The sequence below is a fragment of the Falco rusticolus genome, chromosome 7, assembly GCF_015220075.1.
Source record: "Falco rusticolus isolate bFalRus1 chromosome 7, bFalRus1.pri, whole genome shotgun sequence".
Lineage (NCBI taxonomy): Eukaryota > Metazoa > Chordata > Aves > Falconiformes > Falconidae > Falco > Falco rusticolus.
The window spans coordinates 13077142-13149230 of NC_051193.1; positions in this window are offsets into that span (position 1 = coordinate 13077142).

A 72089-nucleotide genomic window follows, 5' to 3' on the forward strand; every position below is an offset into this window, starting at 1 on the left:
TGTTTTTGTAGAGGTATAGCTCCGATTCTGGGCTACCAATGCAAGGGAACAGAAAGTCAACATTTTGCTTTCCCCAGAGGATGGCCCAAGCATTCTTTGACTCTTTCTGGGATAACAAAGCCGAGACTTCGTTATTTTAAGGGATATTAGAGGGCTTCATTGTCTGAATATCAGAGGGTATATCACCACTTTCTCTAACCAAGCCCCTAAATTGCAAAAACTGACCTAAAGCATTTCACTGACACACCACGAGAAAGCTGACAAACTGCCTGACAAGTATCAAGTTCAGTCATTTTGGTTAGGTGGGAAATGTTCAGATATATTTGCAGAACTCGCTGAAAGTACAGTGTGAATACAGAAAAGCTGAGGAGGTCTTTGAAGTTATTCGCTGTCCATATGCAACATCATTATCTATTATCAATCCAGTCTTTCCCAGAGAAATCAATATTAGACTGTGTGCTAAGTTCATATTTTATTAAGTACCCCATAGAGCAGAAAGTGTATGTGTTCAGCTAAGCTCAGCTATTTAGTGTCATTATGAGGTGATGAGATCTTTTAGATCCAAAACATCTCTCAGCATGCTACAATTTTACATCAGCTATGGGAAAGTTATTGATAAAAAGGATAGAGGGAAGTTGCAAGATTGCTCAGGTGATCTGAGAGGATACTGTATCAAACATATTTTCTGCTTTTATACCATGTGGTATCATGAAAAGAAGCAGAAAGCAGGATTTATTTATGCAGTTATGCTGGTAATCTGCATTACAGTATGTAATGTACTTTACGTACTATATGTAAAAGAATAGTCTGTCTCAAGCAACGCAGCGCTCAAACTTTGAGTGGCAAACTGCATTTAGGAGACTGCTGGGAGGTCTGTGTAAACAATAATAATTTATGTCAGGACTTATGTTAAGGGTCATTGTGGTTTCTTAGCATAATTATGTTAAACAGTTTGACTTTTTTATTAGTAGATAATATATTAGCGATATGTAATAACTAGTTACATTGCAGTCCTATGACAAATTCAACACTGGGAAAAAGCCCCCCACTATTGTCTAAGATTTCCAGCCAGCTAATTTATATAAAAGGTACTTTGGGAATAAAACAACTTCTGTGATAATTCAATTTTATAGCATACTACACTGCATGTTAAGGTGTATATCAAAAATTTGCAGAAAGCTACACAGATATTTATGTCTCAGCAAATCAGAGCGAAGTTACCTTCTAAAACTAAGTTTTTCAGAAGCTGAGTGAAGCCCAGCAAAGACCAACTAACCAACCAGGTGGCAATTTTTGGAGCAGGACTTCTCAACAACGAGATCCATTTACTCTTTCTTGATACCTTCCTTATAATGTGTTTTCCTACTGTGATAACTTCATGTTTTTGCCATGGTTTTTTTTTTCCCCCCAAACACTTCTGACCATGAACCACATGATAGGTCATTTGACATCATCTTTTTATCTAAAATCAGTTATTGACACAGTCTTATGGAGCACAAGCAGCAGAAACACCTCAAACTGCAACCTACATGTAGCCAATAGAAGACAGCAACCAAAAGAGCCACCACCAGAGCACCACCAGGAGCATGCCTGATGTCACACAAGTTTGGCAAGATCAGTGCGAGATCCTTGTCAAATTTTGGTTTGCAGCTTTGCATCAGATCCATATCAAACAGTATTATTGCTATCATGGATCTTCATATTTACAGTTGATAGAGAAAATAAAAATGAGACAATCCACTTTTCCATAATAGCAAAAATACAGAGTCCATTAAGGTAGCTATGCTGTATTTGCACTTCTCTCATCCAAACCAATTTAAGGTGATGCGCACTGCAAATAAGAAAAGAAAAAAGGCGGCAGAATCCTAAAATTCACCATCACCTTTTGAAGACACAACACATTATTATCACTGTTTTTAAAGTATTGAACTGTTAGAATTGCTCACAATAAATGGATTGTATTTTGTCAGAAGTTTCGGTCTGCTTCTGAAAACACTATTGATTGCAGAGGGAAGACTTTAGTTTTTGCTTGCAGACTGAGTACAACTGTGCCCAAAAAACTTGAAGTGGAGATACAATTAAATTAATTTTGAACATATTTCTTTTCCATCCCATCTGCTATTGCAGATCTCCTCTCCATCCTGCTCATCCCATTTCTCCCCTAATTTCTTTCCCCATTTCCTTGTTCTTTCTCCTCACAACATGCTCTTCTTGGCTAGATAATCACCATCCCATTTCTCAGTGACTATTTCTCTGAACATTCAATGGAGGTGATAATGTCTTCCCAAATCTTTCCCCCTCAGCTTTGAGCCACTTCAATTTTTCTAATTTTTTTAAAAAATTATTATTATTCTTTGATACTGGGCTTCTCCTAAGCCATATTAGTGGCAGCGCTGATCATTTAGTCTGTCCTTCCCAAACCTTTCCAACAATCAGACTTTGATGCTTTCCTCAAAGAGCAGACTATTTGAAGCTTTTTTGTACTTCTAGGCTTTATATCTTGTCTATTCTCCACTGCTTGAGGTTCTGTGCTTTCAACTACATTTTTTGGTGAACTTCTATGCTTTTTTCATCCTGGCCCATCAATTTTATGCAATTAATTTAAATATATTTACTGTCCTCAGTTCACATTTGGCATACATTATAAGTTGTGTACATGCAGCTCAGGTAGCTCAGGACCATGGGGGAAGTGAAGCTATAGTGTATTGTCTTTTGCTATAGAGCAATTCAAAGGTAGAATATTCTCCCTGATTCTGCCACTACTCTCTTCAAATAAGAACTCAGTTTTACTACTTCACTAAAGATGACAAGACTCAGACTTTACCAGGAAAAAATGCATTTTAACAAAGCAAAACCAGGATAAAATCCCATGATGGGGAACTCTCCTTTTGCAGTGCTGAATGCTGCAGGTTGGGAGAAGTGGGAAAAGTCCCAGATCCTGGATGAAAGACGTGAAACAATCTGGGAGTAAACACCCAGTCCAAGATACCTAGTCATCCGTACCAGACTCCTATACTTTATTCCCGCCTGCTTCCCTGCCAGAAGGCTTACTGCTATTTCCATATTGTCACTATGACTCTTGCTCAGACCAGAATTAATTTTATCTAAAATGACCCTTAAAGCTGCCTGCCTTGATTTTTTGCTTCCTTCACACAGTTTAATCATGCAATCCCTTCAAAGTCCCTCAGTAGGAACTCTGTTAGTCATCAAGCAGATACTATTGTAAGACTTTCACCCTTCCATCCTTACATTATTTCTCCCATAAGTAACAAATTTAGAGGCATGCTGTTCAATCCCAATAATACAAATTCCTGTAGTGCAAAATATTATTTAGCACAGTTTCATCACCATATCTATGGGGAGATTTATTCTTCTACTGTTGACTCTTACTGGAAGTTAACATTAACACAAACCTTTTCTATACACCCTTCAAGTCCCGTCTATCACAATTGTTCTGGATAATGCTTTTAATTTACAGCTGTCTTTGCTCACCAAAGTCCAATCTCTGACTTGCTTGCTATCTATATGCAAGTCACTTTAAACAGTTCTGTAAAGCATTATCTCACTATTCTGCCTCTTACTGTTGAGTATTTTCAGACCCTCCGTGTGAAAGATTAGGTATAAAAATAAATTGAATTGGAATACATGATGCTAAGTTCTGAACTTAAACAGACTACAGTCACAGCACATATGCAGTTTGACAGCTACAGGCCATACTTTCATGACATACATCAAAAGGATTAAAGTTCTAACCATTTTGGGTAGTCTGACCCAGACATTAGACTCATGGCCATATAATCCTAGGTTATTATTAACCAATCTGACAAAGAAAAAATGGGTGATTATTACAATGATTACTAGCTATACTGTATGCCAGAGCCAGCCTTCAAACCTCAATTCTGAAAGTGTTCCTGTCTTCTGCCCACCATATCCAGGTATCACCCAGGCAGCTGTCTCAGCTGCCTTCATCAATACAACACGAGAAAACATTTCTAAACATATCGATTTCTGTTGGACAAAAAACCCAAAAAACCTCAACCCCCACAAAAAAATCACCATGACAGGATGTCTTAGAGCATTTTTAAACAGGAGGCCTACGCAGGAGGGAGCTCTGGATGTCAGCTTTGATAAACCTGGACTGAGTAAGGGCGAAACTGTTAGTTGAAATTTTCATTCTAAGGAGAAACAGGAAAGATCGAAAGACTGAAGACGTAATTTGACATAAGGAAAATGGAAAGCTTCATCTGCATAGGTCTTAAAAAATCCACAGAATTTTTTCTTCTGCTTGTTTTCCATTGGTATTTCAGCTCATAAAATAGGGAAGACAGACATAAGAAACATGATGCATCAAATGCTGTAAATATGATTACTTGAACATCAGAATAAACAGAAAGTAGTGCGTCCCATATCAATGCTTACAAATTTAAGATTTATAGTTGTTTCACTTTGAGGCAAAGCAATAAAAGAATACGTCATAGCATCAAAAGAAGTCATTCCAATTGCTCTAACTTTAATTAACTCTCTGTGCAAAAACCAAGTTCCTTTCTGAGGTCTTTAATCACAAAAAAACCCCCACAACCCAGTACTAAACTGATATAAAGAATAAATGAGTATGTAATTAAAAAAAATATAAATATATAAATAATTATGATTGAATCCATCTAATCAAAATTAAATCTAAAATGGCTATTGTGGCTTATTTTGTTAATTAATAAAAAAATAAAAACCTGATCAATTTTAAATTGTGGACATACAAGACTCTTAGATTCTAAGGCCTTTGTGTTCAGTTTCACAGCACACCTTTTTCCTGCACTGACTGTAATAAGATTTACATTTGCCTGCCCTCTTATTAAGTTGCTAAAAATTCAAGCCCTGAGATCTACATCAATTCTTGAGTATAGCGAAAATTAGTTTTGACTGCAGTGAAGCTCAAAAATGTAAGTATTTATTTTTAAACTCTGTGGAAAAGAAAACAACATTAAGAAAGCCTTTGCATGTTTCTTAATAGTGCTGAGGCTTGTATTGTGTTTCCCAGAACCAAGCAGCTGCATGAGTCCAATGACGTGATGCACATTATCTGGTCCATCACTTCATGTAGACCAAAAAGTATAGTTTGGAGTTATTTTATTTCTGGATTTCAGATGTAACATATTGGTATTTTTATGCAGAAAAACACCTGTTTCCACTTCTTTTTTCTTACTCAACACAGCATCAGAAAATTATGTGTGTGGGTTTTTTTGTTTTGGGTTTTTGTTTTTTTTTTTCCCCCTCTAGACTCCTGTAACATAACATTGGTAAAGCTGTCTAATGACATAGAAGGAATTTAGCGAAGTGCAACAACCATTTTGAAGTGGATTCAATTCTTTCACCAAATCTCCTCTAAAAATAATTTAGCTCAGGTAAAACTTGACGTTTTGCCTCAAGCCTTCATTTAGAAGTTAGTTACCCACAAGCGCACAGATTTGAGCAACCTGAAAGGGAATAAATGTTTTTAAAGAGAAACAAAGGAAGATTATGTACAATCTGGAACATAGAAGCATTCTAGGAATATTTATTGTAATTATCAGCCAATTTTATATTTTAATGATCTAGCTTTAAATTAGAGAGGAGCATAAAACACATGCTATAAAGAAGCAATTCCATTTATTCCACTAATAAGTTGCAACCTGTTTCCGTTTTACGAGCATGCACATAAATGTATTCAGTTAACATGAATTATGTATGCATGCCTGAATGTTCATGAACCATTCCTAATGGCTTTAGGTTATTGCAAATCTGATACCCCAAAAGTAAGTTATCCGTAGAGTACGTACAGAAGCAGCAAACTCAGCCCTATGCCACATTTGTCTGTTTCTGCTTGAGAGTGCCAAGGAAAAGCAATTTGAGACTTCAGTTCTGGTGCTGCAAATGGGTGGCCTTTTAGTTTGCCCAAGGGTTGCTCTAAGCAAGATGGGATCCTGTCTTCCGAGTCATGAGCGCCACTGAAAAACTTGTCCTGGCTGCTGCATTTCCATAACCACCTGCCTGACAGCTTCCCAGAGGGAGGTGAAAGGCTCTGGGGACGTTTAGATAAAAAGGGAAGATGGGCTGGGGAAGGAGCATGATAAAAAAGCACTCTGCTGCTTGGACACATTATGTTAAAATATGCTTGGGATTTGTAAATAATGAAACACAAGGAAAACTAGATCATTTCTAAATACCATCTAGTATTATTATAAGCATGTCCCTTTTAAAAATTCTGCCTCGTTTATTTTGTAATCTGAGCGCCGAAAAGAGTACGTTTAAGAAATTAATCTCTGAAATGAGCATTCCTAATCATATTCATCATCATACATAACCAGTCCTCTGCAGTGACTTGGCAGATAATCTGGCCTTAGGTTGGCTTTATGCTGCGCACACCTTGCTCTCATTAACAACGCTGCACTACCCTCCAAGCAGCAGATTGACAAGACATGTTCAAAGGTAGTACAGACGGGAGGAATACTATTTAATATTACGAACAAAAGGTGAATAGGCCTAGACAGTATGTAGAAGCTATATCTGAAGAGAAGAACGACACTAAAAAATGACCTGGATTTACACCCCATTTGTGGCCAAGCCATCCCTTCCCGGGAGTAATGTCCCACCTCCTGGCAACTCCCGGATGCAGGAGGAGGTGGGTGAGCCTCAGCTCCCCGTCTCTCCTCGCAGCCCAGACACACTCGCTGGTACTGGTCAGCGATCAATTACTGCTCCCATGAGCAAGGCTGAAGGAGGGAAACACTTCTGTCGGAGGCATTTCCCTGGCTATAGATATTTCTGGACCTTCACCTGAAGTCATTACCTCCTGCTTTCAGTTTATGATTTCACACTCTGATGGGATGAATAGTGGAGAATGTTTTCTCGAAGCTAAGAAACACCCACTCCCTCTCAGACAATGATGAATACAGATGTTACACTCAAAACTTACCAAAGTATTCCCATTGCAGTCTTCCTTGCACTCACAAAACCCACAGGCATTAGGAGTGTCTCACACTTCTGGAACTTTTCTGCACAAAAGATCTGTTTTCCTAGGTCTTGTCCACATATTATCAAACAGCTTTATCACTGTGAAAGAAAAGGAATTACTGGAGATGCTATTGTAACCAACATCCTTCCCTTAGAACACTAGTTAAACTTTATAAAATATTAAAAAAAGGGGGAAAAAAAAGAGCCTTGATCCTAATATACAGCTTGTCACAGGCCAAAAGAGGAGAATAAAAGAACAGTCAGGAATTTAAATTATGCAAAATCTTTTTTGTTTGACTGCTGTGTGGGCATGAGAAAAAGGACAACAGAAACGCCACAGACAGGCAGAATTTTGGAAAGAAAATCCAGATGCAGGCTGGGCAAATGTGGGATGCGGCACTGAAAAAATCCTAGACAGAGCTTTTGAGTCTGAGTACCAGCTGAAAACAATCTCCTGTTGTTTGATCCTCCTATGCTCAAGGAAAAGGTACTTGGCACATCTTTTTAAATAAACAGGATTACATGAAAGACATTTGTCTCCAACATTGAATTCTCCTTCTAACTGGAACGAACTTGTGAGACTGAATCCTCGACTAACTCAAAACCAGTTACAATGTCTTTTTGGAAAGCCTTCCAGTATTCTCATTAACAACATATGCACCCTGGCAATTAGGTGGTCACTGTGTTTTAGCAGTTCAAAAAATAAAATTTCAAATTACAGGTTTACCAGGAAGCTGTAAAAACACCCATTCTGAAAGTAACAATAAAGTTTGATAACTCATTATGCTAAATAACATTTCTGGGGGCTAATCCATGCTGAGGACTCAAGACATGCAATCTCTTTCCTAAAAACCTGCTTTCTGGCACTGAAAATAACGGCACAGCTGTAGGATATGCTGACTCCAGTATTAAATATCAACAACTTTGAACACAAGAGCTCCATTCTAATCAAGCAGCTATATATGTTTAATGTAATTCTACCACTCTAACGTACAATCTTTCCTTTCTTTAAGGAACTTGGACAAAGGATCAATCCAGACCTATATTGTAAGGAACAACCTGCGATACTTCTGTATAACATGACCAATGATACAACCAAAATTCTGAACTTATTGATCACATAACATGAAAAATGCAAGCATTTTTGAGGTCATGGACTTTTCCCATGAGGTCAACTAACTAGCAAAATATACCGGCAGGTGTGTTTTACTACATAGAGAATTTCTCCAACCAACCAGCTGTTATTTTTAATCACCTCAATGCATATGGGAAACATGCGTATGAACAAAGTATAAGAATCACTATCGGCAGTGCCTGTGCCTGGGAGAAGACTTGGCTCTATGCATTTTCAGACAAAACACATGACTAAGTCAGCAGCAACAATGCCAAACATTATCAACTTAGGAGGGCAAGACAGGAACGGCCTGGCTGAATAATACCAAAGGTCCACATAATTCGTTCCCAATCTCCAACTAGGCCCATGACCACATGCTCTGCAGGAAAGGATGAGTATCCTGGCTAATTTAATTTCATGTTAAATCTCATCAGTGTGTCAATTAATAGCCAAAAGGAGTGGCAGTGCCCACACCATATGTGCCTTCCCTGGTGGGCAGCTCAGGTCCTCGTTAGACTTACCAGTGGCTGAGCTGGACTGGTCTCCATGCAGCTGCACACATTCCTTCCTTTTCTTAGCTTCATATTTCTGTTTGATTTTGTTGACTTTGTGGAAATGGAGCCAACTTTTCTGCCAGTTTTAATGGATTTCACCCTGAAATCAATAGAAAAATGCCTATCTATAATAGCTGCTAATTTAGTTCCTAAACTGTATTATGCCAGACGGGAAGTTTCTTTGGCTCTCTCACTTTGAGGGAAGCAGTCAGAAACACAGAAATGAAAAAGGACAAGATTTATCTAGGAGGTGGCAGCAGCTAAACTCTTCAGCTAATGCAGCTGCTGACATTTCCAGCCATTCAGTGCATTCCTCCCTAGGGAGAATAAAGCTGAAAGAAACTACTTAGTATAAAACTACTGGATGTCCATTAAAAATCATTCTAGTGGTGAAGATGAAGAGGCTCATTGGCAAAATACTCCTTGTATAAATCTAAAAACAACATTAAAAGCCATCCAAAAAGCAGACAGTTAAATAGATTCTTTCACACTGAGAACCAGCAGTATGAGAGACTAAAATGGATTCTAGGAAAAAAAAAAAATTATTTTGATTCAAACCACTGATAAAGAGATTTCCCAGTCAATGTCTGCATAATGCTGAAGAGAATGATTTTTTTTTTTTTGCACAAACCCCTAAGAGATGCTAGAAAATATGATTCAAAGAAGAGTTTTAGAAGCAGAGTTCAAAGAATTTGTGGGGATGGCAGATCACTTTCTTATATTAACACCTGTTATACAGAATAAAAGCAAGGAAAAAAAAAAAACCCAACCCTGAGCTTTATTCTATTCAAGGATGGGATTTACAGGTACTCTATTCAAACAGTATGGGATCTAGGATCGTAGCAACATCTGATGCAGATGAGCTTATTAAGAAATAATGGAACCATGGTGATTTAAACTAATCCAGAATGACATTTCCTCAAAATATTTTGAAAAAAACCCTAACCTATGAAACGTAAGTGGTTTTAAGAACGGAAGCTTTGTGAGGTAGCTGCCAACGACTGTATCTTACTCTAATGAATGGAAATACACCATCCATCTCTCTTGGCATGACACTCCCTGGGAACATTGAGGAGTAATTCCATAATCCTATTCCTTTATGTGCACAATACTTCTAAACAGTAACCCCTCAGGATTCAAATCAAGGCCAATACTTCAGAGCCCTAGGTTCGGTACAAAACAGTGACAATTCCTGCTTCCAGAACTCCAAACTTGCAAGTGTACCTATATATTGGTCTTGTTTCCAGTTTAGCTCTGCGAATGGGTGAAGGTTGCATGAAATAGGAATGGACAAATGCTCCACAGATGTCCTATTTTACCTTCAAAGCAGATACCTCAGTGAAGTCTACGGTTTTTGTGTCTTCTGCCCTCCAGATACTACAGACACAAGCAAGACAAAGCATTCCCCAATTTAACTGGATTTTCTAAGGGCAAGTTTTATGTGGTGCTCACTGACCTCCCTCTTCATTTGAGTTCACTGCATGTAGTAAGGTTATGTGAACTTTACTGTTAGATTTAACACTTTTGTTTCAGATTCATCTCCTCTGTTCACCACCTCTGTAGCCAGACAGAAAGTCAAGACTTGTACCTCATTACAAAAGCTGGAAAGAAAGATAAGTCTTTTACTTTGTTATATAAGCCTAAAGTGAAAAGCCAGAAGAGACATAAAAGCTAAGTGGGAATCTTTGTCAACTTCTGTGAATGCTATTTAAGAAAACCAAACAGAAAATAGATGTACATGGAGAAGAATGCTAAGGAAAACGTTTCAATTCATTTTCAGCAAATCTGGTTTTATACTTTTCTGTTGAAATGAAAGCACAAGTGGCAACAACTCTATGCCTACGCTTGTTATTGCCTACTCAAGAATCAAGTGCTCTTTCAGTCAAGGCTTGATTGTTGGAAAGAAAATAAACTGTCAACTGGTGAGGCTTGTTATCAAGCTGCAAAGTGAGAAAGAGTTGCTTGCTGCTGCTACTTTTGGGATTTCATCAAAATGGCTTTTAGAAGCAAATTCTTTTGCTGTAATCCTTGAAGTATTCCTCTTAGAGGAATAGCATGCAATGAGGCTGGAGTCAAAGAGCACCCCAGGCTTAGTTTTCTTAGTGTTATCACCCCTGTAATTGAGACAACATGGTCCAACAGAAGAAAAAAAAAAAAAAAAAAAAAAAAAAAGAGATGGAATTCCAGAAGCTTTATTTCTTCTTTTAGCTCTGTCATTGCCCTGGTTTTACACCATAGGAAAGTCACTTAATCTTTCTGTTCTTCAGTTTTTCTGTCTGTAAGATATGACTGATATTACTCTTTTAATGACACACTAGAAGGTCTCAGATGTTGTCTATTTACATAAGCTAAGTTGCAACAAATTAATTTGGCATTGCAAATAGTCACCCCTGAGCCATAAACCACTTCCATTCTCTGGGCAGCAGTTGCTCTTTCCATGTTTTTCCCAGCACCTATGTCTTGAATAGGATAAATTAAAGGGGGGGGGGGGGGGGGGAGTGTAGGGTTTTTTTCATATCTCAGCTTTCCACATATCACCATATTTGTAGCATTATGCAATCATTACGAATGTCCCGGATTTTTCTGACACTTTGCAGCTTGAAAGACTCTGTGAGGTTTCCCTACACGTTCAGAAAAGATTGTACAAGAAGTGTTTGCTTTGGCTTGGAAGCCTTCCAAGATTTGCAAAAGCAAATGCTAAATCTGGCTGTTAATTTATATCTAGGCAAGCCCCTTCCATGTTTCCAGAGATGATGGCGGGAGGACGACACACCCTGAAACAAAAAACTGCAGAAAATCCCGGTCTCCACACTTACAGCAGAATCTTGGTCCTGCAAAGTGGGCTTGTTGGAGTGGCTGTCCCCACCTTACCAGAATGAAAGGAGTAAGAGAGAAAATGCAAGTACAGGCAGTTCCTGCAGTCACTCATGAAACTACATAATGAGTAATTTTAGTCTCTGTAATCATCTGAGTTACCTTTTAAAACTGAATACTTTCTATCACTGCAATTTCTTCTGTAACAACACAGATCAAAACAGCACACAAAAGACATCGTAACCAGTCCCCTCCTGTAGCATCACTTCATAGCATCTACTTTTAGAGGAAATAAGTTAGAATGAAAAGGAAATGGAGGAAAAGGGAGAAAGGAATGAAATGGAAATAATCCCAGAATGAAGAAATATATTCACCCTCTTTGATGTCTGAATTACATCTGGTTAGGGAATTCTAACAGGACATGTTTTTGTTGGGAAGCGCCAATTTGTTGAAATAAGAGTATGTCATAGAAATATCTGTTTCAAGAAATCTCTGCTGAACAACAAGCAGACACAATGGACAAGTGTGATTTCCTGCCAGGCTGCCTTTCCAAGTGCTGCAAAACCTTGGGTTTCTGTGGCCTTAAACTCTGGGATTACCCTGTTCTGCAAATAGTACTATACTTATAGATCCTATAGCTTTTGGGCCAAACACCAGGCTACCATGGGAGTTTCAGCTCAAGTATATAGGATTTACTCCCGGCAAACAATGATGGACTATTACCTTGATTCCTCAAGGATTCTCATGCTTTCCAGACTCAGGGACATAAAGTGTCCAAGAATTCAGGATACCTAATTGTTACACTGAAAGAGAAGAAAATATTTTTATTTTATTTCTTGTGGTTTTGAGTCATTAGAATCCCCATTTCCCTCAACAGGAATGTAAACTTCTGTATATTTTATTTCAGTTGCTTGAAAACAGCCCATTAAATGCTGCTAATGCAGCAAATAAAGTTGTGTGACTCCAGGTTTGTATGAGCAATTCTCCAAAAGGATTCATGTTAGAAATAAAAATTTGACAGTTTACAGACAGGGCTAATTTACTTCGCACCAGTGGGACTGCAAACTCATATATACTAAACATAAATAAGGGCGGGTAGATATTCCCCAAGCAAAAACATTCAGAGGGATTAACACCCAAATTTCAAGCTAAAGACAGTTTGCATGCTTAATGTTAAACAAAATCTTTTTGGCCTGTTAGTGTCACGTCTAAAAATCTTCTGGGGGTAACCCTAGAAAAATGTACGGAATGCATACAGCATCCCACTGTGCTTGCCACTTACTTCTGGTGCCCTCGGCAGTACTTCACCAGGAGACTACAAGTATCGCTAATCTAAAGAAGGCAGAGCAATGGGGACTGGAGCAGAAACTATTCTGAGTGATGCGACTAATAACTCCAACAAGATAGCAGGCCAGGCAGTTCCATTATATTTCACTTATTAGTTGCTTGTGGAACAGCCTTCAACGAGACCTGTACACAGGGTCTACATATTAGTTAATAATTTCCCAAGGTTATACTAATACAAAAATGAAGCCTTTTAGGTAATTAAAGGTAATTGACCTAGGTCAGTATTCTTATTAAACAGCTACAGTGAAATACCGAAAGTTGATTTGCATAGACCAGATGAAAATACACATAATAAGGGCCAGTAGCAATATAACATGATATACAGAACACAGGGCAGGACAACACACTGGGAACAGTCATAATTGTAACCACCAGATTTAGCCCAATAGATTGGGTTTTATGCACGTGATTAAATAATACCACGTAAGTGAAAGAATAACATATGCAGAAGTCAGAATTCTCAGAGCTAAATTGCATCCGGTCTACAGCATAGAAATTTAGTGCATTTTTATTTTTATATTGTGTGGTTTAACAAGAAAAAAGCCACATGGCAGGTTACACTGATGCATTTAGCCTGGTGTCTTGCCTCTGATAACAGCCAAAGTGGATGCGTAAGGAAAGGGTATGAACACAGGACAAGTACAGGGTATGCCTTGCCAATTCCCAGCAAACCTGCAGCTTAGAAACTTCCTGAGCTGGAGGCTGGCCCTGTATCAGTATCTTTAATGGCTCCTTATGAGCTATTTTTCCATGAGTTTATCTAATCACTTTGAGTAACCATTTGTATTTTGGCATCTCCAACGTCCTGTAGCAATAGCTTCCACAATTTAATTATGTGTTGCCTGATCATTCCACTGTTTTTTTTTGTCAAGTGAGAAGTAACAAATAGTCACTATCTTTTCACTTTCTTCACATCACTCCCAACGCTATGTAGCTCCAGTATATCTTGCTTCCCTCTTAATTAGCCACCTTCTCTCAAAACTGGAGAGACCCAGGTTACCAAATCCTCCCTTGCACAGAAGCCATCATCTCTCTCTGATCACATCGCTTTCTTTTGTACCTCTACACCTTCCATCGTATTCTTGAGATAGGACAGCTGGAATTGTGCAAAGTATTCAAAATTAGGTTGCACCATTTATTTTAGCCTAAATGTGGAAAACATCAAGAACATCATTTATAGCTTAATGCGTTTTACAGCATGCCCCAATTCCCCCTATTCAACTGTCACAGTATGTCTGTTCTTTCTGTGTTTTGTCCTCAGCACAGCTCTACGCTTCCTATCATCCCTTCACCTATGATCTGCCAGCACCACATCTTTCTCTTTCTCCCCAATTTCTTCTGACTTCAAACACTAGACTGCAAGCTTCCTGACCCATATCTCTGCATAACTGGAGGATTTATGGTGTCTCTCCCCATATCCAAGCTTCTTGCACTTCCCAGACTTACATGCTGCATAGTATCTGTTGCTGTTTTCCTTTATCCTGCCTCTCTGCCTTAGCTTAGCAGCTGAAGCCAGAATTTTAGCTTCAGGAAGGTTCTCTGCATACTTTTCAGACATTTTAAGACAAGTTTTTGTATTTCAAAATACCACAAGGCATTTTGCCTGAAGTAAAGCTAAGTAAGACATACTCGCTCAGGTACAACCCTAGACACAGCTATGAAAATCAGGCATGCAAATTGTTAGCCTAATCACTTTTCACAACTGTATGGACAAAAAAAAAAGTTTCCTTCGGGGCAGGTTCAGCTCATGCAAGGGTCAAATAACTCTTCAGAGATGCCTATATCTCACTGATTATATTGAGAATCTAGGACACATATGATCCTAAATTTAACATCTCAGTTAAGTGAGATGACTCTGGGATTTTGCATTTCTAGGACAAAACAACCTGGGGTTATATGAAAACAGAACAGCAGTTCAGAATCCAAACCAGACTCTCTCCACCCCCATAACTTAAACCCTACAAGCAATAGCTAAAGTTTTAAAACCACTTTTTCCTAGGTAGATTGTGCAGAGCTAGTCTGCACATACAAAAATTGTAGTGGACTGTGCCAAGCAAAATTCCCAGAGTATTGGTTTCTCTTAAGAATAATTGCCAAATAGGGCAATTCATTGAAAATTCAGCTATTAGGTTTCCTGCTTTCCCTATAAACTTTTAAATGGGCATTTCAGAATGGTCTAGTTCATGTCTAAGATGCTTCTTCATGGCAAGTATTTCTTTTCAGCAGCACACATTTGGAGCTCCAGGAATAAGCAGCAAAGCCACAGCATCTGCAAACCCTCTCCTCCTTTTTTTCTGAATGTTGTGCCGTCCTTACATTTGAATTTCATTTCTTTCCTTGGTTTCTCAGTCTTCTAGTGTTACTTTAATGCAATTGCCTAGCTGTTAAGCAGAACATTTATTGCCAGCCATTTCCTTGAACCAGCCTCATGCTTCAGATTGACACAATAAAACCAAACCTCAAGACTCTCTCTCACACACAAATGGTGCACAGACCAATTGGCTCTGGTTAGTGCTTGTTTCATTTTTATTTTCATTTCATTTTTTCATCATGACTGTAAACCAAAATAAACCAAACAAAGGGAGTGAAACCACAAACAGCAATGTACATGTAAGACTTCAGCTGAAGTCTCCAAGGAGCCTAATCTTTCACCCACATCTCTATAATCCCACGATAGCAGAGAATGCATTTGCTTGCAGAATTTTATCTATGAATCTACAGTTTCAGTTCTTGTATAAGGGTGAAACTCCGCAGGAAAATTAAGACAAACTGTTTATAGCTCCTCTGTAAACAGGGGATGACAGGAAAAGGATGGGGGAAAAAAAAAAGCTTAAACAGGTCAAAGCAGGAGTCAGAGCTCAGCACTGCCATACTCTTATTTTGGAGCACAACTGTTCAACAAAACTTAAAATCATAGTAATTCAAAACTCAAATATTGTTGATGATCCAAAATGCTTCCAGGCAAGTGCTACATGAGAATATTTAATTTCCCTGTATTTTGGAGAAGAATGGACAATTAATTCTTTTCCCTAGCTACTTGTTTACATCGTAGGTCTTGCCATTATCATGTACTACACTTGATTTACTCAAGGAGCTACCATACATCCCAAAACTTAATTCAGAAAAACACCCTTGATGTTTATACATATTCCTTTCCCAAATGGATGTAGTTAATTTTTTATTCTACTATTGCTTTTTGCCAAAGGGAATTTTTCTAGAAAAGTGTATAAAAAAAGAGGTTGAATTATTCAGTTTATGCATAGAGTGAGCAACGGCAATGCAAACTTACCCACTACAATGATTCTACAAACACGCTTCCTTCAGTGCTTCTTTGACTGCCCTGATTGCTGTGGCAACAAATCATGGTTCCTGTGACAGGTGCAAGTGTTTACTAGAATTTAGTTCAAACACATCACATCATATTGCATATTAAAGAGCAAGAAAAGCAATATTGGTGGAAAGCACTACCCAAAACTATTATACATTTATTAACGTTGCCATGTTGTCAGACATAAAAGATGATAAGTTTTTCACTCATTTGAAAAGACATTATTTGCTTTGCTAACTAAACCACTGCCATGGTGGCATTTATTTTAGAATAACAAATGCGATCAGAAGAGAGACATGAAAGTGTGACTCCAGATTTTCTCTGCCTTAGTCAGAATGGCAAACAGAGACCAAATGCCAGAGGAAAAAAACAAAACACTACGACTCACAATAAAGCCCAGCTATAGGACGCCTCTGAATACACAGTCAGTGCTTTGTTGTAGAGCTCACGAGGCAATCAAATCTGTGATTTTTACTATCAAGCCAGAAGTGCCTCAATCTGTTGGACAGGTAGCCCTATGCTCTGTACTCAGAGGTGCAGGCAATGGGAAGAACTTGTTCTGGACATTGAGGAGATGCATGATCCCCACAAGCAACAGCAGAGAAGCCAAGATTTTCTCTAGACAAAAAGTATTGCCTGAAGTGGCTCTTCTTTTAACAGTCGAAAAATAACCCCTTCACACAATAATTGTCAGCACATATTCTTCCCAAGTATTATCTGTTTATGATCTCACCTCTTGGAGTCTTGCCTTCATACTGAACAAGAGGGCACTGGGACCACAAAGGAAACAAGGAAGGGTTTGTCCTTTATTTTTTCTTTTTGCCTATTTTCCCTTTGATAAGTAAATAAATAATAACAATAATAAAGGCAAAGCCATAATCTCTTTCATTCTTGTTTGGACAATTCAAAGACTTGGCAGAGCTATCCTAAGTTGCAAAACACGCTATTTTATGAGTCTTTCTTCCTGTCCTATGCCATCACTGATAGCCTCTCTATTTTAAGGGATTCTTTCTCACTCCATTTTTCAAAGCCAAAAGAACTCCCCTCCTTCTATTCCTTGAGTTCCCTGATCGTATTATACCAAAACCTTGGGAAGACACTTTCTTCAACTTCTCTTGACAGGTTAGCAACATTTTAGCCAGTTTAGCTTTTGACAAACACAACATATTCTTCCTGTTTGGCACTTTGGAAAGGGGTGTTTATTTGAAGGAATAGAGCCAGAGATGGGATTTTACGAAATGGCTGCTCACATGGCTGTGGTATAAATGGTTCCTTCCTTTATTTATGGAGTTCCCCCCACAGTGTAACTGGCTAAATGGATTTGGACATGGCTTGACAAGTCTCTGCATTAGTGCTGCTCAGCATTACTTAAGTCTCGCTCCTCCCAAAACAAGCCGAGCAAAGTCATTCCTCTTTACTCTGAGCCCCTTCCTGGAGACAAATAAAGGTCTAGGCTGAAAAACTCTAACATGCAGTTTGATGTGCTGCTCTTGCAAACTCAGTCCTCTCCCATCACCACCCATCACCAAATAAAAGCTGGACTCTTGACTGAAAACACAGACATGTTTTCAACTCCTTTCCCCATCTGCACTAACTATATAAATATGGATTTGAAAAACCTTCTCAAAAAAACTGTTGAAAATTAATAGATTGTGTAAAAAGTCGCATAATTTGCTCTCTTTTTATTAAGAGGCTGTTTCAAAAATGTCTAGGGCTAAATTCCAAGTAGCATAAAATCTTACACTAGAAGATACTCAAGGAGAGCACAAGACATCTTCTATAAAAAGATTTATAAGTGGGAAGGTAAATGTGTCCATTTACCAAACAGACTAAGCTTGCAGATGAAAAGGACTTACTAAAATAATTGAAAATGTGAGCAGCGTGCTAGAGTTTGGAGCAGAGCTTTGGACACACACTCTTTGCAATGATTACAGCCATGGAACTGCGCCCATCATAACAATAACTGAAGTCAGAGATGAGGGATGCATGTAGACAGGGCTGCTCGTACAGTCTGGCTCTCGCACACTGCACTGGATATTCATTCTGATCTCAGCGGGAAAGCATGTGTTTGCAGAGCTGGCTTGGGCTGCACAAAGTTAAACTCTTTATTAAATTTTCTAGTTGGCAGTAGTCAGCAACAACTTTCAAGCATGCTAGAAAAGTTTATTTTTGAAATCCAGATTTATACAGTCGAGTGCAGCACATGTTTTCTGAATCAGTGTTTCCCCCTCCTCCTTCCCTGTGGAGATCAGGGCTGCAATTTTTCCAGAGCTGTTTAAGATTAAGACTAGCCCCCCTTTTAGAAATTCCAGTTTTTAACTGGCTATGATTCCTGCAGCGTAACCATTTACTACTGCTGGCACTGTTCTTAATCTAAGTTTTTGGTTTAGATCAGTTCGTGGTCAAGTGACACTTCTATTTCTGAATGAAGAGGTGCTACTTCAGAAAGGGAAGGTACAGGCAAACGTTCGAGGCTAAAGCTACGTAAGTGCAGGCTGATATGGATAATTACATCTACAGAAACATTAATTGCTTCACGTCTCAAGTCATTTTACATCAGAAAAATATCTAACTGAATCTCATTATAGGAGGGCATTGGCATGAAGTCGCAGTGCTGGGAGCCCAGTCTTTTTTGAAACGGCCATAAGTGGGGGCAAGCAGCCTTTGGGAAAGCAGCAGGGCTGCTCTGTATAGGCATTAACTCCCTCCGATACAGATTTTTCTCTCATTCCAGTATCAATGCAATACAGCTAAGAAAAGATCTGCCTCGTAACATATTGCTGCAGCTATTTGCTTTACCAACATTATGCTTGAAAAAAAGTTATCGCTCCACACGCAACAGAAAGCCCTGATACCCCCAAACAAAATGAGCTGCAAGAGTGAGGGGAGGCTCTGAATATGCTCCTTCCCTCCCCCTCCCCCAGGACCTGCAGGGCAGTAAAGCCACCGGTTATAGTCCACATGGCCTGAAAGCATGGAAACATCGCAGCCTTAGCAGGTTAGGCTCTTTAGTTCGGGCTTAAATGAATATTTTTTCTAATCTCTTTTTAAAGCAGGTAAAATTGATCTTATTTAAAAAAAAAAAAAGGAACCTTTACAATCATTTGCGTACCTTGAAAAGCTTTTTTCTTCAAATACATGAAAAACATTTTTAAACTGTCATTAAATACCAAAATAATATTAAAAAAATACAAAAAAGTGCTTACTATCTGAATTAATCAGTAAAAGTGTAAGCTAGTTCTTGTGACATAAAAACCACAGGATGCATAACTTCATAAAATACGGTGGTGATCAAAGTTTTGAAAGCTCAGCTTTAAGTAGCTATTGTCTAACTAACACACTATGCATCAGTAAAGCCAACTTCTGTCACAGAAGTGATGGCATACACATAAAAGTTACATGAAAATCTTTGGCAACTGTGTATTTTAAAGAACACTGCCATGCAACTTTTAAACAAGCTGAATTAAAAATAAATCTCAGAAAACTTGTCAGCGCCTATAAACAGACAAATTGACCTCTCCGCCGCCCCCTGCACACATTCTTGCCAAAAGAAAATTACACACAAAAATGAAACAACTTTCAAACCTATGTGCCAAACCCACAAGGGGAATTCAGATCACTATTTCTATCTATAAATGACCATTTTAGCCACTGAAGCAGGAGCTCTAAATATAGAACATTTAATGCCAGTGTCAACTTTTTAAATCAACTCCATAATTTAAAAGCTCTCTCACTCCACTGCTCAACTGTATATTGCAAACCAAATCCATTTTCAGCTGAAACCCTGTGCATCACACTGACTCTTCTTTGTAGGTTGGGACACCGAGACATTCCTACTAAAGGAAGAGGGAGGACCATTGCTGGAGTAGAATGAAGCACCTATAGCAAGCAGCAAATTCAGCTTCCTCGCTACAATTTTGTAAGACAAAAGTGTTGTCTTAAAACACACAGCTTATGTTTGCAGTTTGATCAATCATCAAATGACAAAAATATATTGACAAGATTTTTCAAGAAATCACTTTTCATAGCTGTGACCTACTGGGTTACACAACACAGTGACACAATGTGAAGAGCTATAAACTTTACAGCCTTTTAGGGTGAATGCTTTCTGCCAAAAACAACAGTGGCAACACCAATATACCAGAGAATAGAAAGAATTATCCCTGCTGCTTGTATAATGCTAGCGTCTCTTTCTGGAACGCTGAATCTCCTCTCTCTCTCCCCTTTTTTCCATCACAAGGAGTGCGATTATATTAGTATTATGTGCAATCATATACCTGACAACTTAAATCTCCCATTCATTGCACTTCATGCCCCTTAGGGTGAGTTTATAGCTAACCTATATAAGAGAACGCTCTTCTCTTGTGTGGAAATTACCTTATGCAATACACAGAATTTACCGATGCACTGAGAAACAACTGAAGAGTGAGACCCTCGAGAGGATACTTCATCAGCCTCCCAAACATCATGGAAAGAACAATTTACTGGTTCCTTGGACAGTAATACCTTTCCTGCTCAGAATAAAACAAACCAAGGCCCCAGCCCCTTACTTTTCATCAGAACATGTTTTAGTTTGCATTAAGAGCCAAAAAAAAAAAAGGTCAGGTATAAACAATGAGCTGTATTAAATTGGTTCATAGCTGAATTTTGTTTATGGTTACATAATCAGTACAAATGGGGGAAACTACCAAGCTGTTGAGAGAGCAACTCAAGAACCTTCGTTTGCAGAAAAAATTGACAACTTGGAAACCTCCAAATTATTTCAACTTTACACATTTTAACATTGGGGGGTGGGTGGGTGGGGGAGTAATCAGAAAACAATTTTAAAGGAATTCTTCCAAAAAGAAACAAATGAAAAATAAAGTATAATTAATTCTGTAGTGAATCAAGTATAATTGTAGCAATTAATCATGAAAAAGAAGAGCAATATGTTTTATATCATAAAATTTGCTTGATTTGAAACAATGTTACATTCATATAGCTACAGTGGAATGCTATTCCCACTGGATTTCCATTGCACTTCTGCAAACCCACACGTGTAGATATACGGAATAGGAAGCATCTTCGGATGGAAAGTATAGCTTTTCAGTTAAAGAAACTGTGGCTGTCCATAAAACTAAAGAGCGTAAATGTAAACAGGTTTATGTAGCACAAAAACATGCAGCTGAATTTACCATGTTCCAAGGACCATCCAAGACGTTCACACACACACAAAAGAGATTGATGTAATTTAGGACATTTCATTGATAAGTACAAGGACTAACATTCGGAATTAGCCTAAACATGCTGAAGTGTCAATGACAGTTGAATCAGTCCCAGAAAATCTCTTTTGCTTATGAAGGAATATAAGGGGCTTCACCTCACATTTCAGGGCTGATTTCAGGGCATTCCACTTATGACAAACGACCCATTATGAGAAAAGTACTACGTTAAATTTAGCCTCCCCTTTTGTGTCTTTATCACTCCCTAAGTATGAATAGAGGTTGCACAAAACTTATTTGAAGAATGAACATGATGAAACTGATGGGATGGGACCCCCTGCTACACTAACAAGGCTTGGCAGCATTTTTATGTGCAAAACATCCTCAAGATGAAAGAAAGAGGACCTGGGAAGTTTATACATCTACAGAGTGGTCCTTTCATGGCACAAAGTTATTGCATATACTAGGATACATGACTTGTTGCCAATTCTTGCATGACTAGGTGTCCTGGTATTCTCACTGCCACCAGGTCCTTACTGGTCCTGGAGCACAGATGCCAACTAGAACAAATCCAGGTCCTCCCTCTTGCTCCAACCCTCTGAACAGGATTGAACCTACAGAGACATTCAGATGCAAAAAAAAAGCAAAGGCGGTCTACCAGAAGTATAGTACATTTAATGTGTATTTTCTGATTAAAACTAGCTAATTGATATTACAGGTAAGATTCACATCCTCACCAAGGACAGTCAGTGCTTGAAATCAGGGTGGATCATTATCTGGCAAATAACGCAAGAATGCACAAGGAGGGAAAGAGGGACAAAATAGAAAAAGCCTTTCAACACACTTAACGCCATTATCTTAAAGCCTTCTTTGCTGTGTGGGAGATGACTACGGACTGGACTTCGAGGAACACCCTGGGATTCACAGCTCATTCATCTTTTGTTGCCTTACATCATACTTGAGAACCAGGAATGTTTTATTTGCAATGTCTTCACTTGAGATCATCTGTCTGCCCATACCCCTGCAATGCAGCTCTTCCCAGGAGCTGCCAGCACTGTCCACAGCCAACTCTTTTCAGACTAAGTAGATTTTCCCATGTAGTACACCTCCTCTTTACAAACAATTTGTCAAAATTGGGGGGGGGGGGGGGGGGGGGCGGCGGGGGGGAAGCATACACCACATATGCGCAGACAGACTGGGAGTAAGCCAGTGGGTGCAGATAAGGGCAACAAGCAATTAATGATACAAAGTATCCGGGCACCAGGTTCCATATTTCCCCCTAAAAGAAGGAAGGGGAGAGTCTGAAAAGAAAACACATACAAACCATTACTCAAGTACACATTGTGCCTGCCCATTTATCCTAGTATGAGTAGCTGTTCAAGGAGATACAAATACCATAATATTTAGGCACATTTTCTTCCTTGGCACAGGTGGCTGCTGGAAACTCATCAAGTAATGAAACGTTCCAAGTTCTGCTGCCATTCTCATGGTTTAATTCTTTAATTTTTCCCTCGGCCTTAATATATAATATATATAATAATAATAACAACAATAATAATAATCCAACTATTTTGAACTAACACATATCCTACAAAACAAACTCTAGAGCTGATTCTTAAGTAAACTGTTCCAGTTATCCCTGTGAAATAAGTTGTTGAATTTCTCTGGCCATCTTTGAAATATAGTAAAAAGATTTTTCTCTGAAAACATGCAGCTCCCTACTTTCCCAAAAGAGAGGAAGGCGGTTCTTTGGAAACTCTGATTTTTGTTGGTTATTCATGGGCAGATCCAACAGAAGCCAAAGACACTCCTAAACACGGCGATCTATCTGCTTCTTACAGCAGAACTTTGGGGATGAGGGCAAACAGTGGGGAAGAAAGATGGCAGAAGTAAAACTTATCAGCAAAGTGTAGCTGATCAGAGGAACATATCTCATTAGTGACACACCGAACTATCAGACTGTCAATCTTGTCAGAAGTAAATCAACATGACCTAAACATTTCAGGATCAGAGGCAGGATGACACCATTCTCAAAGCTCACAACCACTTCTGAGTAGGGAAACGTGGAGTTCAGGTCCAGGTACAGAGCCATTGCTTGGAAAACAAGCTGTAAAATTCCTTTAAAGAATTCAAGTTTCTTCCAATTGCAAAATTCTACTGGAAGTTTTACAAGGAAAGACTTTCCAATGTTATTGCTGTCAGAGACCAACTTCTTTAATGCTCAAATAAGGTGGTGATGAGCAGGCTATAAAACCTGAGAAAGGATTAGATAGGCCAGTCTTGCGTGACTAATAACGAAACTTCCTTTAATTCAGTGCCAAACCCAAGAGAATCTGAGGACCAATGCAGTCAAAGACTATCACAAGAAACATTTCCAGACATCTTGCTACTTCTCATTAAAAACTAACATATACAAAAAAGGTATTACGGTGTTATTTCCTAAAAGAACACTTAAGACTGCAGACTGTTGCTTGCTTTTAAATGGTTTTATCTCTTTGGTCCTCTGGGACTTCCAGACATATTGATAAACAAAACTGGTCTGACTACTCTGGCATCTTAGCGTGTAGTCATTTAAAACAGAGACACTTCCTAACTTGTACAGAATTGAAACATTTGTTTGAAAATAATTAGTGCCTTAGCCCAACAATGCTTGGCAGACTTTTCTAATTAGTTGAGAAAAATGATTGAGGCAGGCAGGCAAGCAAGCAGACTTTGTCAGGCATTCTGTGAAAATAATTTGGACCACACACTTGGCTGCAGAGCCAGATAACGTATGTCATTCTTTGCTATCTTAACAGGTAGGATTAAAAAAAATACAACAGGAACAAGAAACAACCATCTGGCACACGAAAACTGAATTGAGAGGACTTTTCACATCTCCTAGTGCAGCTCTTCTGTGTTCTCTGTGAGTGCCATCACGATCAAGTCATACTGTATTAGGCCCCAGCAAATTCCTTATTTTCTTTTGTATTTCCTATTGTACAGTCAGAACCAGAGCTGAAAATATTCATTGTGAGTCACAGGCTGTACAGGTCCCAGAACAATATTTGCAGAGCATTCATGCTGAGATAGCCAACTGTGCTTTACTTCTCCAGGGATGTTTTGACGTGCAGAGCATGTTCAAGGCAAACTGAGATCGGACAATATCAAATCCCCACATGCTTTAGTAGGCTGTACAACTTCCAGACATGTTTCCTTTCTGAGGGCCTTTCCAGAAATTAGCCTACTAGAAAATGAAGACAAAACTCAAGGTGCCACGTAACTTAACTATACCAAACCAAATCTCACAGAATTAATTCATTAAATATGACAACGTAACTAATTTGCTGTTTGAAGTTAAGCACTCATACATCAATGCAGCTAAATTAGGCACATGATATAGTTAAAAGCTTTTTGACATCCAGGCATACCAAGAACTTCTCATATCTGTGTTTTACGTTATTTCAGTTTAGGGAGCAGTCAAGAGAAATCAAATTTCAAATTTAAACATGAATCTATAAAACAAATCAGCTGTTCAAACCATTAGATGTAAATGGATATGTTGCAATTTATAAACTTAAATTTATGAAATAATTACATTTGCCAGCAACATTTACATATTTCCCATGTCTGCAGCCTTTAAGTGGTAGCCATTTGGCCTATTATGCTTAGATAAGCACCTGGAACTCTTTCCTGGGAAAGTTCCCAAGTCTAGACACTAAAAATCACATATGTTTCCAATTATAAGAAACTATGACTATAAGGCCAACATAAATCTCCTACAGCAACAATCAGTTGCCAATTATATCACATTCCATAATAAGCCTTCTTACTATAACTAATTTATGGAATGCTTGGCTTAGAAAATCAATAAAATTGAGAGAAAGGGAGAGGCAAAAATATCAGACCTTGACATCAGAGTGAACATTTGAACCCAGATATTAGTTTGGTGAGGCAAGAAAGCTGCAATGAGCTGGATCAACAGAACTAAAAACTGTACAATATAAAAACCTTCATTGTCAAACAACGATGGCTGCATTATCCACGGCATTCATCACTCATTCCTGCATCATGTCTACAAGATTCTGTGAAAAAGATTTAAGAAAGATATTAGTAAGCATTTTCTTCTCTTGCTATGCTACACATCCAGTACACAAGGGGCCAAAACTGCAGTAAGGCTTTTTGAACAATACAACAAAATCCAGTGGAATGTTTTCCACTTTCTGTCAATCATTTGTAGAGGTTTTGCCATATGATTGTTAAAAGCAACTATCTAAAAATCCACTTTCAGATAATTCTAGAAAACAGATGACTCAAAATGAGATTAGTGGGAAAACAGCTTTTACAAAACCCAATGCATACAGGAAAAAAATCCCATTGTATACATACATACAGAGGGAGAGATGACACTTCAAAGGACTAGTGAAAACACCCAAAAGTCACTTAAACTAGCAGAGCCTTTTTCCTTTGCATTTCCCACTGAGTGCATTGATTGTATTCATCTGCTTTCTATAACCAAGCAATATTACTTTAATGTTGAATGGATATCACTATACTAATTTAAGTACAATAAAATTCTCTATGGTAAATTGTTCAGTGTTTAAGTAGAAACACTAAAACTTGCAGTTTTAAATTGTGAACTTGATCTGAATATTATAATTTCCCCCGGTTTACAAATGGGGAAAATTATCCAGTGATACAAGGATTAAAATCTTTGTTTCCAGGACTAGCAACTTGTGAAGATTGCAGGGCCCCTTCACAGGAAAATCCGTCAACCATTTCAGGTTATCAGTTTTCAACCATGTTGAATTGTTCTGTTGGCAATATCTCATAAAGAAAGCATTAAATGCAAGCAAGATGAAACATTTTTTCTTCTACTTGTCATTTCACAGTATGTTTTGTTCTAAGTAAAGTCAATCAAGAATTTTTGTGTAGTCTATCAAATCTGAAAGGAAATTCCCAGATCCAGCCCAGACGTTTTCATGACAACATTAATTTCAGCACAAAGTCCAGTAAAGGTTTGTTGTAAACAGGAACAAGAGCTTCAGGTCCCTTCTTTGCTGGATTCAGATTCTTTTGGTTGAGACGTTACGCCATGTTTTCTACTGGAGCGTTCCCCTTTGCACAAATAACCAATATTCATTAATGGAAAAACAGGTCTGACAACAGAAACCAGGGAGCTAGCGCAGTCAGCTTGGACATGGGAAGCCAAGGCTAAACTACTGACTGAGTTGATATTTACAGAGTGGAACGTCCTAGCAGAACCGCAGAAAGACAAGCGCAGACCCCATCAGCCAGCAGGTAGGATGCTTAGGCCACTTACCTGTACAGTGGCAGTCCAAGTCCCTAGTCTGACAATGGAAGAGATCCCAAAGCCAGGTGAAAGTCCTGGTCAACAGGGCACTAGCTAACCAAAAAAAACATCCCTCCATCTTTCACCTGAACCATTTTCCCAAGACTTTTATCCTACTGAAGTTTGGAGCAAATTAATTTCTGATGTTTGGAAACCTGCAGGACATGAACAGAATTCCTCGCTGAGCTTCCCTAATGTTAGAGATACACACATTTTGGCACATACCAAGCTCAGTAATTTGTGATTTATAACATTATTTTGCTATAAAGGACAGCATTTTAGAATCACCTCCACAATACAATTACAAAGATACAGATGACAGCATCTAGACCTGTAATCGAAGGGAAAACATGACAAAGGTTAAAAACTTGAACAGTATTTGAAATCGAAATGAGACTATTCCTGTGTGTTCCTCTAGACCCCTGCTGCTGTAGTACCTCAGCATCCACTGTTGTCATCACTTGTGTAAAAATAAAAGAACAAGGAGAGCAAAACTTTTAAAGCAGTCTCCTAAAATTACCAGACACAAGTTTAATACATGATTGCATTTAAACTCAACAAATTCCTGGCATTCCTATGACTGTACAGCAGTCTAGGAAAACATTTGTACTTGCTAAATTGCTGAAAGTATTTTTTCCTAAATACCATGAATTGAAGTGAAAGTTGGTCAAAATTTTAATCCCAGCAACAGTTAAGAAGCAGAAATACTTCTGATAGATGGAAAATATAGCATTAAGACTGAAGTTTTTCTTCCTCCCACTCGTTAGAAGTTTGTTCCTTGGAACAAAGGAGTCACCATCATAACACCTTGGCTAGCAATTACCTGCCACAAGTCTAAGTCATAGTAACACAAGGAATATTATCTTTCATTATAGGATTGTCCACAAGTTAATACATGCAGCAAAGAACACTAGTGAGAGAAAAAGGGAGTTTTGGCACAAGAGACCCAAACTCAGCCTCTAATTCTCCATATTTGTGGTCTTTAATCTTCTGTGCTGGTTTTGGCTGGGGTAGAGTTAATTTTCTCCCTAGTAGTAGTGTGGGCTATGGTTTGGATTTGTGCTGGCAACGGTGTTGATAACACAGGGCTGTTTCAGTTCCTGCTGAGCAGTGCTTGCGCAGATTCAAAGCCTCTTCTGCTCCTCACCCCACCCCCCCAGCAAGGAGGCAGGGGAGCACAAGAAGATGGGAGGGGACAAAGCCAGGACAGCGGACCCCAACTGACCCAAGGGATATTCCACATTGTATGATGTAATGCACAGCATATAGAGCTGGGGGAAGGAGGAGGAAGGTGGGGGGGATGGGACAGGGGACACACACATTTGGAGTGATGGCATTTTGTCTTCCCAAGTAACCATTACACATGATGGAGCCGGGCTTTCCTGAGGATGGCTGAACAACTGCCGGCCCATGGGAGGCAGTGAATAAACTCCGTGTTTTGCTTTGCTTCTGTGTGCAGCTTGTGCTTTACCTATTAAAGTGCCTTTATCTCAACCCATGAATTTTCTCAGTTTTACTCTTCTGATTCTCTCCCCAACTCAGCAGCCGGGGGGAGGGAGGGAGTGAGCAGCGGTGTGGTGCTTAGTTGCCAGCCGGGGTTAAACCACGACATCTTTGAAGCATGGAGGCACCAGTGAGCACATACATTTCATTTGAAAGGTCTATCAATGGTAAAATGTGGAAAGCAGTTACCCCCTTTCATACCTCGGAACTGACCTACATTCCAAAGAATTCCGAACAGCTCAAATGTTGCTGAGACTAAAATAATAATGCAGTTCGATACATTGTGCAACCATTAACTTTGGAAGTTGGTCCTTCATTCTTCCTTTCAAAATGGAGTACATTATTGTCCATGTTAATGTATCTAGTGGCACAAGTCAGTGGCTCATTCGAAGTTCAGCAAAAAAACCCTAGAAAAGCATAGATAGAAATTAATCACGTCAAACAAATTAGAGCTCTCCCAAACAAACGATGGTTTAAAAAGCCATACCTTCTCAGTATTACTGTCAGATTAAACTAGATAATTACAAACCAAATAATTATCAGAATGATAATTTCATGGACAGCACATAAGTTAGTCTCTCTTCCCATTTCTTAATTACTCACCTTATAACACCAAGTTATATAACTGTTTACTTTTAAGCAACTTCTGAAAATAACATTGTGGGAGGCAGAGGTGTTCTGAGGTGGTTTTAATGACATCTTCAAAGAGTAAAGACTTGGCTTGGGACTGAACGAGGAGAGAAATTCATGCTTAGCCTGGAAAAAAATAATCTGGATTTAGATTAATCATTCAAAAGCAAAAAACACCTGGGTTTTACGTTCTTAAGAACTTCATCTGCCTCACTTCTATGAAGAACTTCAAACTTCATATATTTTGAGTCACTCCAAATAACTTATTTCAGATTTGGGTTCTAGAGAAAATCCTTTCAATATCTAAATAAAACCCACTTTTCTGACAAGTATCCTAGTACTTCAGAATAATTTTTTTTTTAATATACATATAGAGCTTAATACTAGTACAAAATCACTAATGGCTAAACCCTATTTACTTCCAGTTAAATACAAGCTTCCCACCTACCATAATTACTTTTGAAAGTATCCAGAAATCCAAAAGTACAGATCAGTACCTCGCTGGATTTTCAAAAGTACATAATGAGTTAAGCCCTAGTTTTGATAAATTTCAACAGAAGCTAAACACTTTACCTGGTTAGGCACTTCTGAAAGTTCTAGAAGATGCCTGCCTGCATGTAGGAATTTTAATCCTGATGCTTCCTAACCATGAGTGCTTGACTTTACATGCATTAGTCTTTGAGCACCATTACACATTTCTGAGCATTTAACTTTGTAAGTCTACAGTACACATTTACACACACCGTACTACTATTGTACTATCTACATGCAGTTCATTTTTTTTAACATATTATGGAGAATTAGGTCACGACATACAAGTAAAGCAGCAAAGTCTCAAAAGCTTTCATTGACTTGACAGCAAGAACTGTTGAAGTCAATCAGACCAATATCCTTAAATTAAAATTCACCAATAGGCCATGGCATAATACATGCTATCAACTGAGTAAGGCAATCCATTCAATTGGGTCAAATAGTCTATGCATTAAGGATCCCTAGACTGTACATTATAATGACAGGCAGAAACAATGCGTAACACAGCTATCAATGCAGCAACATCTAACACATGACAGTATCCAACTTCTTCCCCCCCACCCCCCAGATGTCCGAGACAGGTTTAATTATAAAGCTGTAGTGAAATCAACAAAAAAATGAAGATAGACTAGACTATCTAAAAGTAATATAACCATATGAGTTAGAGTTTTTTATATCCTTGTATATTACACGTGGCCTGTACTGCAGTTGGTAATCTAACAGGGATCAGATTGATACATTGAAGAATTACAACCAATCCCGTATTTTTGTCTTTGAGATGCTAGCATGGCAAACACTACTGTTACAGTGCAAACACAGGCCTCAATGATGAGAGCTAGTGATCTAGGCATGTTAGATTCATACAAATTCCATGGAGTTCTCATTTGTGGGTGAAAGCAATAGGAAAGAAAATCTGAGAATAAAAGATCGTGGCAACCTGGTCACTACAATATGTTCCTCAAGGAACAGGGAGCTCTTCATTACACAGTGAAATCATGCAAAGTGGTAAGATATTTACTGTGAAATGGAGGATAATTTTTCTTTTCCTGAAGTAGTTTCCACCCCTGTTACATCTGTTATTGAACAGTTTTATTTCTTTGTTCTCAAGAGTAAATACCATAATCTTATTGAAAAGCAAATACCATAAAAGAGAGCTAAAACAAATCGGGAAAGCAATTAATAAGAATTGTTTTACCTTCTTGGCCTTCAGAGTAGCAAGGGCAAACAGTAACCTTGGCAGCACGTCAAATTTTTAAACTAATATTGAAAAAGAACAGCATAAGTAATGGACAACAGCCAAGGCAGGGCACGGAAATACATAATGGAGGAAAGTTCTCACACTGTTTCATGGTCATTGAAACAGCACAACAATGCCACAAAAATCTTTTCCAGATAGTTTTGAGTGACAACAGTAATAGTTTATCTTCTCCTTTAGGCCACATCTATGAAAAACTGAAGGAGGTACTTGAAACCTCCTCTCTCAAGTTTAGAAGGATGGAAGGCCACACAAAGCTGAGGAATCATATAGGGGTAGAACTTTTTGGTCAGATACTTTTAAGGTTTCCATAAACAACCAGACCCTTCAAGCTGCTGGCAAGTACCTCAAGTTTGAGGTCACAGGGCCACTCATCTTATTCCCACTATCTTCCCTCTTCTTGCTTCCTGTATCTCCCCTATCTTCCAGCATCCTTGGACTTCAGCTAAACCAATGTTCCCACAATTAGTCTCCTCTTTCCTGTTTACTCACCCATCAGGAGCTGTGATGATCCCAGAATAAAAGCCATCTCCACATCCCATGAGTAAACACAATAGGAAAGGCAGCAGGGTATGGGTTTGTGCAGCTTGTCAGATGAGGCAGCAAAAGCAGTTGGAAGGGGAAGGGAAAAACACAGGGAAAGGCATTTGGGCTCAACAGCACTGATCTTAGAAACAAAGTCTGTCCTCTCGTTTAAGAGGGTTACTTTGTTCACTGCATCTTGAGAAACTAAGACACAAACCTGTAGCAAAGGAGCAGGAAGAAAAGTTTTGTAAATCCAGTAGACCTCACCTCCTTCCCTTTATCAAGCAGTTATCAGTTAATAGCAGCTCCAAACTGACACTTGAAGGCAAGTAAGATTTGAATGTTACTGAACAAATCATTATATTCAAGACACAAAATTATGTTTTTTGTGTTAGCTATATTATGTGACCCAAATATGCTACCAAAACGAGCACAAAACCCAACAGCAGACTGTCATATTTTAAAACTTTGGCCACATCCTTCACTCATTCAACAATATCATAAAATAGCAGTAACCTCGTTCAACATATTAATCACCACCTACTATAAGTTAGAACAGAGTTTTTCACTTAAATTTTTAATAAAAAGAACAAAGCATTTACTCACTGTAGTATTTACAGAACTATTCTTATCATATTACAAATGTAAAGCATACCTTAACAAGCTACCACAGAGATTTGTTTGCCTGATCATGAAGTTGAATAGTGAAATACATAGAAACTGGGAAACCGTTTAAGAGGTTAAAATTTGTAAGAACACACAGATACGGTAAAGGATAAAAAAATTGTAATAATTCTACAAGTAACAATTACAATTTTACACTTTTTGTACACGAAAAAGGCAGAGGAGGAGATAAATGCATTGTGGAAGTCTTTGCAGACTTGAACTACTTTTACTCTCATTGTATTTTTACACTATGCCTTAAAAAGGAGGCATTGATGTGACTTATATATCCAACTCATATTAAGAGGCTGGAGGAAGGTGGTGGTTTTGATTTTCTGAACCCACAGAAATGCAATATTTAGTAACAGCATGTGACAATTGCCTTGGCAGTATTTCCAGAAACTGCAAACATGCCCATACCCCACCTGTTGTGTCATACAACGCACATGGCCCTCCATCCCTAAATGGGGAAAAAGGGCCTCAGTGAGAACTATAAGGATTGTTCCACTGAATTACATGTAACAGAACCTTTAATCGGGTTACCTGCAAGAGGTGGGATCAAAGCTGTTAAAAAGAAAGGTGATATGAAATAAAAACCACAGTACTGATGCAACAGTAACTATAATATGATCAGGGATAATTTGTGACCTAAATGAGAGGCAGGGACACAAATTTTCAAAGAGCTGTATAAACATTAGATGTGCACCTTATTAAAGATGATGGGATTCATGTCTCTAATTTGGCCTGAGACTTCCTATCCTCAAATATTTCTGCAAGTACATTTCTCAAGTTCTCAGCAAGGGAAGAAGAGAAGTACTGATTACATGGCCTGGGGTGAAATGAACCATTCATCAATAAATACTACAGCAGCAGCAGCAAAAGCGATAAAGTTAGCCAGAACAGGGCATAACTAGCAAGTAAGACATAGAAAAATGCAGAAAAGGTGATGGTAAGGGTACAGAGTTAACCAGACAGAATATGAATGATAAATAGGGGGAGGCACAGACTGTAAAGAAGGAAAATGCCATTCGGCAGCAGTAACACACTAACACACATTTCCAGGATGGGTGGACTCAGCTACCGGGTGAGGCTCAAGGAGCAGCTGCACGTGTGTGTTAGTGACAAAACAGACTTTATAGAGATGTTAAATGAATATTACGTCCCAATATCAACAGGGATGGACAGATTACTGGTTTCTAAAATAGGACTGTATATTCCAGGAGGAAGAGAAGCTGAAATGCTGAGGGAACTTCAACTCGTATAATTGCATACACACTTAAGGGAAGGGCAAAGGAGAAAACTAAAGGCAACAGCAGACCATCCATATCAAACCATGCTGACAGCAAGAAAAGGTGAACTCTAGACATGGATCAATTTTCACCTGCCTTCCTTAAAAAGCACTTTCGCAGTTGAAAAGAAAAGTATCTCTCTGAACAGAAGAGAAGCACCAAAGTGGGTTCCACTTGGTAAAAGAGAAACTAGGGAACTAATATGTCTGACCTTTGTTGACAAGTGAGGTCAGACAGAGTTTAATAAAAGATGAGATCACAAACCTGCTGGATAAATGGCCTGATAAAAATAACTTCAAATGTTTTAAGAAAGCAGATGTTCTCACAAACATGAGATTATTATTATTTTTTTAACCTAGACAATTGTATGAATAGGCAAAAGTAAAGCCACAAGCATTATGATCCCTTTCAAAAGGTATATGAATTTACTGTAAAGATAATAAAGACTTGGAAGACAAGATGGATGCCGTCTTTGGTTGGAGTTGTTGGAATGAAATAAAGCTGTTTCTGATTGCTAAATTTACTAGACAGTTCAAAGAGAAATTAAATGTGTATTCAGTAAGAAAGCACTAAAAGGACCACATCAGAGAGCTCAGAGAATAAAATCCTCCTGTTGCTGAGGAAGTTTGAGGTGGGGCCCCATACCCAAACACAGCTAATTACTCCTGGGCACCAGCCTCCCCACTTCCCCAGGCATTCAGCTGGAATCATTGCCCCAGTTCTTGACAGCCAAGACTGAGCTTCAGCAATAGATGCAAAAGTCCCACCAAAGCTCCTCTAGTCAGTCGGCCCCCAGGTAACTTTCTGAAAAGGAAGGGAAATACATACAGCCATATGAAAAGCAGAAGGATGTGAGTATTTTTAGGACACCGTAATGAACATTGAAAAGGAAGAAGGGAAAAACAGGGGGAGGAGATTGGCATTTTTCAGGGTTAACTTTGATATCAAAATACAGACATACATCTAAATCACCAATGAGATGTACAAATTTGAGGGAACACGCAAGCAAATAGTTTTTACAGCATAGTGCATCTTACAATGCCCTTTTCAATTGTTTTCATTGTAACACAGAAAACTCCACAGGCTTTGATGGAGAACAGGTTCACCTCTCAGGTTACTCTAAACAGAAAATAAATCACCCTGTTTCAAATGCCCTATAGACTAAGAATGATGACAAACAGGCAAACAATAGGATCACAAAGGGGTACACCAAGCAGAATAACTTCCACAGAGTAATACAGCAGGTTGCACCTCTCCCCTTCTAAAGATAAAGCCTAAGAAGTCCTAACTTCCAGCTGAGGATTCTGCCACTTCCACTAGATCAAACACATTATGAATAATATGGATCATGTCAATAATGGTCAGATTAGAAAACTTCTGGGGAGAGACATGTATATATCCTTTGCCTGAGAGATCCCTCAGAGACTTGGGTGCTGACTGGAGGACATCCCTGCACAGAGCATCGGCACATAAGCTGGCAGACTAAATTGGGTGGGAAAGCAAATGACATGAACCAAAAGGACCCCGCTCAAATGTTCTTTGTGAGGTTAAAGCTCAGATGTGAATTCAGGCTGTTCTGAGGCAGGAGTGCAAACCTCTGTTAGACACAACAGGCTCGACTTGATGGGAGGCAGCTTCCTTAAACTGTTCCAACAGTGCAAAACAGTTTTCAGACAAGCTGCAGCTCTTCCAGAAGAATTCCCCAAGGGTGGAGAGACCATCATATGACACGTCATGGTATTAGATCAACAATTCGCTAGTCTTCGTCTAGCTATTGGTACAGGAGGGTGTGGCAAGGGCCAACTTCAGTACGTGAACAATATCTCAAAGAGCTAGAAATACATGAGAACAGCCTTTAATCAGCTCCTTTATACCAGGATGAGACTTGGCCTGTATTTAGTTGAATTTTAAATAGCTTACAGCAATTTTTTTCCTCCTAAGCTTCTATGTGTTAGGGAGTCTGGACTGGAGATAGCATAGATATTAAATCATTACAGTGCAGGCATGTTCTTTAGACAGGGCGTACCTACTACTCACAGGAATTTGTGAGCATTTCAAAGCTCAGGATGGGCCCTGTAAGGGTTCTCGACATTCGGATATGTCTGAGAGTCCTAACATCACTGAGGTCTCAGCCACTGGGATTTTCACAAAGCAGCTGTAAAATATTGTCTGGCTGCCCTCCAACTACTGAGACTCTGAGGACTGTGTCTGGCAGGACAGAAGATGCGATATGTCTTCACAAAAATGTGCTGTAATTATGAGAAATCACTCAGCAAGGTAGCAATACAAGAGAAACGGGGAGACATGCAGGGTGGCAGGGAGTTTCGGGATCATATGAAGACATTCATCAGCATAAGGAACGAGCTTCAGAGTTAGTATAGACAAAAACCTCAAAGTAGTTGGATTATAGCAGGAAAAGAGTCATTTCAGCTGCTATAATGAACTTGGTTACAGCTCTCAGGTTAGAAGCATTGAGGATAGTTGAACAGCTTAGCACATCTCTCCAAAGGAAGAGTTCCTCATCTCACACGTTCCCATTTTAGGGATACATGCCAACAAATTGTGGCAAACATTTCCATAATCCATCTTGCTTTTAAGCACACCTGAAAGGCCAGTAAAGCTACAATTACCAACGAAGAATACAGAAACAGTCATTCTTATGTTAAATTTTACCTGCCAAACCTGTCTAAAGTTAACGTGCCCACCAACATCTGTTTAATCTTCGGCATTACAAACACTTCTGCAATTTTAATTACTGACATTTCAAAAATCAGTGACAGGGAACCAGACACTTTAATTTGCCCATGAATGCAAGTAACTGGCAACAACATGAAGTAATTTATTTCAAGCTTAATCCTAGAGAAACATTTATATAGGAAAGAACAAAACCCATAAATCTTAAATTACTGATATTTACTAGTGAAGCATTTTTAAAAGGGTTAAAAAACAGACTGAAAGATATCTTGCCTGCTATGAGGAATTTAAAACATTTTTTTAAAGACACACAAGCTCAACTATAACTTCCAATAAAAAAAGAAATTGGCTGAACAAGCACACTAGTAAAATATATAAAAGATAAATCACCTTGTCAGCCATGCTCTAAAACTAAAGCATGAAGGTGGCTCCTAGCTTCATCGAAGGGGGAAGGCGGTCTGTGGGAGAGTATTTTTTTGAAAATGGGGTTAACAGTATTTGCTATTAGGATCAGCAATTAAATATAAAGTGAAGTTGGTGTCACCCAGTCATATTTGCTTTAAAAATCACTAATAGTGACCCACAGCAAGAGCAGGTTTGCATACTTAGCTCCATTTAATTTCATGTTTCCATATCTGTTCTTTTATCACTGTTACTAATTACATCCTTGAGCATATTCTTGCGAGGATAACGTTTTTGTCTTATTGCTCATCTCCTTTTGGCCAGGGAATGTTGCAGTAAATTCCTAATGCTCAGCTTGTGTTATTATGGCCTTTCTTGGGGCATCTCTTCATTATCAACAGAATTCTGCTGTTCCTCAGCCTGAGCAGGCTTTCTCGCAGGTCTTGGGAGGAAAAAACAAAGCAGGATAATGAAGGGAAAACAGCACATTTTGCAACAAAAGTAGCAGAAGAAAACTTCTTGTCAAGATGAACTGATCTCCTTTTATTTGGGGCGAGAGGGCAGATGCTCCTAACAAAACAAGCAAACCAATTTTTGCTTAAATGAGCCTTGGCAAATAGGTAACATGAGGTATGTTTTAGAAACACAGACCATCTGAAAGGTAAGCATTTAAGTCACCAGGGCTATTGATTCCTTGCTAGAGCCTCAGTTCTGCAGGTGTAATGGAACGGTAGTAACCTACATTTCCTCAAAAGACCAACGCTCAAACATAGATCCTTTTGTGAAGGCGCTGGACTTGGCCCACCCATGCTACACCTGGTACGGCTGAAATACTTAATGTTTATTGGTTTGTTGGTTTTTTGCCAATAAGATGCAATGCAAGCATTTTCTAAGCATATCTAATGTGTGTTATTTCCAAAAGACCCTTTTTTTTTTTCAATGAAAATAAAAAATAGATAAAAATAAAGCAGAAGAATAATTTTCTATGCCATTTGAAAATTATTCTGATCCTAGCTATTTACCGCAAGTTAGGACAGATATTCCAATTGTCAGGGGTGTGTGAACACACACCTTTGGAGGGGTGGGTGATGGTGGGGTAGTGGAGGGCGTATGTTTTGGGTGAGGTTTTAGGTTTTGAGGATTTTGCTTCTTTGGTTTTAAATCTGGTTAGTTCCCTATGCCAGAAAGATACAGCACAAGGTAGAGCTAACTCTATTAATCACACGGTACTACTGCAGTTTTATCACGTTTTACAATACATACAAGAAATGCCATAATAATCCTCAGAGCCAGTTTATCAAAGTGCCATTTAATCTAACATACGTTAAACACCAGCTACTGAACATAAATTCATGCTAATTTCAACTTAATTGGAATCACAATGCACATGCCAGCTCCTCTACCTTGCTACAGGCCTTCTAGCTGCAAAAGGAAAGCTGCAGATACGTATGTTTGATTAAATACATACACCACAGGAGAGCAACAAATACAAATGGGTCCTACTCTGCCCAGAGCCCTACATGGGTAACCCCCTGCTGAAGAAAACAAGGGTCGTAATTACCTGGCAGACAACAAAATTTGGTTCAGTGGACCATCCCTCCATGGTTTTAGATACAACTGAATAGACAGTTCCCAGGTCACTGCAGTCAGGATTAAGGCAGACTGGAACATCTTCATCTGCTGTGGTCACATTGCAGTTTTCTCTGTTTATTTCTGATTTAGTGTGGTGCTCACGTAGCGCATCAAGGCCAATTCACACAACTGGAATTCAAAGGAACATATTCTAATGCACACTAGTGGTAATAAAAAATGAACACCAATTTATAATTAATGTAAGTAAACATTAGTTTAGCAATAAAAAACATTTAACAGCTCAATCTAATTACAAAGTCAATTAATTAAATGTATGAAGTATGTTTGGAATTTCTCTAAATTTTAATAACATATTTCTCAGACTGTGTGAACACTTTCACCCAGCAAAGCTGAAAATACTGCATTTAAGATGAGAATAACAGGTTAAAAGAGACTGAAAATCAAAGTCAAACATTAATTTAGTACCAACTGTAGTATCGCAGAGTAACATCAAATTCAAATTACCATCTACGTAAATAAGCCTACCGGAAAAGACACTAAAACTGCATCATTGAACAATGGGATTTGAATATATTGCATAAGTTAGCGTAGGCAATAAAATCAGACCCATACTGATTAATAATAAATCAGTAACATGCAAATACTGTGAACTGTCCCGCAGACACAGTGAACTGCAACAGCAACAGAACTGACCTGCCACCCACCACAACTGATTAAAACCCATTGGAAGAGAAAACTCAAACAATCCTGAGGATCTTCCAGTCACACTTTCAAAAGCTTCTGTGACGAGGCCTTTGGCCTGCTGGCAGTGGCGATTTGCGATTTTAATGTCTGAGAGTTATTGCAAATCATTGCATTTGTAACCTGGCACAATTGCTTATTTATGACCAACTCCAAATCAGTGACAATCTTAGGGGTTACACTGAGTGCTGTCTGAAAGGGTAGGAATGTAAATATAAAATTAAGTAAATTTTATGGTGCATTAATAACCACGATCCAGTAGTTAATCCCTTATAACACAGTCATATGTGTTAGCTGCTGCTTGCCAATGTACTTGCCAAAGAAACTAAGTGTTAATAATAGGGTATTTCACTATTGCCTCTGGTTTAAACCATTGCTGGGAGGCAGAAGGGAGCTTCTATTTTTTTTTTTTTCCTTTTCATGAATTATAAAATCTGCAGATTATTAGAGTGCAAATTAACAAGCTTCTACTATGTCTAACTTATGTACATTTAAATCCTACTTTATTGGCTCTTAATTAAATACATATAAGGAACCTGAGTCTGAAACACTACCACACTCTTGTAATCCCTTCATTATTTTCTCTTCACAGTCCTTTTCCGATTTCCCATTTCAAATTGCTTCCTTTTTAAGCATTTTAAAACTATATTTTACTACTCCTACTCAAAACTAGTAAAGGGCTTTTCTTATTGCAAGCACTCTAAGATATTAATTTTTCCTAATAAAGCTCTTTCTTTGCAAGTATTGTTTTTAAGTACATGAGACCTAAGGTGAAAGGCACACACAGCTTGTTATAAACCATTAAAGAAATTTGCAGCAAGAAGCAAAAAAGAGCTCAGATGGGAAGGGAGTTAATGGACTTTTTTTGTTTGTTTGGAGAAGGAAACTAAAAAAAAAAGAATAATTTTCAAATCAGTCATAAACTAAGGATGTAACTTAATTCAACAGATACTCTTGAGTGAAGAAAAACAATTAAGATAAAGTCTCAGAAATGTCAATCATTATTTCTGAGACACCTGCATTCTTTCAGGTTAGATTGACAAACAGATGTTAGTGTCACTCAAATATAAGGCCACCTACATGCTGCCCTGATTGCCCAGGCACTCCAAGGGTATCCCTAAGCAAGGCTATACTGTATGCCAGGATGCATATCCTGCCATTTCTGCTCTTACTGGAGATTTACTTGGCATGAACTTAATTTATGCAATGGGCCAGAGACAGAAGAACGTCACAGACACCCATCATTTTCTTTCTCCAGCCATAACTGTCCCTTCAGATCAGCTAGTGAAATTGCTCATGCACATAAGCTCCTAAACAATTTAAATAACATTTTTTTGCCAATCTGTTCACTTTGTCAGAAACAGATTGAGGAGTGGCTGCATGAGGAGCTTCTCCAGCAGCTCTAAAAGGGGTGTAATGCCCAGGCAGGGGAAAGGGACAAGCAGCTGGAAGGAATAACATTTTGAACCAGCAGAGCTGCAACTGCAGAAAGATGTTCAAGGATGTTCACTTACAGCTTAGGTACCACAGCTCAGATAGTGTATTTCGAAGTGCACTCTCTATTTGCAAGCCTTTTTCTTAATAGATGCGTATGTTATTTTCTGAAATAGCGATGGCTGAGTTGGGCAACTCTTTACATCGTTTTTTTTCTTGCATTTCACGGAATTATTTTTTAAGCTGGAGAAAAGTTCTTTCATGAATTAAAGCATTCTTCTATTCCTAAATTATCGATAAACAGACTTATTTTTATAAACTCATGGATTATTCATGCATAAAAATCCTGTATTCAAATACATTACTGCCTACAGTCTGTTTGTTTACTACATGCTGCTCTTGCAGCTTCAACTATTGATGTCATACACAATTGTAACTCACATGGTATTGTTTCTAATCCAGGGCTGAATGAATGAAAATGTTATAAAGTAGAAGAAAAATGAGAGACTGTACAATGAAGATGAAGCATTTTCAGAACCCACCTTCAGATAAACTATACACTTAAAGTCTCAAATATGCAAACATAACTCAAGAGAAAGACTAAGGCAGGGTAAGAAATCCTCAATCATTCAGACAGCACAATATTTAAATTTTTGCAACATTAAGTCCACCTATGCTGCTTCTTTCTAACAGGGAACACATATGTGGAAGAAAGCATAGCAAAACCTAGGTCCGTAAAGCTCAAATTTAAATCCTTTACAAACAAAAAAATAAAATGGAGACTGAAATGGAAAAACTGCAATCTGTTCTTGGTTTGCAGAAGCTTCTGTTCAATTCATTTACTGAACAGTGACTCTTCTGCACTACAGCATTAATGAGAACAGATACAAAAAGCTTTCAAACTTAAACAAAGAAATGGCTGCTACTTTAGGGTATTTTCAAACATTTTTTCAGAGATTAACGTATGAGGCAGGTGCTGGAATACCAGGACACAATACTTTAATTTAGTTCAACATCTCTGCAGGCAGTGGCTTCTCTATTATGGCTAGTTCCCAGAACACAAGAGAATGTTATTGCAGGGCACTTTTAGATTAAAATCCCCAAATAAGCTGTTAGACTTTACACACATCAATCTTTTGTAAGTACAATAAGGGAGATTTAATTGGTTTTACTTTCATTTTATAACAAATGTTATTATCTGTTATATAAGGAAGCTATTTAAAAAGAAGACCCATGAAAAGGATTGGAAAGCAATTCTGTAAGTGATAAAATAGGGGCAGAGAGTTATTATGGAAGAATGTCAGCAAGTGCATAGCTAAGGTTGTTTACTCAATGCCAAATAATCGTCTTTGGAAGTTTAAATAATAAACTTAAATAGTTTCAAATTGAGGCTTGCAAGAAATTGAGGAGTTTTGAAGAAGCAAAGGAAGTTGTGCAAAAAAACCAAACAAAAAGGTGAACCCACATAACAAATATTCCCGTGATGACAAACGTTTTATCTAAGCTACTGAGGATGAGTAATGCCTGGCCAACAACTTGGCCGGCCTGACCTGCAAAGCTCAGAATGGAAACCACCTTCATTAAAACAGGTATTTGAACATATGGTGCCAGTTTGAACCCCAGTCAAGCCTGAAAAAATATTTACAAGCTGGTCTTCTGTTGGTTTTCCGTGAACACCACTTCAGATGTGGTGCATTTCTAGAGTTAGAAAGTATGTTTGACAGCATGGGTGAGTGAACATGGAGAACGTTTAATCTTATTTACAGCTCTGTAATTATTCAAGACTATTTTACACAGAGCTTTATCCTGTTGTATGGCTAATGCTCAACACAGTCTATTTGCAACAATACCCACACATCTATGTACGAAAACACAGTTCAAAGCCTCAAGCGCTTCAGCTATGGAAGAAGGTCTGTCACCTCTAAGTGACCTGTCCTTTTCCCCAGAGGGTCAAATGCTACACAGGCAGATATATACATACAGTGTGCTGGAATGAAAGTTTTTAGAAGTGTTTTAACATTAAGCTGGGCTTCACTACCAGTTACAGCTTCTGAGAACATTTTCAGGTGGAAAGATATTAATTTAAGAAAGAAAAGCATGTGTTTAAAACAAAACCATATATAAAAAAACATATTTCAACATCTTTCTACCAGAAGGTTTTAAAAGCTCTCTCACAGGACTGCTGGTTGGGTCCAGAAGGTGTATGCAGATGACAGAACCTGAAAATCTGAGCTTTTACTTCAGTAAAGAATTTTTCATAAAATTTTGCTTCACCTAATTGTAGGCTTCAGGCCCAATGTGGAACAAATTAACATAGCTCTGTAACTTACTGGACAGCTGACCTTCCAGTGACCTACCAGAGCAGTATAGCTTCAAGACTGAAGTTTTCTGCACTCAGAAATCCATATGGTAAATTCAGAACGGTTTATTTACCTGTGCCCATTCTGTATCTGAATTCTGACAATATTTTTTTTTATTTTTCACCTTCTGAGGGCTAACATAACTCTTGCTCTCTGGCTTCAGCATTCCTTTCTGCAAGCAATGGGCTGCCTCCTCCTCTTCCTTCTTGCAGCGCTTACAAAGATGTCTGTGCACACTCTTCCTCCCGCTTTGGCAGTTCTGCTGGCTCTAATTTCCATAGCAGGAAACTCACCTCACTAATAAATCAAAGTGCTCTGGAAGAGGTGACTCATCACCTTCCTGTAAGTGGTTAAAATAAAAATGAACTATGGTAATTCCTGTGGTTTCCACCGCTCTTTTCTTTAAGCTTTACTCCTCCCCCATCCCCATACTGTAGATTTTATCTCCCCGAGTTATTTTCAGCTTTTAGTACAACATATTAAATCTTTTCTGCTTGCCTTTGTCATGTCATTTAATCCTGCTTTCCCCTCGACCATGTGCTGCATTCACTGGTCTGTGTCTTTAGAGTCTCTTCCTTTATTACTACCTCACCAGGGGTCACATCATGGAATGGAATGTCCTGTGGAATGTCCCTTCATTCATATGACCAGACTTGGATGTTTTTTGCAATAAAATCCAAACACACCCAATATATAATGAATTTTTCTCCAACCTCATGGCAGTAACGCATATGATCATATGAAAGATATGAATGCATAGCAAGCTATACTATTACACATACGTACATGTGCATGTTATGACCAAACTCTCATGCAGCTGTGGGAACAGAACACCTTTTTGGTCACATTGTAGGCATGGGGTTGTGGCATCTAGCCCTCGAAGACTTCCAGACATGGTTATACAGCTGCAGGCAAGAGGGCAGGCACAATTATTTTAGAGAAACAGCATAACAGCTCTGCAAATAGAATTATGTTTATGAAAAAACAGTTTCCAGATTTGAAATAGCAACCAACTCCTTTGTTTTCTTTAACTACAACAAACCAACAGATTAAACAAACCATCATGATCCTACACTGACAATGCAGACTCCTTAGCTGCTTCACTATTTAATGGCTCAAAATTCTTTCAGAGTTAAGCTCTGCTACTACATGAACATCTGCTAGCGCAGATATACCACACAAATTCCCCAGGAAATTAGCAGAGCTACCTCCAAGCACAAAGCTCTGCACTGGTGGATTCCCATAGAGTGCAGCTGAAGTTTGCACCAAGCTGCATACAGGAGCATTAATGCACTTTCTCGTGGCCAGGCTCAGAAGAGGAACATCATTAGTTCATTTCCACAATCTAGATCCTCCGTTAAAGCATGACCAAACAAAACTCCAGCATATAAAAAGGGAAGTTTATGACAGAGCAGCAAACATTTCCTGCTTGTTTGATTTTACTCAACTGAGATCAGTATTTTCAAGTTGAAACACTGTTTTTGAGTGAATGAAAGCAAAGCCAGGCAGAAAAGAAGTTGTAACAATAGAAGTTATGGGCCAAATACTTAATTCTTCTTGGCTCTGGCTTTAGGAAAGTGAAATATATCCATCCACAGACAAGGCTTCAGCCTCACCTTACTCACTTTAGCCAGGACATTGCTACCCTTGGTTGTCTCCGTTTCCATACGGAAAGCATGACTGCACAGCACACAGGGTTTCCAAGAGATACAGTGGTTTTCAGGGGCCAGAGGGCAACACGCAGCTTAACAGCCCTAGAACCGTACTAGATGCCACGGGATTGACTCGTGGCCTCAAAGGCACGGGCACAGAAAAGCAACGCGAAAGCCTACCTGTGCCCTTCATCATGCAGCACCCGCTCCCTGCTCAGCCCAGGGTCTGTCCCTTCTGGCCACCAGTCCTGAGACTCTTGCTCCATTCAGGTTCTCTTTGAGGGTTTAGCCAGCCCTCTGACATTTTTTTGATTTGGGGTTGTAAAGCAATCCCCTCCGAGCATTCCTTTCCATCTTTCCAGATTCGTAGGGTTTATATTATTTATCTTTTCCATTTGATTAACCAGCTGAAAAATCAACAGCAGTGCATTTTATCATCATTTCAGATGAGACCTCTATTGTGTCGTGCTGCTATTTTAGGAACTACAGCAGTTTGTGAATCTATACAAGTAGTTTGGCAACCTGCGCTTCTCCCTTTGCCCTCCCTTTTGTTTTGGACACAACACAGGAATCTTTCTGTGGCTCTGCATGGTGAAAATTGATATAAAACAGCTTTGGTCAATTTTATATACTTTTTTTCTGTTAAGAAAGTTAATACCATGGAAAAAACTAGTCAGGAGGACCAAATGTTTATGCAGGACGTCATGCTGCTTTGGTGTGCCAGCTCTCCAAGAGTCTATAAGGAAGCCAGCCAGACGGGCTCTGAAGCCTGCACCCTGACCCCAGTGACCTCTTAATTTTTCAAAGTTTATCTAGCCCCATCCCAGCAGTACTTGCATTGAAACCGATCTCCCTGCTCCTGGATTTTTGGCAGAAGGGGACTTCCTTCATATGGAAAAGTGTTTAATACCAATTTAATGGTCTGTCTAGCCACTGTAAACCCCCAACCCCCTCCCTGAGTCTCCCACTGGTAAGAAACAGTGAAATAATATGCTTGAAATAGCCCTAATTCTTTTCCTCAGTGTGATAGTTGTTTTTCTAATAAGCAATTTTTTGAAAAAGCCATAGAAGAGAAAGCAGCAGCCACAGAGCTGAATGACTTTTAATAAATTCCTTTTCTTTTTCATAAAAAACAATATTTTTTTTTTTATCATCCCCTCACTTATACATTTGTATGGACAGGAATGGGCACCAGCAGAACCAGGAAGGTTTCAGTTTTAAGTCATCACACTTGCTAGCACCAGAGAAATAAATCATATTTATGCAAATCCACTTTTATCCCAAAAAGGTCTACGTAACAAGTTTATCTTAGGTTGTAAAAAGGCAGACCTTCTTGGCGCAATGCCAACAAAAATCCTAAAAAAGAAGCTAATAAAAAGGCAATTGAGAGATGCCATAGTTTTCCTAAAGCAATCGGTTTGTTACTGTAAGAAAGGTATGGATTCAAAGGAAGCTGGGACTGGCCTTTGCGATAAGAAAAGGTCTGAAACCGCAGCAGGGTGGCTGTGTCAGGGGACAAAGCACAGTCTCAAGCATCCGCTAGTGCCAGGATGGGGAGAATTTCAGCCGTGGAGCAAAATGGCAAGCCAGAACCAAGCAACAGATGCAACCAGTTAGCTTGGCACAGCACAAATCTTTGACTCTTAACACCCTTTCGGTCAAGTCATTACATTAGAACAACATACCCTTACACCCTTTGTGGATAACAAAAATGGCAATTTGCTTTCTGACTTAAAAAAAATAATCCGTTCTCCAATTCTCCACTCCAAAAAAAAAAAAAAAAAAAAGCCTGTGAATATCAGCTGTTTCCTGCACCTTGAGGAAAAATGTCAGAAAAGTCCACCTGAGAAAGCATGGAGGAACGTTACTGTCTGCAGTCTACAGATGCTCCTGTTCAGACTTAAACCACTTCATTTTCCAGGAAGAGGAAGGCACATTTAGATAGAAACATTGAACAAACACCCATAGTTTAGTGGGGTAGTCTTGTCTACCCATTTGCAGAAACACAACATACGAAAAAACAATGGAAGGAAGAATGAAAACATTCATCTGGATACTGTCTATAATGTTATTTAAGTTAATGTTTTCTTGAGTGAATCAAAAAGTCTAACTGAAAAGCTAATCTAGAGTGACTGCTTCTTTTTCTCTCTCTAGAAATACAAGTATGTTTTAATAACTTCAAAAGCCAGAGTCTGGCGCTGCCAGTCAAGTAACAGCAAGGGAGGTACTAAGCAGGATCTTAGCCAAAGGCTTGCAATTCCCATCACCTCCTATAACACCACTCCACCAACATCCACAGCACCTTCCTGCAGCTGAAAAAAAATCCCGTCAGGTTGACAAGACCAAATGGTTGCACTCCAAAATACTATGACATTGTGCTGCTTTTTCAGCTCTTTCAGAGTGGTCAAGAGGAAACAGTACCGTACCAGCCTGTTCTGTAGCAGTCCCCGGGCTGGCATCCAGCCCACTGGGCTTCAGTCTCAGTCTCAATCTCAGACTGAAGCTCAGTGATCAAAGTAAGTGTTATTCTCTTTCACACGGCTGCCAGAGGTGAACACTTTCAAAAATGGAGAAATGAGAGAGAAGGGAAGGAGAGGAAAGCATGAAGCAGCACAAAGTTCTGATTGAGCTTTCCTGTACTTTTTGGTGTCTCCAGAGGACACATTCTGACCAGCCCTGGGGAAGACCAATCTTCACTGTAAGATCCACTGCTCTACCTCATGATTTTGAATACTCAGGCAGTGCCAACACATCAGGAACTATAGGTTTCAGGAAGGAATTCAGACTTTATTTCTTTGGCAACAAACAATATACTCATCCCTAATTCTCTGTCTACATACCACATGGTGGCACAGCCCTGGAATTATGTCAGTCTCAACATGCCATATGTGCTGTCAAACACAGTACAGCTTTCACACCCTGTAGCCACAAAGAATCTAAAGAGATGAGGGACCTTTTCTGAAAAATGCCTCCAAACGGTCAATGAAAATCAAAGTTTCTTCAGAAAAAAACAGGTTATGATACATCGTGGTGCAAGTTATCCAAGACTATGAAAACACTCAATCAAGTCTAGTTGCACAACTGGGTTTTTTTGGAATTTCTCTAAATCCATTGCATTAGGTAACTAATGAAATAGGAGGAAGGGGGTAAGACATTATGCTTGAGGGTGGTTTGGAAGTTTACAGAAAAAATGTGTAATTAGTTATTCTATGTTTGTTCAATACTTCTGAAATGCAGTTATGATACTATGTAATCATAACTATCATGCCTGCTTCTTTGGGGTCCTACAGTTTAGCCTACCAAGAGTTCAGCTGGACAGTTTTCCCCACTCCCATGCTTTCACTGTTAAGTGCTCCTTTCTTAAGCCCAGAGATCAAAGAGATGTTTTTGTGGTTTGCTGTTCCATCCACATTCCTGCTCCCTCCTCTCTTCCTTCCTTCCTCTGCCCTCACCGTAGCACATCACCCAGCAGCCTCGGGCATGGATCACTCACACACCAGCCCTCGCCGTTCAGATGAACTCATGGAGCCGATATCCCGCTCCGGACATTACCTTTGCCTTTCAGCAGTTCTCTGGCTCTCACTCGTGGTGCACTGAATTCACTAACTTGGCAGTTGGTGCCTGGGGGTTGTCTAGTTTTAAGGACTGGTTTTGATTCCGGGTCAAATCAAGTACCTTTGAGTACTTGATACAACAGATAAGAATGGGTTTAGTAGCTAGATGACAATTTAGGGAAAAGTTTCCAGAATCCTTTTTTCCTGGAGTCTTCTGCCACCTCATTCCCACATTGCCTTGGCAAGGCTAGTTACTTGTTTGACCAGAACAGGACAACAGCTTTGTCTTCCAAAGCAGAGGATTCTGGTACAGCTGGGGAGTAAGAGGATAGACTTCATTTCACAGAGGCATCAAATAAAAAAGAAAAAAAAGAAAACTTGAAAACCCACACACACTTCTCAGAGTGCAATATCCTCCCATTAGGCTAGTTCAGGGAAAGTTTTACCAAACACTTTACAGCAAATTAGTTATAGCTTTTTTCCTGGCACATTACTGGATAATGGTCAACTGAGAGCTTGGCTCAAGACCAAGCTACAGCAGATCATGACAGATCTCAGCTATTGCTTGTTTTCATTTTATCCCATCATACAAAACAGGCTTGCACACTATTAGAAGTTTCCAATGAAACAGGCTTGCACACTTTGAGGTTTCCTAACAAGCATTTGTTTTTCATGTATGAATATGTACACATCTTATGTAGGGTTTTGGCTATGAGGCTAGCCAGTCAAAAAATAACTTATAGTCTAAGCAAAACTTGCATTGATATTTGTCTGCCTTTTCAGGCAGGCTGAAGGATTTTTCTGAAAAGAGTGATTAAATATTACTTATGAATCACTCCATAAATAATTCTTGCAGACAGTGTGTTACAGCATGGAATATTCAAATGCCCAGCTATTCTAGCTGGACTCTCAGGTACAAGGTATGTTATGGGCTTCCCCAGAGGATAAGCAGAACCTTCATCTCCTCTGTGAATATTCTCAACTGTACATTTCAAATTCACTGTCACAAATAAATCTGTTATATAACACTGTTGAATCTGCTGTCAAAGTAAAGAGCTCTGTTAAGACCTTCCCTTAAATTACTTTATGTAAAATAAATTTTGAGGAAGAAAACAAAGGAACAGAGTTAACAGTTAAAAATACATATTTTAAATCTCAGATTCTTTTTCTCAGCTTTGTATTAAAAATACCAGAAAACCCCAATATGTATGAAGGCAAGGACAAATAACTCAAAATATTAATAAATCAGCAACTGAGTGTGTATAAACATCACCTCTCAGTCCGTGTGGAGAATACACAACAATACTTAACATGAAGAGGTGTGTTGAGAATGCACTGTCACTTCCATAGGAAATTCCCTAATTCCTGCTTCAGGATTTTTCCTTCTGTGGCACATGTGAATGGCATTGTCCTACTCTTCAGCTTGCCTGAAATCACTTACAGTGTATTATTACTTCACTGTTAATAAGAGACAGAGTACAAGAGCACTGCCAAACAGTATTTTTGGTGGGGCAGAATAGGTCTTAATTACAAACACATGAGCTATATAAAAAAAAAACCAAAACAAAAAACCCAAAAAAACCCACTGTCAAGGGACAGGTTTGTTTTCCCAAAGGAACATCTGTTACCAACACATCTCATGAAAATACATACATTAAACGATAAGTCCAAAACAGAATCTGTCTTCAAACACTGCTCGATAAAAGTCTACAATCCCTGGAAAACCTTTTTAAAATCCCCAGCAACCCACAGGCTTGAAGAGAACCATTTCCTCTGTGTACAGTGCAGCTCTTCAGAACTGCAGCCATTTGGCAGTAAGTTTGCAAAGCCACAAAAGGATGGGAATTAGCCATGTCAGCATCTTCCCTGGCTGCAGAACATAGCTCGATCCTTCACCCTGCCAAAAATCAGTTGTAAAAGCCAGCATGACAGCCTAGAGGAAGGTAATCCTTGCCAGCTGTTTCTAACCGAAGCCAACCACATCGGTAGCACAGCAAGCACCAACATGCATCAACTAAGAAGCTACCTGAGAAGTGGTAAAGATGAAGTCTGATTCCAGGATCGATAAAATGCCTCCAGGATACTGACAACATTTAGCTCACTTCAGCTAGCTGACTCAATAGAGATTGTTGCAATATGCTGGCCACGCATGGCAGCAGGTTATTAAGGACTTCAGTACTGGGAATGGGAAATTCTCATCAATCCATCACCTTTGGAGAGTGAAGAAAAAGCCTAACTCTTCTTACACAGAATTGCTATTCAGAGTAGCGCAGTCTAAATGTATTTCAAACTTTGATTAATAAACTAGATTTTATTAATAAGTAGGCAAAAAAAGAGGGAAGGGTGTCTTTCAGTATGTCTCTGCTACTACCTACCCACACATGCTGTGAGGCATGTACAGCCTGTAGGGAAATACTGACTGAGGCGCAACAATTCACCAATAATTCACACCATGTTCACTTAAACTCGGGAGGAGTGTGCTGAGACCAACCTGTGCTGTCTTTCCAGTGCTTTTGCTGATAACAACATTAAGGACATCAGATCTGTTCTTACTTGTTCATCTTCACTTCTTCCTTTACACATACTGAAACAAAAGAGCTCTGCAACATATGTGTAGAAATGATGAGGGCTTACAGCTGTCATTTAAATATTTTTATTGAAACTATAATTAACTGTTTCTAAGAGCTTGGCTATACTACAAAGACAGTAAAGTCAGAATAAGAGTATTACGTTTCCCCAGTTATCAATCAGCCATTTCTGTTCTAATACCACAAAGTGTGCCTTTGAGGCACCCTCTCACTGCTGTTTTGCTCAAGGGAAAAGTGATGGCTTTTTCTTATGTTATGCACCGTTGCACAACACAACTTAACTACATGCTTATGCTATACCAAATGCACCAACCTGCTAATGGACACAGATAACTAAAGTGAATTACATTAATAATTGTTGTGGTTTAGTATGATGCCAGAACTTACCTCTTAACTTGTTAGACTACTATTTAATTAGTAGCAGTGAATAGAATCTTAAATGAGCAGTATTATCTGAACAGTTATTTAAGGGTTTTTGCTGCCGCTGTTTCTGCACCACCTAAACAAACTGAGCTACTTCCACAGCACTAGAGAGAACTGAAGCTGTAGCCCAGGCACCTGAGGCACGAGGACATCTCTTTGGATCCACTGACATCAGTCTTCAGGGCCAGCTACAATGTAGTAGTTTCAGTAAGTGCCAACATTCAAGATTCCTGGAAGTTTAGTTTTATCTGATATGTGCTAAATCCACATTCGTTCTTATACATCAGCTATGTTCAGCCTGGGACCTTACATCTACCAACACTCATTCTTACCTTTCCCTTTTTGTTTCTGATACAGGGCAGACAGAAGCCCCTATCAGGTTCTTTCCTCCCTAACATAAGCAAACCCAAATCTCCCCAATTCATGTGAATTCAAACTAAATCTGCTCTGTCTCAGACATGAAGATGATAATGCATGCTCGTCATCCTCCTGCAATCAACACAACCTTAAGTTTGAGCAAGCCCTGATTTTAGCCAACTAGTAATCACTCTTCATTCCTCTACATTTATTTTAACTATATTAGCCATACTATAAGGGTGATATTTGTAGAGTAAGGAAAAACAACAATAACAAAACCCACCAAACCCAAAAAGTTCCTTAATCTCACCAGTCACCAAGGTTGTTTTGTTGCTGTTTGTGAGGTGTTTTTTTTGTGGGTTTTTGGTTTGGGTTTTTTTTTGAGGCGGGAGGGGAAGAGGAGTACCCCTGTTGTACCTTACAGACCTATGAATGACTTATAACATCTTCCTGGTTAAGAGATACCTGTTCAAAATGATTACCAATCATCCTTATGGTACTACATCATGTTTATGAATGTTTTCAGTTCTGCAGTGACTAGTCTGTAGAATCAATAAAGCAATCCACCATGAAGCTTAATTAACTCTCTCTCATAACTGCATTTATAATATCCATGCATCAGAAAAACAAGACTAAAGAAATCCACCTCAAATGTTCACACCAAAATATATAGGAACGGTGAATTACAGTAAAGTACAGAAATAGTATTCTGGATATGAAAAAAATAGATTATGAATTGTTTGCTATGCTTACAAAGGAAATGTATTGGAAAACCAATAAATGTTACACAATGAGCTATGAAGCTCCCCACTAGTATGTGCAGGTGACATATGCCTGAATCAGACCGTTAATGTCTTTCCTGTAAGTGTGCTTGCTTGATTCCTGCAGTGATAACTCAGTTTGTTTCTCAAAGTGAGACTTAATAGGAAATAAAAGGAAGCAAGAAAAATGTTCTTTGCCAGCAGAACAGTTGTGATTTCTCACTCTGCCAACATCACATTAGCTAATATTACTCCAAGTGGCTTTTCAGTTCTTCACTGGCATTACTATCTGTCTGACAATAGAAAAATAACAGAAAACAAAGCCTGAAGCCCATACGTGGCAAAAAGTCATCTTACTCGAGCCAAAAGGAGGCATGCTCACCAAATTAACATCTAGCTCTGCCTCAGCTGCAAGCAGTATGTCATTTCTTGGGGCACTCTAAAGAATATACGCAACTTGCACAATGGTTTTTAAGGAGAGAACAGCTCCTGCGTTTTTTGCATCATGTCCCACTACAACCCATGCAAAGCCGTCTGGATTGCTAAATAAAATAATGACAAGGATATTGTGCATCTAGAAGACTGCAAGCCTGGCAGTGGTCTGACATATTTTACATTTCAAGGTAATGACCTGCTGTTTTATGTGCTATCTTATGGTCACTACCTAATTGCAAAAGACAGAAATACACCATCACCCAACATGCCTCATCAGTTGTGATTTCAGGAGGATTTCTCAAGGAGGATTTCTTAAGATCAGGAACACGGTTTATTGAGTAATCACAATAGAAAGTAGTCTCCCTATTTTCACATTTGAATTCAACAATGTGTTATTTCTTGTTAGTGAACATGTAATACTACTGATGAACATCTGACGTTCCACAGAAATCCCATTTTCAGAAACAGATCTCAATTGGCTTTTTAATCACAGCCTTTTAATATATCTCAAAAATTGGACAGCCAAATACACTACTACATGTTTCTGAAAATCTTGTTTCAGTTTTGTGATCACACTGATAAATAATCACATCTAATTGGTACCTCACAGTGTGTAAACAAAATGTTATTAGTAAAATATAAGTCTCAAATCAAAACAGATCAGAAGTAGTCATAAAAGTAAAACAACACATCAGACTATTGACTTCTTGTACTGGTTATGAAAAAAATTGGCAACTGAGTAGAAAAAAAAAGGCTGAAATTTGATGTGTCTGAATAATTTGCATGTTAGAATCTGGGGATTTGAGCTACAACTTGCAAGAAAAACTGAAGGAATGCAAAACTACTCAGGCACCAACTGCAGAATTAGTTTCCAACAGGTTTCTGAAATATAACATTACTACAGTGAATCATTGCCTCAAGCATACTATTGAAGACGGGGCAAAAGGTAACCCATGAATCAGTAAATCTCACTTTAATGTCAATCCTATGCACTTTGTCAAAAAATACCTCACAGGTTTATTAACCCAAGACATATGCTCTGAGTGGATCAGACTCATTACACAAACATACAACTATGAGTACTAAGCCTGTCCTTCACCATAAAAAAATAAGCTCCACCAAAATGCATCAAAGAGACCTAAAAATTCAAATCCAGTTGTATAGCCAAATTTAATCCTGATTTTTTTCCCCTAAGTGTGCTTAAATTGCATGTGGAATGTTCTTGGAATCCAAATGCCCAGACAAGTACAGGAAATCCAAATTTTGCACCTTTGCATTGTCTGAAGTCCATTTACCAACATACAGAGTTATACAAAGGTTTCTAACAGCTCTGCACCACGCTGTGCAATATCAACTCCTGAAATGTTTCAGAAAATATTCAGTATAAAGTTCAGGTTAAGCAGCTAGAACTCCCATTGAAAGGAATTTCTTCTCTTGAAAAACCTAAGGTCTGTCTGTATTGTTTGGATAGAATTTTCTGTACCTTCGTAGTACTACATTAGAATAGCTTTCACTGGTTTAAGTGTGCCATCTACTTCACAGGGTTAAAAAAAAAATCCACCAACACTATATAATTAACAAGTTTTCATTATTTGTGCTTTGTCTAAATTGAAAGTAAAGCCAACGTAATGAGGATCAGCTATTGCTCGCTCCACTTAGCTGATTTTGTGGACACCATTTTTATACTCATTCCGACATCACATTGTAACACTGCAGAGCTCAGATATACACAGATAATGTGCAACTGCCAATATTCCCAGCATTAATATAGTGACAAAATTGGTGATCAAGTGTTTCTCAATAAAGGCAGAACAGGGAGATGATTTTGACTGTGTACTGTTTAATTAGAATTGGCTCTCCCAAGGGAAAGCACAATCCCTGACATTTCACCTGAAGGCAAATTCCAGGATCCTGTAAAGAAAAGCTCATCAGGGGAAATGAGGCACATCCTGTTTACCTTTCAACTCACTTAGCTCATTAACAGCTACGCATAGACACCTCACCAAGTCTGGGGTAGTTTATGCATTTCTGCAATGCAGGTTTGTAGTCAGATTAATTAATATAACCGGGTGTGGGGGGGTGTTGATTGGGTTGGGGGGGATTTCTTTTGGTTTGGTTTTTTTTTGTTTGTTTGGTTGGTTTTTTGTTGATTTTGGTGGGGGTTTTGGTTTTGGGTTTTGTGTTTGTTTGGTTTTTTTTTTTCAATTTAATACCTTTGCTTTTTGGATAAGTTGTCTCAAAAGAATATTTGATTGTTATTCAATAAAAAGTTTAAATCACAGATGAAATGAAGAACTCAGAGTGAAGTGGGTGTTACGACACAGTCCCCTTTCTAATATTGCTCTAGGTTAGATACCACTGACAATCAATGCCTTGCTTATAGCAAGAATTCTAGCTTTGTTTTTAAATAATGACCACACTTTTTCTTTCTAGTGTTTCCTGCAGAGACACCTAAAACTAGGATGCTTTAATAGCACATTATTTAGTGCAACAGAACTAGGTTACATTCCATTTCAAAGTCAAGTCAATAGCTAGCCCAAGATCTGGTACAAAAAAAACCCTCTGAGAATGATGGTGTGTTGTGTCTTTCCTCCAAAAGCAGTAGTCCCCTTAAATATGTCCTCCTTGATATGAATGCAGGCAAAAAACCTTTTCTAAAGGAAAATATAGCAAACGAAATTTAATTAGCGCTACTGAATTAATGCTCCATATTTAGAGAAATTTAGGGAGTAGGCAGTCGTGGACCATACCTCAATCCTCTCTCTCTCCCCTTCTTGTAGCCCTAGTGCTCTAATGAAACATGCACAATTACAGAACCAAATATAGTCACCATTTTATTTTATCCAACAGAAATGAATTATGCAACTGGAACCACTACCCCGCTTCATCGGTCCAGATGACACACACCGTTACATTAAAACCAGCTAGTGCATTAGAGCCTCGGGGAACACACTGCCTCTATTAGGGTCACTGAGACAGCTGACAGTAACAGGCAGTGCAGTGCTGTGAATAACAGGTTTTGTGAACTAGTGAATAAATCCATTCGCTAATCTGTGACCGTGTAAATTTTTCTCAAAGCTGAATGAAGAGATGCTTTGCTTTCCCTTCCCATTAAGTTTTATTTTGCTGAGGCCCACAGCATACTCACTGGAGTCTTGTCAACAGCTGTTTTTTCTTTTAAGCTTGTCCTGCCACTTTGGGATCCAAATTTTTTGCTGATAAAGTGTAATAGAAGCTGCTTCCTGCTACACCACAGTGAAACAGATGTTGTAAAAGTTGTGGTAGCTCTAAAGCTGGTCTTCACAGCAAAATCTGTTTCAGACTAACTTTTCTTCTACCAAAAAAACATATATTTGTTTTCCTGCTGTTTGATTGAAGTTGGCATCAAATAAAAATTTTAACCACGATCTTTTGGGCAAATGGGGTCCTAGAAAGCAGCAGTGTGAGAATGAAAATACAAACTGCATATCAAAGAAACTAGGACAGGAAGGTGCTCCAGCAGTCCCCGAGTTCACCTTACTACTCCCAGGCACAGGCGTCAGGGCCCCTGGCACTCCTGGCAGATGTTTGTCAAGCCTGTTCTTACAAAGCCATTCCATAACAGCCCTAAGCAATCTATTCCAGTCGTTAATTACCCTTACAATTGCAAAGTTTCCCCTCATATCTAACTTCTAATCTCCTTTGCTTTAACTTAAACTCATCAATTTTTGTCTTGTCCCCAGCAGACATGAAAAACCAGATTATTCTCTTCCTCCAAACAGCAGCCTTTTGCCTACATCTTCTCAGCCTTCTTTACTTAACCTCAAGACTAAACAAACCAAATTGTTTCAGTTTGCTTTCATAGCTTGTGTTTTGTTTTATCATCCTTATCGCTCACCTCTGGTCTCTCTCCATCTGATGCATATCTTTTTTGCTTTGTAGCATCCACGGTTGGATACGCAGTCTAGCTGACACATGAACCACCAAGCAGAGTAAAAGGTTTTCCCCTTGTCTCTAACAAGCAATACTTCTGTAACTCATGTTCGTACAGGTGACTTACTGTTTTTTTTTTTTTCTCTCCCACAGTTTTGATTTTGATACTAGTTCAGGATTGGAAGCTAGATGAACCAATTTGATTGGATGTGCAGCTGAGTTAGAGCCCCATATTCCTGGTCTCATGCAGATCCAAGTAGCTGGTGGACCACACCATACACACTGTGAGTTTTAGGATCCTAGAAATTTCCTAGCAATGCTGAAGAGTAGTGAAATCTATTCTCTACACACGCACTTTTATTTATATAACTCTCCATTCTCTTTAACACATTTTGTGCTGTTCAGTTCCTGCACTGGGAATAGTCTTAGTGCACTCTTGCAATCTACAAAATAACCATCATTTCTGTATTCCAGAGGGCTAGTCCTCAAAGGAGCTCCAGAAACTACAGCTCCTTAGTAGGCAACCACGTGCTTATGCTCAGTATCAGCATAAAACTGAACAATGGATTTATACAGGCAGATACCTTCTCACACATTGGTGAGTTATCTTTACAAGCATATGTTATTTTTCCTAGCTCATCCACATTGGAGTAATTCCTAAACAATTTCCCAAGATGTTGCCTGGTATGTCAACAGCTGGTGAGCTGATACTACCAAGCTATTCTTACCAATGTGTTTCCTTATCTGCTCACCTGTGTTCACAGTACTTTGGAGTTTCCTGCTCCTATTTCCAATGATTTTATCTTCCCACATAGTATTCCAGAGCAGTCAAAGAACTTAAACTCTCAGGGTCTGGCATTTCCTTATCTTTGTCTTACTCCTTCCTAATTTCTGTCTAAAATGAAAGCTTTAGAGAGGCCATCACATGCCAGACTCCATGTTCTTGCACCCTTCATGTCCTCTGCTTCACCTTTCCCACTGTTATAGTAGTCTGAATCAAACATGTTATTTAGACATACATCCATCCACAGGAGACCTTCTGAGCTTGATTTTAAGAAACAATGCAAGTTCTAAACAAAGGCAAGAACCCCACAGCAAAAGCTTTACTTACAGAAAAGAAATAGCTGCCAGATCCATGGCAGCCATCCACTCAGAGTGACCAGACCTCCTTATCCAAGCAGAGGAACAGCAAGCATCACCATGATGGCAACCTCCTTTTTGGATCCACTACACCAGCCAGCCAGAGATGCTGGAATAAAGGAAAAATAAAGGAAACTGTTGGGTAGTATGGTAACAATTCATGCAGCCACAGAGCCTTTCTTTTACTTTAGTTAGAGACAAACTCCCAAACTAAAGTCTAAATACTAGAATAAGCAGACATCTGGATCTGAACATCATGGGAGAAACTTGATTTCTCGGTGCTATCTTAGTAACTTCAGGAAGCAGCCCCTCAACTTAGTTTGTATTGACATACAAGATCAGAGGACACTGACAGGTACACGGTACATTTGGTGGTTTTATGTCATTTGCACCAACACAGATGCCCCCTGAGAAAAAACCTGCATAGCAGCATGCATTTGGGTATTCTAAGTCAGGAAGCAGGAAGGAAAGTATTGCATAATTCCATCCTGAGACAGAAATGGAAAGTAGACTAGTCAACGAGAAGAAATTCCTAAATTATAATTCAGGACCTGAAACGACATCTTCATGTCTCACTGGAGAGTTCAGAAAAAAGGAAAAAATGCAGCTTGTCCTAGAACTGGGAAAGCCACCCAAGACAGACATCCAAGACAGACATCTTCAACAGGCCTTCAAGAATCATCTTTGTTTTCCTGTTTATGCTTCATCTATTTCCCTCTCTTTTTTCATGTTCACTGGTCTTGTACTAGAGCCTTACAAGTGAAGCCTTTAACCCGTATATACTGTGAGACTTAAAGCAAGGCTGCAATTGTGTCATCAGCATATTTTCCACATTCTTTCTCAAACCATGGCATGAATAAGTTTCTTGCAATCATTTACTGTTAAAAGAATTCATTTCCCTTTATAACCAAAAAAACAAAACAAGACTTATTCATCTGCTTTCACATGCCAGAAAAATGTTTCAGTAAGATATCCATCTACATGAATCAGAGATGGAGAGTCTTTGAAGACTTATTATAAAAACCTGCATTGTATCATACTACAGCTAACTGTAAGGCCTGTAAGGCATTGATATCGCTTTCAAAAAAAAAATTACTATTACAAAGTCATTTACGTAGTACAATGTTCCCATCAAATACTTCTATTGAAACAGCCTCTCTTACAGAAAATAAACAATTCTATAAATCTGAGGATAAAGCAATCAAGTTATTAATCTAATCCAGTGACATAAAAGATAATATGAACAAAATTTATAAGATTTGTAGTTCATAACTCAAAAGATATTGCTACAAAATACCATGCATCTCTCTACAGTGAGGATGCAATCCCCCTCCCTGTGAAATCATCAAGCAGTTTCCATTGACTTGTGCTGGTACAGAACTTCACTAACTAAAACAAACTAAAAATTATAAAGGCAGGTTCCCAATCAGCTGCTGAAGAAAATGAGAGCAGAGCAGAGGCAAACTTGAGAAAGTAGCTCCATAGTAGAAGACAATTCACAATTCCATAAGGAAAACACAGGCAGAGGAGGGTGGGGTCTGCAGGTGACCCTGACAGGAAACCCCAAACACGCTCCACTGCAGTAAAAACAAAACAAAAACGACAAACCAAAAAGTAACCCCACCAACCAAACCAAAAATCACACCAACACAACCCCCACCCCCCATCTCCATTTTTTTGTCTTAAAACATATACTTCTCATGTCACTAATGCAGAGAGCAATTGGCTTTTTGTAACCCTGACAACTCAGGGAATCTGAATTTTAAACTCAAAGAGCTTACTGACAAAGTGCACCTTTTTCCAGGCTGAGATAGCAGAGGCAAGGGATGGAGATCAGTGCTGTCTCAAGTTTATTATACAGCTGGACAGAGAGGTCCCATTTTTATGAAAATGAATAAACAGCCTGTGACCTGTGAGCATACTAGAGTAACCAAAATGCCCGTCTTTCCTACTTTTCAGAAGCAGGAATCATAAAACACCCAGCGGCTGCATGGCAGGAGGAAACCAGAGCAGCCTGAGGAGCATCCACCTGGGGGGAGTATTCCCCCAGCTGTGTGACAATACGTCTTCATAAGTGACAGCCTTTCATGAAGTAATTATAGCTGAAATCTTTTAGTCTTGCTGGAACAGGCTACTACTGTAGTAATTCCAAAGTAAGATAAAGAGCACCAACTCTATTTACCATTGACATTAAACCCCCGGTCTAATTAGAGCAGACGGACTAACACAGATTAACACATTTGGATGAAACCGATCCTGTGGAAAGCCTTTCAGAGGTAACACATAGCTGCTTCCAGGGAACAGGATGGAGTTAGACAGTGCACTAAAACTGCTAATTTTTTTCACCATAAAAGAGTTCTGGACTGAGCACAATGCAATTTTGATATCTACTACTATAGTTTGTGCACATCATTTCTTTCCCAGGTCCTTTGTTATTTTAAGTGATAATTGTGTGTTTCAAGAAAGTTTCAAAGGAGGCCACTTAAAAATAATGTCTGAATTGGATAATTCATTTTTTTTATATATACATATATATACATATACATATATATATATACTAAAGGTGTTTAAAAATCGTACACAGTGAAGAGTAAGATCAAGAATATCAAATCATTTTGGACAGACTTTGCAAGGGTAGATTTTCTAAGATACACAACACCTTAAAGAATTAAAGGATTGGAACTCGGATGCCACAGATCCTACGCACAGGTTTGCAAAGGAATTTAGTTGGTACAGTAATCAATACTGGCTGCAGGCTTCTCCATTTCTAAGATATCTCACGCTTGTTTAAAACGCTTCAACAAAGCAGAGCTTAATCCTTTTGCCAGTGAACACGCTACTATCGATGCCAGCAAGAGGAATTCCTGCCAGCTTTCCTAGCTCTCAAGAAGGTGAAGCACACCAGTGTGCCAGAGAGAGCATATGTATAGAAGGAGACTCTCCACCATCTCATCAATTATCCAGGCAGTATTTAATGATAGGTTAACATTTAGCAAAAAAATCACTAAGTAAAACATGATTCTTTTCCACATTCTCTGCAGTTCCACTGACTTAGCAGCCACCGCGAGTGCAATTTTAGGTATTTCACATGAAGGAAGAATATCAGTGTTCCCTTGTTGCACAGGGAGCCTCTTTCTTCAATGTCTCTCAAAAAGAAGTTGGGATTGAAGATTTCTTTCATGAGGCTAAAAAGATCTGTCTTCCAGCACTGACCAGGTGGTGTTGAGAGGATTTCAGATAAACCTGGCATACTTTCCAATTTTTATTTTTAGGTAACAAACTGCAGTTATTCCTGACATCACACAGTTCACTTGAAAGTCATTGGGATTACCATCAGACATTCACTTGGCCAAGCAGAAGAAGCTGATTAACAATTATTTCAGTTTTAAAATATTAAGGAAAAGATGAGTTGTTAAATTCTAAGATGTCCACATCCACGTGGAAACCTGTCAACTCTAACAGAGCTTTACATGGTGAGGAAGAGGAACAAGTGCTTTCATAGGCACAGACAATTGCAAGTTTGTGTCCTGAAAATGAAAACAGTGACTCTCCTCAGACCTGCTGTGCTTTTCTATCTTCTTGCTCACTTGAAATTGCACTTCAACATTTAGCTTAGGTTATACAATAAAACAAATAATACTGTTATCCCTAAGTAATGTGGGCAATATAAGTCATTATAAATGTGATAGTCTAATACAGGCGATGGCAGCCAGACATAGCACAAACAGGCAGGTGCTGAACAAGTTTTCTACCACAGGCAGCTTCGCCAGCATGTATCTGGCCTGCAGTACCCTTGCTATTTCTGTCCTGGATATCTCTAGAGGAATGGCTGCCAAATGAAAAGTACCATACCAGTTTGTGGGGTGGTTTTGTGATGTGCATAAATGAGTTCTTGGATAGGCTTGAATTCACACTGACTTGTGATTTAAGTGCAAATTTAAATTCTGGTGTGTCTAAAGGGGAAAGGTTTGCGCATTGCTATGCAAGTCTGCCAGCTGGCCTCCACTGTGACTTTGTTCCTTTGCTTTTAAAACTCAAACATGAAGCTTAAAACAATTGTTTTAATATTTAGCACTACAGAAGGTCATGTTTATATGAGGACCCTGGAGAAAAAAGCTTTTGAGCAACTGAGGGAGTCACTAAAAGTCAATATGTCTAGGACACATCACTTGCATTATCTTTTATATCTCACCTCTAATGACAATGAACTGGGAACTAGGTTTGGCCAAGGACTGATAAAGAACAACTGATGTTGAAAATGTAGTTAAACATTAGATATTAGGCTGAGTATGAGTATTCTTTGAATAAACAAAAGATTGAACAAGACAATAGTCGTCTCTTCTAGGTTTAGTGTTTTTTTAAGGTGCAAAATTCAGTTCTACATGCCAAACACCTGATGCTTGTAACTGTACAGTTTCAGGGTCTTGTTACAGATAACTAGTCAAGCACAGAGATACTAGGTAACACATACCTTGCACTTACTATATTGGATACTATCTTCTAAATCTACTCTTACAATTTTTTCCTTCGTCAGTGGTCTGTCATCTATTGCTTAAGACCGTTCATCCTATTTTCTTTGCAGTATTAGACCTCAGTTACTATATTTATTCTAATGTGGCTTTGTGACCACCAAAACCAGATGGAAAATTCCTTCAGTGTCCATGTGAACACACATCATACTACACACCATGCCCCAGGTGATGATAGTGCAGAAATGTTAGCCCTAGTTTCCCACTACCTGAAATTGTTATTTACTAATTTATTTTGGAATTCTAGTCTCATTTTCTTTCTTACATTAGGACCTGGTTAAATTTTTTCCAAACTTCCATCTAGGTGTAATGCACTTTCCTGGTACCAAATTAGCATGACAAGCTATCTTGCTATGGGGCGTGATAACTGAAATGTATATATGCTTGCTTAGTAATGAAAACCTGCCCTGTTGTCCTAAAAATTATAAATTCCACCTTTTCATGGTTTTTACCAAATCTCTTCTTTCCTTAAAATAAATAATGTCTCTACTATACATGTTATTATACTTCTAGATCGATGTCAAACAAAGTTCATGTTACAAAGACCTTGTGATTTGAATGCATTGTGTGAAACTGCACAGTAACAAGTCAAATAGATTTGTTAAATAGGTTTGAATATGATAAACTAGCAAAGAGTTATTTAAGAAAGGTTTGGAAGAGGATTAGGAAGCACACACTGTTGCTAGGGCAAGAGCCTCTGCTGCCTTCAGCTGCAGTGGCTATTCCCAGTTTGTTCCACTGTGCAAAGAAATACTGAAAAACCATATAATTAAAACACACATGTGTGGAGAGAGCTTAATCCCTTCTAAATACATCAACGTAGCCTGTGCTATGCCATCTTTCTCCCAGCATCCACACAGAAATAACTTCTGCCCTACACATGGAGGAGAAGCATTACAATTTTACTGAGCTGAAGATAATCTGCGTTTATCCAGAAACTTGATAAATGTAATAGATCACTGGAAAATGTGAAAAACATAAATTTAGCAAAGATTTCATTTCCCTGCTGATCCGCTGGTAACAGCTTCAAGCAAAAATCCTTCTTGTTCAAACATAAATATGTAGCAGTCTTCTAAGAAAACAATCCTGTAACCACACTTGCTCAGACTGATGCATCGTGGCTGGTGATAGATATTGGGAATACTAGTGAACAAGGAGACGAGTTATTTCTGTGCTTGCTCAGCATATCTAGAACAGAGTTATTTTGTCTCCACAGGGTTTTAGCATGCCACAGAAGTTGCAAAGAACAAAGGCTATGATTTTAAGTACTTAAGCACAGAAAATTACAGTTATTTGCAAGGCCATTTAACTTGCAAGATATTGCAACACCTTCTTCAGGCATTGAAATGCGAAACACAACCAATTCACTTTCAGAAAATATTGTTGACTTCACTACCACGGCACACTCCATAGCTAACTGGTTTATATATGCAAACACAAGTAGATTGTTCAGACTATAAGCAATCAGCGCTACCATACATATCTTGAAAGGTAATTGTAGGGACAGAAGAACAAAGAGCTGCATACTGTTTCATGTCACTAGCGCTGTGTCAGGCTCAGCTAGGTGTATATGATCCTACTCAAGCTACCACATGGCTCATCACTGTGAGCCTGTGACATGAATGTTACAAAGCACGCGTAATTTGTAATTCCCTTACTCCACAATAGAGCCCAGGCTGGTATCAGGCATATGTAACCACTCTGATAACCCCAAACCTAGGCTCTACTACAGTTGCCATCCTCTGTTGCAGCGATTCATGCACAAAAAGCAGTTTGTAATACCGACGTAGCCTTCTTCATACAACAAGTGTTGCTCCTCAGCATGATCCCATGCTTCAGGTATTCTCCAGCAAGCAACACAACTGCCAGATGCCTGCAGAGTGAAGGCCATGTGTGCCCCAGTTGGTAGCACTCCTGATGGACTGTACCCAGCAGAAGCTGAGCAGATCTGTGAGACCTTCCTGGTGAACGGTGGAAAAGTCCCTCACAGAACACCAAAAACCACTGGAGGACAATCAGCATTCAAACAGCTACCCTTGTTTCACTGCCAGCAAAATGAATTGTCAGCCTAAGCATCTCCCATTTCTTCTCCCCCCGCACCTCTAAATAGGAAGAAAAAAAATAAAAAATCAACTTTCTGAACAACAGTTAAAGGCTGTTCTGAATTTAAAATCCTGGCTGGTGCTTAAGAGCAGAAACTTACCAACCGAACCCATGAAATATAATGACATACAGAGAAACACAAGTCTTGGTGAAATGTAAAATACTTCGATTTGGTTTGGTACTTTTCTATTTCACAAATAGTTGATGTGTCAAAAAAGCCAACAAATCAAGCCAGAAAATGATCTAAAGGCCAAAGACAACAAAAGTTACTAAAAATTACTGCTAGGAAAAAGCTCTAAATCCTTTAAAAGGACAGAGCTGGTTTTAACACCCCTTTTAAAACATACATCTGCCTCCAGTGCTTAGGTATCGAATGCTTCTTTACCGTTTTCTTTTTTCTAACTTATTATACACTTTTCTTTCCTACCATCCACAACTATAGCTATAAGAATAGCCAGTGTGACACACTCAACTCCCCTAAGCACAGAACCCCTACTTCAAAACAAAGCAAAAATCTGATTTATTGAATAGAGAACACAAGAGCATTTCAGATGTCAAATATCCTCATGCTAAAATATGTATATCCTTGACAAACTAATTGTTTTTCTGTGACACTCTGACCTAGACAAAGTCTCAACCTGCTCTGAAGTCCTGATCAGAGGGCTGACAGCAGGGAGAGTGATGGATGGCAAAGGCAGCCACTTGCTCTGGCTGAGCAGGCTCTACTGTACCGCCCATCCATCACACTGACAGCTAAAGAAATTCTGTACAAATTTATCTACAGGGCACTACGCAGGCAGAAGGCAGAGCATATATCCTACCAGCTGAAAGGGTAGATAACCAGAGAAGAACATTAGGCCATTTCGTTTCCAGAAGTAAATTGGTAAATCCCATTTGGCAAGTGAGAATACACCAGGAAGAAATGCCATGGAATTACTACTGTGAAGATGATAATGATGTAATAATAATAAATAAAGTTGCTGGAAAGAGATTTTCATCTCCCTGCTTTTATTTAAAGAAAAGAGCACAAGGCAAGAATATGATCCCCAAAAAATTAAGAGGAGGCTGGGCACTATATGCGCTGTAAAGAGGAAAAAGATAAAAGGTCATAATGTAACTGAGTCCTTGAATACCAACAGCTGGAGATTTAAATCAGGACTTGACTGACAAAGATCTAACTGTCTCTGTCAGTTTTTCAAGCCATAAATAAAGCAATACTCTGTATTATTTTACTGAAAGTGATGACAATATTCTCCTCTGCACATACACTCCTTCCCAAGCTGACACAGCGTGTTTGTCTCATACCTGTCACACTGCTCTCTTGTTAATGCATTTCACCAGAATAAATTTTGCCTCATCTAATAACAATGCATCTTAATGTTCACTATCTAAGGATCAAAGAAAGCTGACACTTCTGTTTTATACATAGAGAGGAACCCAATTTGGGCTGTGGCAGGTGAAAGGATACATTTTAAAATTAAGCTGTAGTCAAGACCGTGTTGGGCAGAAAAATTTAGACCCCTCAAAGGCATCTTTTTTTATTGCTTCTGCCTTTCACTTTTCCTGTTTGAAAGGCAGCAGCCTGCAGCCTAATTGTACCAAAATATGCCATCGGGTATTTTTCTTGAGAACTTCCTGCAGGTGATACAATGATTTTTCTATAGATTCAAAGTTTAGAGAATCAAATGCTCATATTAAGTAAACAACTGTCTGACAGACTATTGCTTTCCTGCAATAAGGGGGAGAACCATAATGGCCCAAAATGCTTTGTTTGCTTTGCTCTGTAAATGAACATCTGGCTTTAATCAATCAACAGTAATTAGTAAATCGGCGATCTGAACAACACCTCTTGCTTTATATTAATAAACTCCTGTAATTTCTGGTACTACTCATACGCTCTACTAAGTAAAGGTTGTAAGGGTATTCTAGGAAATATCTAATCCTTTTACTACTATATAGGCATTGACTTTCCAGTCAACTGCTCTTGAAATAAGCATTACATTGTTCCCAAGCATTTGCTTTCAATTCAATGAGACATATTAAAAAAAAACCAAACCAACAAACCTATGTTGCTCATACACATACACTACCCTTCCTTACCTCTGCATTGCATAAGCTGCAAATTTGAAACACGTTCTATTGATGATGCAAGAACACAGAGCCTGGTAACTCATCTCAAAAGCCACCACTCATGTTTGTAATAGCCAGATTCCCACTGGCTCTGGACACAGGGTTATCGGGCACAGAAAGAGAGGCCAATCCAGCATTGCAGTAGCTGTAATGATGACATGCACATGTAAAACCAGGATGTCAGTTTTACATTTGAATACTTACATAGCTGGTGTGGGCAATTTAAAGAGTACATGACTGCAAAAACCTCTTAACTCTTCTGGCTGGCTAATTGCTAAATCCAGAGTCACTGGTTACTTTTTAGGGAAATTAATTCAGGAAGTTAAAAAAAAAAAAAGAATAGAATGTAATTTATCCAAAGAACTTCAGATCCTCTTTAGAAGCACAATTAGCATTTCTACCCATGCTCCCTGAAAGCTTGAATCCTACTGTGATCTTATATTTGCAATTTCCCCTGAAAAAGGAAGTAGTAAATCAGAATGTCATTAAGGCAACCTTATTAAAATTTCCTAAGTTTTTCTAGGTCAAACTTTGTTTAATTAAATTATTTGATTCCCATTCTTTAGTTCAGTGTTATTATTCAAAATAATCCTTGCTATTATATTAATAAGACCAAAGAAGTCACACCAAGCAAAAACCATTCAGTTTAGGAAGAGGTTTTGACCATGAAGAAGGGTAATCAAAGAGGTGCAGTGCCATTCAAGACACAACTTAAAGAATAGACATTTCTTTAATAGTGCTTAAACTGTCTACTCCAGATCACAATGCTGGTGTTGTTCTTGCTTGGCTGACCATATGGAAATTAAGCTTTTGCCCTGTTCTTCACTGTTGTTTTCCTAATGTTGGCTTCTGAGCCATTTAATTACACTCAGTCATAAAACTGGGTGCTCAGTCTGACAGGAACAAGGATCACCTAACTGCTACTGTGATCACCGGAGCACTTGTATAGGCAAAGGAGGTGAAAACCTTTGCACTTCAGAAAGAGAAGAAAATGCATTTCATCAGCCACAACACAATGCCTCTCCTAAGCCTAAACAATTGCAAATGTACAGGCTCTCGGACATTGCCATGTTCACAATAAGGCCATTCATGTAGACTTCGCTGAGGCAAGTTAGGGCAAAAGGGTCAGAGGGCTATGAACTTTGATCTATGGTTTCAAATTTGGCAGGCCTTAAAAAACCTCCTGCTTCAGTAAGTTTCTTGATTAACCTAATAAGAATTACACAAGAAGTGCTGTGATCTTAGCACTGCATCGGATTAGCTGCCTAGATGGTGTTCTGTGAAGCCTAAAAATCTCATCAAGAAGCATAATGAGAAATAGACGGTGGAAGTGTTGAGAAAAAGGTCTCTCGTCTGTGTTTTAATTGTGCAGGCATGGAACTGAACTGAAAGTTACCTGAGAGGTGCATTTTCTGAAGAAGCAGAGTATTTGTCTGTAAAAACACATTATTTTTTAAACTCTGAGGAAAATATAATTATCAGAAATGAAAGTTCAGAAGTGTTTTCAAGATGAACCTTCAGTAATTCAGAAGCACTTTTTCCTTTTTGTTATCTTCCATACAGAACAGAATCTAATACCAATATTCATATTTGTGTTAAATTCCGCAAATTAGTTCAACAAAATTGCCACCATAATTATTAAGAATATCTATAGCTACCTTATTAAATTGTGTCAAAGAAGGAAGAAATCTGAATTGTTACAAAGGCAAAGGCTTAGCAATTAATTCTGGAATTAGGCCATTAGTATATTAAGTCTTTTGTCCACTTAATTAGCTTCCACTCTGTTCGCCCATTTTTAGATTATATTACAATACAATTTAATTTATTAATCAAATTACTTATCTTTGAATTATCAGGATTATTCTTTTGCCAGGAATATGTTTTGAAAGACTTCACTGCTAACATAAATAGAAATTTGAGTAGCCACAGCATGTCTACTGTGCAGAAATATTAAGAATTTCATGAAAAGAGATAGATAATAAGGAAATCCATGCTCCAGCATGTTCAGCCCAATTTACAAGATATCTACAAGACTAGAAAATTGTGCAGGGATAAAGTCTTGGTCTCCTGGTTTATAGTGGCTTACAAAAATGTAAGGAGTCAGGCTCAGAAGCTGGCTTATGCGGGATAGTTCTCTGCTTGCTTCTGGATCAAGCATCAAAGGCAATTGGGTCTGTGTCTTTAAAAGGAATGGGAAAAAAGTCTTCAGTTACACGATTAATTAAAAAAAAAAATTTGGAAAAAAATTCCCCCCAAAACGACACCACTAGCACCTCACTTTTTTTTTTTTTTTTTTGGGGGGGGGGGGTGGTGGTGGTGGTGGTGGTGGTTTTTTTGGTTGGTTTGTGAATTTTTTTATTTTTTTTTTTTTTAAATTACTTCTGGTCCCATTTATAAGCATTTATAAGAGGCTGAATCCTTCTTTAATAGGAAGTGTTATCCAGGATCAGGCCTTCACATTTCCATTCACTAAAGACTGCATTTTAAAAATCCAGAAATAATGATATCTTTGAACATCAAACAGCCCATGGTCAGGAGTTGTTCAGAAGTACACAAAGCACTTCTCTAAAAGTCATAATGTGCTCAAAGTGACTGTGTAGCAGTGCTAGGCAGCTGCATTAATCATTACACTAATACTCAGCCACAAGTTTTGATATATATCTTTAGCATCTTGCACTGTATGCTCACACATCAACAGCAAAATGTTCCCCAGGAAACATTCCAAAATTGTTTCTTTGAAAAGTAAAGTTCATTTGTGGGTCAATGGGGTAATTATGGCAGAACGAGCCTGCCTAGCTCCAACAACAGTTTCACATTTCAACAACGCTCCTTCCCATGATCCCAAGCTACTAATTTCTCCTATTCCATGTACTTCTCTTATGAAAATAGTAACAATAAAAGCAAGTTAATCAGTACTATCAATTAGAAATGATCTCACAGAACAGGATTATACTCTGAAATTAAAAAAAAAGAAAACATTTTAAGCCTGCATTGCTCTTACCAACATCCATATTCGTATTGCTGTTCTGTCTAAATGCTTCTATATCACTTATCCGCTGTGAAGGAGGCTGCAAAAACGTGCAATGAAAATGCATGTTTTCAAGACAGCTTATAATTCTCCACCATCACTGGATTTTTTATAGAAGAATTTGAAAGAGCCTGATACGCTATCTTGATGATATATCAAGCAGCCAGGAGAACCAGAAGGGAAGCTCCTCCAAGAAGCTTTTAAGATACAGTAAAATAAAACCTGGTGTCAAGTTAAAAGAAGCATGTAGAATTGAGTTGCTGATCTTGCTAGGAAGCCATTTACATACACAAGCCACTCTAATTGCAAGATAATAAATTTGTTTATCTTCAATTAAGCAGACCTCATAGAATAAGCTTACATGTAATTTGTGCTATCCTGCGCGCATTTTTTTATTACCATTACAAGAACATTTTTCCAATCAAGCATGTTAACAGCAAAATTACAGTGTAACATGAGTAAACTATCTTTTAGAGTCAATAGAGAAGAAAGTAATGGAAGAAAGTAAGTGATAACAAAAAAGAGCAGCACACTGAAAAGACTTAAGATGTCTGTGTAGTTTAATGGATGGAGCAGCGATGGCAGCTCTCCATTTGCAGTGCATAGGAACAGAAAGCTACGACCGGTGTGAACACAGCTGCGGACACAATGTCAGAGCAGTGGCCCTGCACGGCAGTCCTCTTTAGTCACTTGTGAGAAGGAACAGAGTCAGGGTAGAGCCTAGAGCACACTTTAGCAAACACAAAGTGGCCTTAGAAGAAAAAATAAAGAAGAAAAATCACTGACATGGTAGCAGAAAAACCACGTTCAGACTTTGGAGTCCTGCTTGACTTGTCGCCTGTGTTTTCAGCTTGTCAGGTACATCCCCGAGGTGGAAGCTGCCCAGCAGAGCCCTGTAGGCTCAGCATTGATGGTAGCAGTGGGTAGAACAAGCTCATAGCAGTTGTACCTAACCACATAGAAAGACCCTTATGGTGCTTGATCGTGGGGTGTTAGCAACTTTCACACTACCAGAGCTGAATTCTTCGACCCTCAAGCGACAGGACCACATGTATTGGCAGTAAATAGCCCAGGGTCTAATAAGTTTGATCATTACTTATAACCCAGATGTATTTGCCTTCTAGTCTGTTAGGTAAATATTTAGTTCATTAGCAAGTATGAGCAATTCAAAACTACACAAAAGTTTGAAACTCAGTTTGATGTTATAGCTCAGCTGCCACAAGCAGAGAAAAATAGGTCAGAGACATGAGGTCTAGAACATGGCTTCAATAAGTTTTCTGTACACCCAGGAGCATCATACTTACAAGTCTCCCTAAACTTGTACACCAGGGAGAAAATTACCAATGTTGTAGAACAGGTCAACATCAGCTACAGCTTTAGCTGAAACAAGTAGTCTTCTACAAACTCTCTAATCTCAACTCAAAAACCTTAAAGGGCTTAAAACTTGCCCTACAGAAAAAGTGTAGGCACACTGTAAACTGGCAAAGTAGTTCAGCCAAACCAATAGCACACAAACTTGCTCTCTGGGTTAACTGGAAGCATTCAAACGTAGGGAACGGTGATTTTTTATTTTTATTTTTATTTAAAGACATGGTTTTCTTACAAGCAACTAGGTACCAGAAACTATTAAAAAACCCAAAACAACAACAACAACAACCACCCCAAACCAAACCCAAACCAACATGGTGTTGTGGAAGGTGTATATTCACTGACTAGGCTACAGCTTAGGTCCCTAGTCATACCTACATTTGCAGGTTAGCTGTTGTCAGCCTGGGGATGGACCCGGAATTCACAAGCTGCCGCAGTGCAGTGCTAAGGCCAAGTGGAATCTCATGAGAAGGCACAAGTTCATGGTAACACAGCTATCCTGCTTCCAGACATAAATCATGTAAATGCTGGTATACTATTTTTGCAATTCAAAGGCTCCTTCTTGAAAAGATTTGTCTATCTACACACCATCACCTAACTGAAAATGTTTGCTTAAACTCTCTATCAAGCAGCACTAAAAATTACTCAGAAAGGTTTAATGTTATTTAGCTGTAGAATCATTTTAAATGCCTTTAAGAGAAACTATTGCGAAGATCTTTAACCAGAAATACAGAACAGAACCCTTCCCTTCTATGTAGGTAGAAAAAAACCCAAACAAACAATTTAGAGAAGGATAAAGCCTATATTCACTGGTTTCACCTCCATTATGACAGTATGCCCAGATCTATTACTGCTGAACTGTTGACTAAACTGCTGTTGCTTCCTTCTTCACTAAATACTTTAGCCTAATCTTATAGTACCTTCACAGAACTGACACACTGCCAAGCAGTGAAGTACAACATCTCCTAAATCAAGATTAATCTTCAAATAAGCGAGCAGAAGGAACAAATGTGTCTACAGCATCTCAACATCCTTATAAGAATAGTTCAAATACGTTTGACAAATTAGGTTAAACCGCCTTGGTAGTGGTCTGGTCTGTATCCCCAAGGCAGATACATCAGTCATGAAAACTAGTATGTTGTGCCCATTTACCTAGAACACTCCAATTTTAAACCTAATGGCAGGAGTTGTGGCTGATAAAGCGGGCAGTTTGACTCTAAAAACACAGCATAAAAACTAATTCAAGTTTTGCTTGCCCCTCCCCCCCTTTCTTTTTTTTCTTTTGTTTTTGAAAGGCAGGGATTTTGCAATGATTAGTCATCTAACTTGTGATGACTACGTGACGTAACAAGGCTGTTTGATTTATTGCATTATCACTCAGCTTCACACAGGCTCCATAGGAGTATTACTAAATAAAGGTGGTTCTTAGTTTTGGCATGAGAAATGCATCTCCCAAGTAGAAAAACATGCATTTATTAACAACTTAGCTTACCTGAAAATATTACTTTGTATATTTCAATGTTTAGCCACATCAACATCCTACTCTATATGTTATTATTATTACGGTGTTCTCTCTCAGCCTGGTGATCCTATCCATGAGCTAGAAGATACATGAATCCGGAAAAATAAGTATGGCGGTTAAAGAGCTCAAATCTAGACTAGAAAGAAGAGGCAACGGATCATACAGGCAACAAGAAAAGATGCATCAGCAGCCAAGTCAATAATGCCCATTTTCTGTCAGTATCTGGGAAAGGATTGTTCCCATTTGAAATTTTCACTTAAAAATTTGAAAAGAAAATGATTGTCCCTATG